Source organism: Marmota monax, unplaced genomic scaffold (genome assembly GCF_021218885.2).
Source record: "Marmota monax isolate L192 unplaced genomic scaffold, Marmota_monax_Labrador192_F-V1.1 WCK01_AAM20220418_F8-fsc00062, whole genome shotgun sequence".
NCBI classification, from domain to species: Eukaryota; Metazoa; Chordata; class Mammalia; order Rodentia; family Sciuridae; genus Marmota; species Marmota monax.
In genome coordinates, this window is record NW_026695221.1 from 8,455,210 (window position 1) to 8,527,298 (window position 72,089).

Sequence of the window (72,089 nt, forward strand, 5' to 3'; positions counted from 1 at the left end):
TTGATTGTGTTATTGAGTTCTATAGTTTCTTTATTCAGCTTTTGTCTGGAGGATCTGTCCAATGGAGAGAGCAGTGTGTTGAAGTCACCCATAATTATTGTGTTGTGGTCTATTTGACTCTTGAACTTGAGGAGAGTTTGTTTTATGAACGTCGCAGAACCATTGTTTGGTGCATACATATTGATAATTGTTATGTCTTGTTGGTGGACAGTTCCTTTTAACAGTATATAGTGTCCTTATTTATCCCTTTTGATTAACTTAGGTTTGAAGTTGATTTTATTCGATATGAGTATGGCCACTCCTGCTTGCTTCTGAGGACCATGTGAGTGGTATGATTTTTCCCAACCTTTCACCTTCAGCCTGTGTATGTCTTTTCCTATCATATGAGTCTCCTGAAGGCAGCATATTGTTGGATTTGTTTTTTTAATCCAGGTTACTAGCCTATGTCTCTTGATTGGTGAATTTAAGCCATTAATGTTTAAGGTTACTATTGATATATGGTTTGTACTCCAGTCATGCTTATTTATTTATTTATTTTAATATGGTTTTTCCTTTTTGGTTATTTTTTTTTCTTCCCTTTACTGAGTTACCTACAACTGTTAGTTTTGGGTGCTGTTTTTCAATTCCTCTTCTTGTAGTATTTTGCTCCAAATGCTTTGCAGTGCTGGTTTTCTGGCTGCGAATTCTTTTAACTTTTGTTTATTGTGAAATATTTTAATTTCATTGTCAAATCTGAAGCTTAATTTTGGTGGATACAATATTCTTGGTTGTAATCCATTATTTTTCAGCATTTGAAATATGTTGTTCCAGGATCTTCTTGCTTTCAACGTCTGTGATGAAAAATCAGCCGTTAACCTAATTGGTTTACCCCTGAATGTAATCTGCCTCCTTTCTCTTGTAGCTTTTAACATTCTCTCCTTGTTCTGTATGTTGGCTATCTTCATAATTATGTGTCTTGGAGTTGGTCTATTATGGTTTTGTATGTTTGCGGTCCTGTAGGCTTCCAGGATTTGGCAATCCATTCCATCTTTCATATCTGGGAAGTTTTCTAAGTTTATTTCATTCAATAGATTGTTCATTCCTTTGGTTTGAACCTCTATACTTTCTTCTATCCCAATGACTCTCAAGTTTGGTTTTTTTATGACATCCCATATCTTTTGGATAGATTGCTCATGATTTCTTAGCATCCTTTCTGTGTTGACTATATTCTTTTCAAGTTGATAAACTTTGTCTTCATTATCTGATGTTCTGACTTCTATTTGATCTAGTCTATTTGTAATATTCTTGTTTGAGTTTTTAATTTGGTTTATGGTTTCCTGCATTTCTAGGATTACTGTTTGAGTTTTTTTTTAATCTCTATCTCCTGGTAGAGCTCATTCTTTGCCATTTGAATTTGCTTATGTAATTCGTTTTCAAGGTATACTTTCATTGTTTGGACTTGCTGTCTAATGTATTCTCTAAGATTCCGTTCCATCTGAGTTAGGTATGCCTTGAGTTCTTTCTCTGTCCATTTTTCTGATGCCTCTAGGTTCTCCTGTGAATTTAAGTTGTCCTGCATTGTTTTTAATCCTTTTTGCCCTTGTTTTTTCATGGTGCTCACATTACTTTCCAACTCTTTTGACTGCTATGTTTCTGTTTTCTCCTTTAAATTGGTTTTGGTTTTTATAGTTCCAATATCTCTCCTTTGTGTTGGGAGACAATGTTTAGAGATGTTGGATTTAATTGTGATTTACAGTAAATTCATTAGTTTCATTAAAGGCCTACAGATTTTGATGGCATATAGAGAATTGAGGTTTGAACTTAGGATTTTATGTTAAGGTCGGGCGATTTGATGGTATGGAGGTTAGTATATGTTAGCTTCTTTGGGGGGTTGCTCAAATGCAGGTGGATATTAACAAGAGAATAGACAGGAGTACTTGGGGGTAGTTAAGGGCTTAGGCAGACTATAGACTGATTCATAGTATTCACCTATTTGCATTTAGTAAGTTATACGTAATCTGGGTGGTCATGCTTAAGAGGAAAGATGGGGAAAAGGTAAGAAAGCAAACCAAGAAAGAGAGAGGGAGAGAAGAAAGAAAGAGAAAAGAATAGAAAAGAAAAAGAAATGATAAAAAGTAATAAAATGCAGTAAAATAAAAATTACAATTAAAAAATAATTTAAAAAAAAACAAAATTAAAATTTAAAAATTAAAAAAAAGAAAGAAAAAAAAAGGCACTGTTAGGCTTCTATTTTCTTCACTTCCAGTAGGTGGTGCTGTGCCTTCTGGGCCAAGATTTTGCCCTCTGGCTGTAGGAAACAATCTGTGTGAGGCTGCTCCCCCCACCCCCGTCTCTCAAAACCTGTTAGCTTAGGTTTATTCCTGGTTTCTAGTCCCCTCGCTTCTCCTGCCAGCCAGGCCTTTCCCAGTGTGGTACCTCTCAGCAGTTCAAGTTACACTCTGGGTCTGCAGTTTCCTGGACGTGGAGCACGGCTTTTGGGAACCGGCACCTTATTGTTTTGATTCCCTCTGATAGCCACTCCTCTGAGAGCTGGCGAGACAGGTTTCGTTTTCGCTGCTGGTGGGTGGGGGGAGTTGGAGGTCAGATGCCTTTACCTTTCCCCACGCCTCTATTCACGCTCACTCTGTTAATCACGCCCCTGGAAAGCTGGGGAGAGATTTTATGCGATTTCCCCGCTGTATGGGAGATGGGTTAAATGACACACACCTGTTCTACGCTGCACTAGCTGCCATCTGTCGGAAACTGGCGATGATGACGTCAGCTCTCCAAGATGGTGGCCGCTGGCTTCCTTGGTGAGCTGTCCGGTGTGGAGGACAGAACTGGACTGCTTCCTTCCCCGTCTCAAATCCAGAACTCAGCCCAGAGCACAGTGAGGGCACAGCCAGCAGGACCCCACAGAATTCGCAGCACCGTTCCTCTGCGTTGCTGGCACGCCTTTTCTCAGCGAGCTGCAGTCTCTAGCAGCGGGGTGGGTCACCAATCATTCAGCCTGAATCTCCGGGTGCACAGTTCACTCGCGATTGAGCCCCAGTAACTGATCCTCGGGTGATGGAAATCCTTCCTCTAGGTTTCGGTGCACCCCAATTTTGCTGGAAATTCCTAATAAGATAGCTTTTGGCCATTCTAACTTGTTATTCACCTGTGCAGTGACGCAGTACACGGGGGGGGTGATGCACTCTATTCGCCGCCATCTTCCATCCTTGACCGGCTTATCGGTCCTTTTAAAGGCAAAGCCTTTGTCTCAGAATTCTTTATTTTCAGACCTAGAGAATATGCATAATTTATGTTTACAAAATGTTTATTAAATACATAATGATGAGAACTACAATGTATGTATGAGTAATTTATACATTTCTCAAGAGAGCTAAAGAAATTGTACCTTTTTATAAATTATGATGTTAGTTCAATATCATGGTTCTGGCATATGGTGAGGGCCTTCTTCCTGCTCCATAACCTGGGAGAAGACATCAAATACTAAGATTGAGCAAGAATGCAAGTTCAGGTCTCTGTTCCCCTTATAAAGCCACTGATAAAACATTTACAAAACTCTTGTGGATCTCCCATGTATGTAATGGAGCTGCACACCATTAGACAAAAACTTCCTTCACAAATGTTTGTATAACCCCTATCTCTATTCCTTGGTTTTGTTGAAATGGTTGAGTGTACCTTTCTGTTACACACCTAATCTCTTCAGAAAAAGATTGTTAGTTATAACTTTAGTCTTCTCTCATACCTTTCTAATAGTGAATATCTACTTTTAGCATGAATTTCAATCTAGATAAGATTGAAATTTTCACAAATTACCATGGTCTTATTCCTTTTGTTTAACATTTCTTTCCTCAAGTCATCTCTCTCTCTTCTCATATTTTACTGTAGGCAACAAAAAAACGTCAGGCCACACCTTCAAAATTTTGGTTGGAATATCCTCAGCTAAATAGCAAAGTTCTCCATGTATGATTTCTGCTTTTCTTACAACTAAAAGATGCAAATCAACCATATTTTCTGTTGCTGTCTATCAAGGATCACCTTTCTTTCAATTTCAAATCCTGTGTTCCTCATTTCCTTCTAATGCCTCATCAGAATGCTTTTAATGTTTACATTTATTCCAACATTCTGTATTCTGACATACACACACACACCCACCCACCCACACACACACACACACTCACACTAAGATTGTGGAAACTTTTTCTACATTATTCCTAATTTTTTTTTTTTTACCTAAGATAACCATATTTCTACCAATAGTCTCTTCAGGGAAAACTGGGCATTTTTTATTATACATTGTAAAATTCTTTCAACCTTTCACTATTATCTAATTCCAGAGTTACTTTGAAATTCATTAGCATTTTTATATCAGCACCCCACTTCCTAGTACCAAAATTTGTTTTAGATTCATAGAGCTGCTATAGCAAATTCTTACTAAGTGGATAGCTTAAAACAGAAATCGATGTTTTTTAGAGTTCTGGGGGGCAAAAGTCTGAATTGAGGTGTTGAGCCACACTTCTTCCAGATGTCCTGGAGGAGAAACTGTTCCAAGCTTCTTTCCTAGCATTTGGTAGTTGCCAGAAATCTTGATATTCCTGGGCTAGTGGCTCCATCAACTCAAATCTGTCTGCACTTTGCATTCTCTTATCCTCTGTGTATGTATGTGCATGTTTTTCTCCATCTGTGTGTTTATCTATATACTCACTTTATTCTCTATTATAAGGATTCATGTGATTGCATTGAGGCCCTACCCAAATAACTCAAGTCAAGTCCTCCTCTCATAATTACCAACTAAATCACAACTTATGTTATATAAGGTAATAGTCTAGTTCAGGAGATAGGATATAGACATATATTTTGGGACACCATTATTCAGCCCACTACAGACAGATGTTAAACATTTTTGAAGACAGTAATACATCCATGCATATCATTTCCCTTTATATATTTGCATATTTTAAAATCAAACTTTAACCTGTAACTGATAGTAATATTTGTTATTTCCTCTTGGAGGATTCCCTACCTACTTTCTCAGAGATAGTTTCTACATCTTTTAAAATATGAATTCCTCAACCATCTTCTTTACTTTCAATAGATAAATTTGCCTTATATTTTACCAGGATATTAAATTCACCAAGTACAAGTGCCCTGGGATTCTCTATTATCCACTCATCTAATTCATTCAATGAGATAGCTAAACTCTTCTGTTTGAGATATATCTGTAAATTAAAATTTTTGAAATGACAAAGTTGCATAGCCAGGAGGTACTTACATTCTGACAAGGGAATAACAATTAGATATAATAAATTATGAACATATAATATGCTATATGATGATAAATACTGAGGTAGAGAATAAAGGGAACAGGGAGTTCCTGGGGGCAGGAAAGAGCAGATATTAAAATGAGCATTAGGATGAGCTTTATACACAAGATGAAACTTAAGGAGGTCATAGAATTAGCCAAGTAAATACCTAAGGTAAGAGCATTCACATAAAGCAAAGGCCCTGCTATGGAAGTTCGCCTGATGTCTTTAAGAATCAACATGGAAGTGTGACTGGAGCACAGTGTAAGAAAAGCAGAGAGTGGTAGTAGATGAAGTCAGAAAGATAAAGGGGGTACGGAGAAGGCGGATTAGTGTGGAGTCTGTCAGCAATTATAGGGACTTGAGTTTTTGCTCTGAAAGAAATAAGAAGTCATTCCAGAGCTTTGAGCAGAGGAGTGACATGATTTGACATTGATTTTTAAGGCTTCACTCTGGTTGTTGAGATAGAGTAGACTTTGGGGAATGGGGAGCAGGCAAATGTAGAAGCAGGGAGACTGGTTGGGAGCCAATCACACTGAATCAGATGAGAGAGATGCTGGCTCAGGCAGTAGCTATAAAGTGTTAAGGAAGTAGCTGGATTCCAGATCTATTTTCAAAGTGGAATCAATAGGAGTTGTTGGTAAGGTGTTAGAAAATAGAAGAATTAAGGATGCCTTGAGCAACTGGGAAGGTGGATAAGGAAGACTGAGGGTAAAGCATATATGAGGGTGGGTGGAGAAGGTCAGTAGTTCAGTTCTGACACAATGAATTTGAGAGTGTATTGTACAATCAAGTGGATGTGTTGAGGAGGCAATTATATATAAATCTAGATAAATAAGCCCCAAAGTTGAAGAAAAATTCTGAACTACAGATACAACTTCCATAGTTCTGTAAATTTCCATGACTTGAGTCCTTTTTTCCTTTGGGAACCAAGAGAAGTGGTGCCTTTCACAAATCTAACATCTAACCTAAGATGATTCCATCCTTTGTTCTAATTTGTTCCTTTACCTTTTTTTTTTTTTTGTATTAATCACAAAGTCTCTGATTCTAGCTTGGCTTTGTTCCCTTTTGCCCAAAGTCAACTGCAGAGCCTTTTATATCCAAATTGACACCTGTCAACCTATGTTAAGTAGCAAGTCTTAAATCTCTCCTCTCCCTGATTCATCTTTAGCCCTCCCTGTGTCTGGCTTCCATCTTGCAGTTTCAAAAATTGTGAAAGAGCTCTCTACATTTGTGTCTCTAATTTCCATGATTGAATAGCAAAACAGTGCACCCCTGAAGGGCTTCCAGTAGCCCAATAATTCAACTTCTTACTAATTTTTTGACTAGCACCAAATTATCAATAAGACAGGTAATAGTCAATCATCTCCTTTCTCTAATGAAAATCGTCCTACATTAGGATGAAGTCTAGGCACAGTGAAAATATTAAAAGCTACCATTTGATGCTTTAGAATCATCCAGAACAATCTAATAACTATTGGCTCGCTGTGCTCTGGGCACATTCCCCAAGCTTAGCCTCAGTGCCTATGAAGGTGCTGTCCATTGGGTCTGGTGCTCATCTTCCCATATGCAATAGTTTATTCCCTCACTATGCTCAGATCTCATTGCTTACATCTGAGAGGCCCATCAACTATTCTGTCTACACCAGCAAATTTATCACTTCTCATTCCCTTACCTCCTTCTCCTCTTCATTGCCATTTCTAATACCTGACATTTTATACATTTGTTTGTTTTGTTATCTGACTCCACACACTAAAATGCAAACTCCATGAAAGAAGGGACATTGTTTCCTCTGTTTGCTGCTCTGTCCCTAGCATTTGAAATGAGGCTTGGCATACAACAGGCTTTTATAATTATTTGCTACATGAATGTGTTTATGGTTGAGGGATCTTGATAGATTCAACAGCTCTTGTGCCCAAAGAGCTGGCAGCAAACCTGGCAACCAAATGCCATGAATTTCCGCCTTCCTTGCTCCCCATTAGGACAATATATTGGATGTGAACTTGAATAAAAAATTGAAGAGAATATCAGGATTAAAAAAAATCTTCCTTTTCACTTCAAGTAAATATTACAAAGGATCCAGAATTCCTAGAGTGTCTGAGAACAGCACCAGAAGTTAAGAGTGCCCATCCATCCTTTAAGGCTACCCAAACAAACAATCAAAAAAAAAAGGTTGGGGGGGGGGCTTGCAAAGCAGACACAGTTTCAGGATTAGTTCCTTCCCAGCCACCTTCCTGCTCTGTCTCCCTTCCAGCCATAAAATTATCTCTCCAATAGAGAAATAATGCAGGAGCTACCACCATGGAAAATATAAGTAAGGGTCATTTTCATTCTGTTGAGCATAGGGAAGCGGTTTCAGGGCTCCCATATAATGGAAAGGAGCTCAAGGGTAGAGGTGGAGAGGTTCTACTGAATTTCACTAGAAGAAAGGGAATTGGCAAGGTGGAGTGAAGATGAAGGGGATTAGGAGAGGGAAGGAGGAAAATTCAAGGGGTGTCTAAGAACCAAGATTATGAGGAGTGCGTGAAGAAGTCTCCTACTTAAGAATGCTGTTTTCAATCTTCAGCTCTATATAGAATAAAGACTCTCTAGGAGGCTGCCCCCGTGCCCCCATGCCAATCTGCTACTTCATTTCCTACCAGCATCATATACGAGCAACTGATGCATGTAGCTCATTTTCTTTGAGCTTTTATGAGTTTTTTGTTGGTGAGACCATCCCACTGTGTTCACATTCTGTTTACCTACAATACCACTATATGGTATTCACTGGAAGCGCATTTGAAAAGTGGGATGAAAGGAAACGAAAGCTCATACTCACCTTGCATCACATATCAGGAGCTGAAATTAGATCCCACCTACTGGGAAAGGAGAGAGCCTGTGTCACCCAACAAAGCTCAGCCCCCTCGGCACATCCAAAGTCTCATGTCCCTACCCCCTGGGCTTTGGCACCAGGGGTTCCATGGCTGTGCCCAGGATAAAAGCACTGTCCCTAGCTTGCTCTGAGGCACAGACAGTCTGCTTTTAATTAGGTGCAGGAACCGTTGTTAGATTTGTATTTTTCTATCTTTTTTTTTAAATGCTTGATGGCATGATGTGTGTTACATATTTAATTAAAGAGGATCTAATGAGTACTTCTAACAGCCCTGGGGTCAGAAGAGCCACTGCAGAGATTCATGCAAATGAGCTGGGCTTTATTGCTTCCCTAGTGAGTAGAAGTGATGTTGTCCAAAATGGCAGAGTCCGTAGGAGCCCATCAGTCTTCCAACTTCTACAGCAAAAACCCAAAGGGAGGCAAACAAAGAGATAGGGAGTACAATTTGCAGGCCTTGTGTCTGGGCCCAGAAATAAGTTTAAATTGAGTAAGCCTAAACTTTATGAAATAAACTGAGCAAACAAGCCAAGAGAGCACCCAAGAGAACCAAGACTTGAGACCCAAGAACACAATTTATAGCCAAAGAAGATGAAACAGAACAACAGAGTGAAGGAAAGAGAGATGAAACAAAATGTGCTAACATACTTGGATTTTATTTTATGGTAAATGGGTCATTAAATATTTTTATATGTGCTTTTTTCACCATGCTCTATTCTTACACCTGGCATTTATTGCTTTATAGAGCATAACCTGTGATTTGCCTACAGACATATCTATGTCCCCATTAGACTCTGAACTGAACCTTCAAGATTGAGGACCTGTGTCTCTGCTCCCATCACTACTATTAAGCTTCCTCTTTTATATCAGGTGTTTTACTATTTTGTAATTGACGTTTGAGTTTGAGTTTCTGTCTACCCAGACTGATTGAGAATTGATTGACTATAAGGATTTTGTTTCTTTGATTTTTGTTTTGTTTTCTTTTTCATTATATTTTTTCTTATTTATGTTTATATGCCTAATGCCTAGCAAAGTTTCTGGAATATAATATTCTCTCAGGAATTTATTATCAAATGGATGGATAATCCAAATGTAATCTGTCTTATTTGAGGCTAGTCTTGGTATACTCCTTGCTCCAAAATAAAGACAGACTGAAAAATTGTCCATGAAAGCCTTAAAATGTTGTTTTGTTTTTTACTGCAAGTCAGCTACTTGGGAAAATGGAGAATGTCATTATATTGCATATTATACCACAAAATGTATTTAAAACATTCCCTAAACTAAGAGATAGAGTAAGATATTTGATGCATTTTCCTTGATAGAAATCTATCTTTGAAAATAAATTCAACTATTAAGGATATATTTTAACATAATGGGGAAATTAATGATATTGGATTATATTTAAAAATTATTTTGTTGATATAATAGCATTGTGTTATATAGGATATTGCCTTTATTGTGCTTTTTTAAAAGTAGCTACAAATTACTTGATACTTGTCACATGGAGAGGAAGAGATCTCTTCCCTTTCTCACGAATATTAGTGGGTTTTCTCTGCTTTGGTCAGTTGGGTTCAGTGCATATGAAACCAAAAGGCTTCTAAGGCTAAAACAGAAAAGTCAGATTACACCTTGATTTTTTGCACCATCAATCTCTGAAAGCTCCTTTCTTGAGATGCTTCCTCTCAGAATCCAAATGTCCAATCCACAGGGATGGGCCAATATGTGGATGCTCCAGGCCACAGGCCCAAAACTAAAACTTGACTTTGAATAATTTCTGATCATATTTGCAGAAGCCTCCAGATAATTCTAGCTCCTAGCTATTTGAATATTCCCAGCTGAAACCCCAGCTATTATGGAGCAGCGGCAAGTCATCTCTGTACATTCCTGACAGACGGAATCTGTGAGTGAAATTACACAAAAGTTGCTATTTTGTGCCACTAAGTTTGGAGTGGTTTATTAAATAAACAAACAAAAAGTATATTGAAATTGTCCTGGATAATTTTTGGAGAGGCATGCTAAAGAAGTTAGGGATGGTGTACTTCCTTTTAAATGGTTGAAATAAATATGGACAAACAAAGCCAGATAGAAAGACTGAACAAATTCTGAAAATCACTGTCAATTGTCAAATCTAAATGGTGAATATATTGTTATTCATTAATCTATTTTTCAACCTTCCTTTGTAATCTTTAAATTTTTATAACAATTTTTAAACAGTGCTTTTAAATTTCTCCTTTCCTACAGTTCTGTTTGTCAGGGAAACCTAATTTATCACTCACATATGATGGGGTCACTCATAAATTCCTCTGTAAAACCACCTCTGAGTGGATCCTGAGCCTTTTCCTTGGTTGGGTATTTCTCTCCCATTGAATAGCAAGCAAACTATGTCTCTTCTTTGTTATATGTTATTTTACAAAGCAGAGGAAATATTTGGATTATAACAAATACTTTCATAAGTTTTGCTTCAAATTATTGACTTTTAAAAAAAGGCTTAGCAACTATTAAGGTTAGTGAAACAGAACAAAAGACCCTGATTTAATATTTATTGGTAAAACTTGAACAAAAGACTCTTGCATTAAAATCTTAAAATTTTCCAAAGCAAATTTATAGATTATAATTTTCATGAAAAAGCTTTTTTTTTAGTTTAGATAGATACAATACCTTTATTTTATTTATTTATTTTTATGTGGTACTGAGGATTGAACCCAGGGCCTCACACAAGCTAGGCAAGTGCTTTACCACCCCAGCCCTTATGAAAAAGCTTTTTCTAGACATTCAACCAAATGAGAAACTAAGAAAAATCAAAAATCAGAAATAAATCAAAATGACAGGAAATACAAATCATATCTCAATAATAATCTTGAATGTTAACAGCCTAAACTCATTAATCAAAATACATAGACTTGCAGGTTGGATTAAAAAGCAAGACCCAAAAATAGGCTCTCCTCAAGAGACTCACCTCATGGGCAAAGACATCCACAGACTGAAGGTGAAAGGATGGGAAAAAACTTATCACCCATATGGATTGTGTAAACAAGCAGGGGTTTCCTTTCTCATTTCAGATAAAGTAGACTTCAAACCAAAGTTAATCAGAAGAGACAAAGAAGGACATTTCATCTTCTTAAGGGAAGTATATATAATCAGGACTTAACAATTATAAATATTTCTGTCCCAAACAATGGAGCATCTATGTATATTGTAAACAATATATATAAACAAATATATAAACAAATCCTTCTCAATTTCAAGAGTCAAATAGACAAATAATAATACTGGGTGCCTTTAACACACCTCTCGCACTACTGGACAGATCTTCCAAATAAAAACAAGATAAGGAAACTATAGAACTAATAACAGAGTCAGTAATTTAGACTTAACATATATATATGATATTTCATCCATCAACTAGCAAATATACTCTTCTCAGCAACACATGACTCCTTCTTTAAAATAGGCCATATCTTATGCTACAAAGCCACTCTTAGTAAATACAAAAAAAAAACAGAGATAATGCCCTGCATTCTATCAGACTACAGTGGAATGAAATTAGAAATCAACAAGAAAATAAAAAAAATGGAAGCTACTATAACAAATGGAGAACAATTGGATGATGAGTGGATGATAAAAGAAATCAAATATAAAATTTAAAAAAATTCTTAGAGGTAAATGAGAACATTTATACAACATATCAAAATCTCTGGAACACTCTGAAGGCAGCACTAAGAGGAAAGTTTATTGCATTGAGTGCATTCATTAAAAGAACAAAAAGTCAACAAATAAATGATCTAACACTACATCTCAAAGCCCTAGAAAAAGAAGAACAAATCAACACAAAAAGCTGTATAACACAGGAAATAATTAAAATCACAGCTGAAATTAATGAAATAGAAACAAAAAAAATTGTAAAAATTGAGAGGACAAAAATTTGGTTCTTTGATAAAATAGATAAAATTCTGGCCATGCTAAGGAAGAGAAAAAGAAAATTCAAATTACTAAAATACAAGATAAAGAAGAAAATATCACAACAGACACATCTAAAATACAGAAGATAATTAGAAACTATTGTGAAAATTTATACTCTCATAAAACAGAAAATATTGAAGACATCAACAAATCTCTAGAGACATGTGACCTATCCAAACTGAATGAGGAGGTCATACATGATTTAAACAGATCAATTTCAAGTAATGAAATAGAAAACACCATCAAAAGCCTATCAACCAAGAAAAGCCCAGGACCAAATGGATTCTCAGCCAGAATCTACAAGACTTTCAAAGAAGAATTAACACCAATACTCCAAAAATTATTCCATGAAATAGAAAAGGAGGGATCCCTTTCAAACATATTCTATGAGGCTAATATCACCCTGATACCAAAACCAGACAAAGACACATCAAGGAAAGAAAACTTCAGACCCTGATGAACATAGACGCAAAAATTCTCAATAAAACTCTGTCAAATCACACATAAAAACATATTTAAAGGATAGTGCACCATAATTAAGTGGGATTCCTCCCAGGGATGTAGGGTTAGTTCAACATATAGAAATTAATAAACATAACTCATCATATTAATATACTTAAAAACAAGAATCATATGATCATCTCAAGAGATACAGAAAAAGCATTTGACAAAATACAGCACAACTTCATGTTCAAAAAACTAGAAAAACTAGGGATAGTAGGAACAAACCTCAACACTGTAAAAGCTATGTATGCTAAACCCAAGGCCAGCATCATTCTAAATGGAGAAAAATAGAAAGCATTCCCACTAAAAACTGGAACAAGACAAGGATGTCCTCTTCCACTGCTTGTATTCAACATCATCCTTGAAACTAGCCAGAGCAATTAGATAAATGAAGGAAATTAAAAGGATACAAATAGGTAACGAAGAACTCAAACTATCACTATTTGCTGATGATATGATTCTGTATCCAAAAGATCCAAAAAATTCCAACAGAAAACTTCTAGAACTCATAAATGAATTCATCAAAATAGAAGGATATAAAATCAACACACATAAATCAAACACATTGCTATACATCAGCGATGAATCCACTGAAAGAGAAATTTTAAAAATTACTCCATTCACAATAGCCTCAAAAAAAAAAAAAACCTGGGAATCTAACAAAAGAGATGAAAGATTTCTACAATGAAAACTACAGAACACTAAAGAAAGAAATTGAAGAAAACCTCAGAAGATGGAAAGACCTCCTATGCTCCTGGGTAGATAAAATTAATATTGTCACAATAGCCATGCTACCAAAAGCGTTATATAGATTTAATGCAATTTCTATTAAAAGTCCAATGACATAAATCATAGAAATAGAAAAAAGCAATCATGAAATTTACTTGGAAAAATAAGAGACCCAGAATAGCTAAATCAATCCTTAGCAAGAAAAGTGAAGCAGGAGTCATCACAATACCAGACCTTAAACTAAACTACAGAGCTACAGTAACAAAATCGGCATAGTATTGGCACCAAAATTGACTTGTAGACCAAAGGTACACAATAGAGGACACAGAGACACACCCACATAAATACAGTTATCTCATACTAGAAAAGGGCACCAAAAACATTCACTGGAGAAAAGATAGCCTACTCAACAAATGGTGCTGACAAAACTGGAAATCCATATGTAGCACAATGTAATTAAACCTCGATCTCACCTTGCACAAAATTCAACTCAAAGTGGATCAAAGACTTAAGCACTAGAACGGAGACCCCCTACCTAATAGAAAAAAAGTAGGACCAAATCTTCACCACATTGGCCTAGGATCTGAGTTACTTAACAAGACTCCTAAAGCCCAAGAGGTAAAATCAAGAATCAATAAATGAGATTGTTTCAAATTAAAAAGCTTCTTCTTAGCAAAGGAAACAATAATGTGAGGAGAAAGCCTACAGATTGGAAGAAAATCTTTACCACATACACTTCTGATAAAGCATTAATGTCTAGGCTATAAAAAGAACTCAAAAAACTTAACACCAAAAAAATAAATAATTCAATCAATAAATGGCTAAGGAACTGAACAGATGCTTCACCGAAGAAAAATACAATTGGTCAACAAATATATGAAAAAGTGTTCAACATCTAACAATTAGATAAATGCAAATCAAATCTACTCTAAGATTTAATCTCGATCCTTTCAGAATGGCAATCATCAAGAATACAGGCAACAATAAATGTTGGCCAGGATATGGGGAAAAAGGTATACTCATGCATTGCTGGTGGTACTGCAAATTGGTGCGACCACTATGGAAAGAAGTATGGAGATTCCTCAGAAAACCACCATTTTAAACAGCTATCTTATACCTTGGTTTATACCCCAAAGACTTAAAATCAACACACTATAGTGATGCAGCCCCATAAATGTTTATAGCAGCTCAATTTATAATAGCTAGACTATGGAACCAACCTAAGTGTCCCTCAATAGACGAATAGATAAGTAAAATGTGGTATATACATATGTTCAATGGGATATTACTCAGCTTTAAAAAAGAGTGAAATTATGGCACTTGCCATTAAATGGTTGGAGTCGGAGAATATCATGCTAAGCAAAATAAGCCAATCCCACAAAACTGAAGACCAAATATTTTCTCTAATATGCAGATGCTAATTCACAATAAGGTGGAGGGGACTAGGGAAGAATAGCATTACCCTTAGATTAGGTAGAGGGAAGTGTTGGTAGTGGAGGGGAGGGGATGTGGGGATAGGAAAGATAGTAGAATGAAACAGACATCATTACTGTATGTATATGTGTGACTGCATGACCAATATGATTCTGCAACAGGTACACTCAGAAAAATAAGAAATTATATCCATCTATGTATGATATATCAAAGTGCATAAATGCATTCTACTGTCATGTATAATTAATTAAAACAAATAAAAATAATTTTAAGGTTTTTCTAACTCATTGTATGGCAAATCAAGCAAAAAAGTAGGGGAAGAGTGCTCCTGGTGAGTTGTTTCTGCCTCTATCCTCTCAATCCCAGACTTCCTTTAATAGCCCAACATGAACCCCTTCCTCCTTTCCCAGTCTGTGGTTACCTCCTCACTCAGTACTCCTCTGTTCCTGAAGGGCCCAGCTTCTCTGAGGAGAACCAGGATGCACTTTGTAAACACAACTCTCCTGTAGATAAAATCCACTACATTTTTGATCCTTTATTTGGTTTGTTTGGTTTGGTATGGGGATTGAACCCAATGGCCCTAAACCACTGAGCCACATCCCCAGCCATTTTTATTTTTTTAATTTGATACAGGGTCTTGCTCAGTTGCTTCTGACTTTGCTAAATTGAGACTGACTTTGAATTTGCATCTTCCTGCCTCATCCTCTTGGGCTGATGGGATTACAGGCATGTGATAACTGCACTTGGTGATACTTTCTTTAAATACTCCTTCTCATGTGGTCATAGAAATTGAAACCTAGTTTTAAAAATTTTTTCCTGATAATACCACTTCCTTTATACACTTTCAGTAACAGTAACCATAATAATAATAAAGGAGGAGAAAAGTAATTTTTATTTCTTTCTATAGGGTGGGTTTCATGCTACTCACTTTTATTAATTATTGCAATTAATCCTTGTAGCAATTGTGTATGGTTATCATCATCATCAAAGTGTTGAGAAGGCCAAGTCCTAGGATGATTAAGTAACTCACCCAAGACCACCCACCTAGAAAATGATAGATAGAAATCAGGTAGTCTCTGTAGTATGTTGTTTTTAGGTCCTTTGGGTATAGTCTGAGAAGAGGAATAGCTGGGTCAAATGATGGTTCGGTTCCCAGCTTACCAAGGCATCTACATACTGCTTTCCATATTGGCTGCACTAATTTGCAGTCCCACCAGCAGTGTATGAGTGTACATTTTTCTCCGCATCCTCGCCAACACCTGTTGTTGTTTGTCTTCATAATAGCTGCCATTCTGACTGGAGTGAGATGGTATCTTAGAATAGTTTTGATTCGAATTTTTCTGATTGCTAGTGATGATGAGCTTTTTTTCATATATTTGTTGATTGCTTGTATATCCTCTTCTGAGAAGTGTCTGTTCAGGTCCTTGGCCCATTTATTGATTGGATTATTTGGATTTTTTTGATGCTTATCTTGTTGAGCTCTGTATATACCCTAGAGATTAGAGCTCTATCATCAACGTTTATAGCATTTCACAATAGCTAAACTGTAGAGCCAACATAGATGTCCTTCAGTGGATGAATGGATTGAAAAATATGGTGTTTATACACAACGGAATATTACTATGCACTAAAAAAGAATAAGACCATGGCATTTGCAGGGACATGGATGGCATTAGAGAAAATTATGCTAAGTGAAGTTAGCCAATCCCCCCCCCAAAAAAAAATGCCGAATGTTTTATTTGATATAAGGGGGGTGACTCAAAGTGGAGTAGGGAGGGAGATCATGGGTGGAAAATTACCTCTAGATAGGGAATAGGGGTGGGAGGGAAAAGGAGGGAGAAGGGGAATAGCAAAGATAGTGGAAGGAGATGGTCATCATTATACAAAATTAATGTATGAAGATGTGAATTTGGTGTCAACATACCTTATATACAAACAGAGAGTTGATAAATTGTGGTATAAATGTATACTAAGAATTGTAATGTGAAAAAATATGAATTTAAAGCACTCTATTATTGTCATGTAAGAAATAATAATAATAATAAAAGAAATCAGATAGTCTGACCAAAAACCTGGGATTGCAACCAAATGCATTATTCTCTTCCCCAGAAACTTCTCAACAAATGTTATGTATGTATCCCACAACCAATTCTTGACACCCAGAACTGAAAGAAAGGGTCACCTGTGCACCCTGCAGCTCCAAAAATGTGTGCCTCAACATCCTCCGGCTTCTGCTCATCTTTGAAGCCCATACCATCCTGTCCTCATTATCTGCTAGCTCCAGGACACTGCTGGATTTTTCCTTCACAGCGACCTTTGAATGCCATTACACCTCTGCGATGGGTTCCTAATCCCCCATGCCAGTATTCATGCTAATGCTCCTATTACTCTCTGACACCTTCGGAGAATGACTAACCTATTTACCATATGTTTACTATATCACTACCACTTAGAAAGGACTCTCTAACTCCAAGGCCTTGAACTTGCCATAGTTCTTTTCTGACTTCACCCGTCTTATGCTGTCCTCCGTTTTGTCTTCACATCTATTGAATTGCTTCTTTGTTCCAACCTCAGTCCCAGTAACTGTGCCATTCCTTATTCTCTTTTACTCAGTACCTCTATTCTTAGCTCACTCCCCTCCCTACTCACCTGAAGGTATGCTGACTCATTTCTCCACCTTCACATGCCTCACTTTTCTTGCCAATTTTTTCCTTGATTGTTCTCAAATTGGGAAAACTACCCTTTTCTTTTTCTATTCACCCTCCAAAGCTATAAAACACAGGCTAGGGGCGTGGCTCAGGGGTAGAACACATGCTTGACATGTGTGTGGCCCTGGATTCAATCTCCAACTCCAAAAAAAAGAAAAGAAAAAGAAAAAGAAAAAAAAGTGTTTAGAATATCATCACGTACAAATGCAATTGCAGAATTTCACAAAAGCACATTGAATTTTTCTTAACCATTTTATTTTAATTGAACTCAGATGGCATTTTCATTTGAGCCCCCCAAAAAATCTTTTTGTCCACATTAACACATTTCATTTCCCATGGAAGTTGCTTGAACTCTTATTTCCTCACCATCCCACCTATCCATGTTCTAGCAGATGATCCTGAGAATGTGTGTGTAATCTGTCCTGAGCTGAGATGCCTTTCTTTGGTCACTTTCAAATCTCCTAAACAGAAGCAACATGTTTCTTCTTAAGACCACAGTACCACCTGTGTTACTGAGCTTTTTGTCACTGAGATCCAAACATCTGACAAGAACAACCTAGAGGAGGAAAAGTTTATTTTGTGCTCACAGTTTCAGAGGTTCAGTCCATGGGCAGCCAGCTCCGTTGCTCCAGTGAGGCAGAACATGATGGCAGAAGGGCATGGCCGAGGAAAGGATCTTAGTTCACCGCAGCCAGGAAACAGAGCAAGAACCAGAGACAAAAATAGAAATCCAAAGGTGTGCCCCCAGTTATCCAGCCACACTCTACCTGCCTACTGTTACCACCCAGTACAGTAAGACCTTGAAAATACTCATCCATCCAGTGGATAAATCCACAGATCAGGTCACAGCTCTCAATGTAATCATGAGCTTTTAGGGGACACCTCATATCCAAGCCATAGCACCATGTAGGTTCTTTGCCCCACTACTTTCTCCTTTGTCAAAGATCTTGTTTGCCTACAGTTCCCCACCTGTTGTCTTATAACTTCAATCCTTTCTCTGATTATTTTTGCTCCACTCACGTACATATTTCTGTCTCTCCTCACCTATAGAATAAAATGTCCTCCGCTCTCTTGCTAACCTACCTCTTGCTATCCTTAAGCTGCTGTACTGCCCCCTCAACAGTGCTGTGTCCTGCCTTCAGGGAAGAGAACTGCATTCATAGTTCATGTCCTCACCATCCACTACCTCATTAACCCGCTGTAGGATGGCTGCCCCACACCGTTCTCAGAATGGTTCTCTCTAAGGTGACAGTGATCTCCAAGTCACTAAATCCAATAATTGTTTCTTTGTCCTCAAATCTCTGACTTTTCCAAAGGATCTGAAACCTTTGATTATCCTCTTTTTCAAGAAATTCTATGAATCTTTTTTTCTTACCTTCCTCTCTCTTTTCAATTCCTCCTTCTCTAAAATAGAACCCCAATATTATGTCTTTTATCTCCTGGTTCCATAAGATTCTTACTCCTTCCTAGGTTCCTTTAAATAGTCACTTCTAGGTAAATGTACATAAAAATGCATATTTTTGTTGCCTACCTATTTTCTCCTGATCTCTAGTCTGGAACTGTCAGAGATTCCCACAAATAGTTTATATTAATGACCCAGTATTTAAACCTGAACCTCCAAAACAAGCCACTTACAATAAATCCTGTTTATAGTACTATATGCTACTCAATGAAGTAAGTCATAAATCCACCATCTTTGTCTAAGCATGCCCACTCTGAGTAATTTCACTAGCCCTCTACTTGGACATCAATAGCACACACAATGCAGGCTCATCATAATGCCCTCTGCTCAAGAGCCTTCAAACCAAACCCAACCTCTTTGAACTGGTAGCCAAGATCTACCAGGCTTTATAGATTTTAATTTTTCAGCATTACCTCTTCTATCACGTGTTTATTCACTTATCCAACAAGCTAATGTTTGAGGAATATAGTTGTTTTGAAAATGGTGTGCCATCAGTACATTTATAAGACAATGGTGCCTATCTCAAGATGCTTCCAAATACTCAACTGAAGAGTATGGTGATTAGTGCCACAACCCAATGATCAAGTTGGAGCAACTTGGAACCCCAGTCCTGCCCATTTGGGAGTTTTAAACCCTGAGGAAATTGCATAATCTCTCTAAGTTTCATTTATACAATGGATGTTTTAAAAATCAATTGAGATGATGCAAGCCACAGTTGCTAGCATGCATTGAACATTTTAAATATTTACAGATTTTACCTTGTCAAAATGTTTTATAATTGCAGGTATTTGCTACTTTAACATGGACTACACCCAAAGAATCTTTATTCCAAGGTGAATTAATAAGCCAACAATGGATTTCTACCATAAAGAACTAGGACCGAAAATCACTGGGCAGCCTTTGGATATCCTGAGTTTAGAAGAACCCTGTGATTTGTAGAATCTCTCACTTTCCTCAAGGTCACTTATTTTGATAAGTAAAACTGTCCAAATTCAGCTAAATCTAAACTGTAGTACAGGATTAGGCCAAGTAAGGGACTTGTATCTGTTTCTAGAATCAGAAAATGTGGATTTTGTATTTATTTTACCATTTAATTTTAATTTAATTTTACTTTTGCAGTACTGCACATGGAATCCAAGGGCACTCTACAACTGAGCCATACCCCTATGCCTTTTTTGAATTTTATTTTGAAACAGGATCTCCTGAGTTACCCAGGCTGGCCTTGAACTTGTGATCTTCCTGCCTCAGCCTCCTGAGTCCCTGGAATTACAGGTGTGCACCACCAGGCTTGGCTACACCTGGGTTTTCTTAGTGTTCAATTAGAAGTCCACTGTAGCTCACTTATTCATTGCAGGTTTCTCTGCTTATTTTCTCGAATCAGACCCAGACTCACAGCCAGCTGATCAGTTTCCTTCTGGGAATGTGGAATCAGGAATCAGAATTCCAATTCTAAATCAACCAGGAGATTCCTATGTGACTCTTTCCAGAGTCCTACTCCAGAAGCCTGACACTTGGAGACTGAACTGAGCAGGTTCAGCCACTCAACCTCAAAACCAAATGGAAAAAGTAATAGTGAAAATGAGGAAAGGAACCTTAATCGATATAGACACATTGGAAAGGCCAAGTGAGATCAAGGGTCTCAGTCCTGTCTTTGGAGTATTGACATGAGCTTTATATAGAGGTTTATATAGAGGAAGAACATGGGCAAGGGGTGAGAGGTATGCATAACTAAGCAGTCCTGGTCAAACTGTGGATGGGTGGATCATTATCTCAATTCTAGTTTTATACTGTGGTTCTGGAGAGGTCCTTATTGCTTGAGGGGGCAATCTCCTTTTGCTGCTCAGGATGTTGGCCTATCAGACCTGTAATCCTTGAAGGGAGCAATCCAGTTCCCAACAAAGGATAGCTCCTGCTTAGGGGGACAGTCTCACCATGAGGTGATATGCCTGCCAGGCTCCCTTGTTCCTGGAAGGTGTGGCAATGACTGGAGACCTCTAGGTGCCACATCAGGAGTCTGAAACAGGATGCTGTAAATGTCCCTGCAAATCTTGCCTCAATCTTGAAGAGAAATGAGTTAAGTTCAATAAATTTCGAGCTAATAAAGCCTGCATTGCCAGGTTTTTAGATGAAAAGTCTGTAAATGATTAACCTGCCTATGTGCAGAGTTGAGCAGGGATGTGACCCAAAGTTTAAGATAATAAAAGGAGACAGATGTGAAGGCAGTAATGCCAAGCTTTATCCTGCTTTTAGTTACCATCAGGAATCTATAGGCCCAAATAAACAGTCAGTGCTTTTAGCAAGGCAGCTTCTAAGTTCTATTATGTGACCAGGAAGAAGCAAATACATTTTCTGGGCTTCATTTTCTCATCTGTAATATAAAGAAAGTAAGAATTTACCCTACTCTCACCTAAAAGCCCAGGGAACAGCACATATTAGGTGCTCAACGAATAATGTGCTAAGTGGAGAAATAAGTGCTGTGCAGCCAAATGAGCGATTAGGAGCAATCACACTTTGAAAAATGCAGCAATAATTTAAGTTTACATAACACATTTTTTAAATAGAGGATGACAAGTACAACAGCTCCCTAGGTTCAAAGGATTAAAACATCTCACCATATTCCTCTGCTTCCCAAAGCCTTTAGCCTCTTATAAAAATGCTCCTGAAACACTTTGTTACTGGTGGTGTGCAGAAGGCAGAGGACGGCAGCCATCCTACTGAACAGCTCTCTGTGCATTGCCAGCTCTCGGGAATCTAACTAAATATCAATAATTTCTCCAGGATGCCTGTTACCACTTCCTTTTAGCATTAGATGAGGCCAGAGAGTTAGGGAGGCTCGTGGGTGCAGTACTAGCTCCTGGCTCCTGTCACCTGGTCTGTCTGCTCTTCATGTGACCCCAGCCTGCAAGCAGCCCCCAGAGGTGCCTCCCTTGCACGCGAGCCCCTGAGCTCACTCTGATTGGCTCCCAGAGTCTCGGCGTCTCGGCTGGGAGGCAATGACTGAGGTAAACCTTGGCACCACAAACCCCACAGCCATAAATTTCACTTACATCTAGTAAAACACAGGCATCCAATTAAACCCATAATCCTATAAACTTGCCAGCAATCAAGCTCTTGGTTTAAAATGAAGACGGACAGGTGCACTCAATCAATACCATTGAGGTTACAGCCTGTGTTTTGTAGGCTGTTCCTACATTGAATCTTCTGTTGTTCTTGCTGCTGTTTGTTTTCTGCCTGGGTAGAAATAACAAATGCTCTTGCTTACTCTTCCATCATATTGTCCTGTGCAGTGGCTTGTGACTGAACCTGGAGTCCGGTCGGATGTAAGCCATGCAGGACAGTCCCTTCCTGCGGCTCACCCGTACCCCCCCCCCCCCGCCGCAGTCTGATGGTCATTGTCCAGCAACACTACAAATTTAGATTCTGGTGCCTCCGGTATACTGGTGATCTTTCCATCCCAGGGTGGGAAACTCTGCCTCAAGGTTCTCATTTGAATTTTCCATTGATTTCTTTGGCCCTTGGATACCACCAGGAGCTGCAGCCCACCCAGAATGATTTACATTGGGAATTGTGGTTATCTAATTTACAGGTGACATTATTTAAGGATTAATATACATGAAGATTATTTTTAAAAATAGCTCATCGGTTAACATTTTGACAGGCAATAGCCCTCTGAAACTACAACTGTGTAGGACTTCTACAATCTTCCTCAAATTCTAGGGTCTATGGGCATCTTCTTCCTCTCTTTGGTAAGGTCATGTTTCCTCTTTTTCTTCCTCTTCTCTTCCTTCCATGGATCCATGATTTTTCCTCCAACCCTCTACCTATTTGATCAATACCTAGCCAAGGTCTATTGTGCATAAGACTTGATTTGCATGTTCCTTTTCTTCCCTCGAACCTGCCCCCAAATAAACCAACTTACCGTATCTTTAAATGAAAGTAAAGTTGTAGTTTTGTCTTCTCCATACTCTATTTTTTCCAAGAATAAAATGTCTATACATGCCTCTCAATAAACTTCCTTGACTATGGCTTAGTATCTCCCAGAGCTTTTCTCACTTCCCTTACTAACTGAAATAAATATTCACGATGGGAAATTCAAATACATCTGAGAAACACATCTGTCATTTGCTAGAATCAAAAGAGATTTCAGTAGCTAATGACTTGTTTTTGCAAATTATAAATGGAATTTCAAGTTGGGCCTTTTGACGATTGGCTTCTGTAATGTGAATGTCCTCTGTTGGCTCAGGGATCAGGGCATGGCATTTGCCAAGACTTGTTCATTATCCTGGGAGCATGAATCATTGCAACATATAGAAGAAATGTTCCTGGCAGCGTGCAAGTTTCATCCCTGCAAATAACAACATCAGAGCTCTAAGAAGGCTGTGGAAGACATTCATGCCTATTTTCCATATAATCAATCTGTATTTCTCTTGTCCGGGGATGCAGGCTTGAAGTTGAGGGAAGGAAATGTGTAGGTGACAACAAGAGAAGCTTGAAAAACATCCAACCACATAATGTTACCAACCTCCTGGTCAGAAACCTGATTCTAGATTTCCATCTGTCCAGGTCTGGCTACCGGCCCCCAAACAACAAGCAGAAATGGTCACTGGAAAAGCAGGAAAGAAGAGATTAGTCAATTGATCATATTGGGAAGGCAAAGGGAGATCAAGCATCTTAGTCCCTGTCTTTAGGGTGCTGACAGGAGGTTTGGATTTAAAAAGAGGAAGAATTGGGGCCAGGAGAGAGAGAGAGAGAGAGAGAGAGAGAGAGAGAGAGAGAGAGAGAGAGATGCATCATTTAATCATTCTTGGTCAAACTGTTATCTGAAGGCTAATTCTCTCAGTTCTGGTTTGGTGAGAAGACTCCAGAGAAATCCTTATCACTTGAGGAGGCAATTTTCCCTTGAGACTCATGACGTTTGTCTATCGCACCTGTGATCCTGAAAGTATGTGCCACTCCAGGGATCTGAAAGAGGGTGCTGCAAATCCTGTCTCAGACTGGAAGGGGGATGAGATGAGTTAGGTAAATTTAAGGCAAATAAAACTTGTATTGCTTGTTTTTAAAGATGAACACTCCTTCAATGTCTAACATGCTTACGTGTAGAAATGAGCAGGAACATGACCCAAAGTTGAAGGTAATAAAGGAGACAGGTACAAAATTAAAGCAGAGAGAACAAGCTCTATCCTGCTTTCAATTACCCAAAAGGTAAGTCTCTGGATATGGGTGCTTCCCTTAGTCACCCCCTCTGGCTCTTCCTCTATCACGTTGCTCCTTTCTTGCTCTATGAGGAAAACACAGAATGCATCTACAGGTCTAGGTAAGAGAGTCACTGCTTTGAGCAAAGGCAGCATCTCAAAGTTCCTGTTACAATAGTAATATTCTTTTCTTAAAAATCACACAACTCATTTCCACACAAAAATATATGTGTATTCGCATACAAACATGGTAATGCTGAACAGTAGATTCGCTCCATGATCTTTATTGGTTGGATACCTAAGTTTTAAGACAACACAAGAGCAAATTTGCTTTTACATCATCCACGGCTCAGAAAGCCGCACCTGGACCAGGAAATAAACCCCACCTGATCCCAGTCAAGCACTGATTTGACAAAAACAGCTATCAAATAGGTTCTTAGACATCACAGGCATCCAGACTAGCACCAATAGCATTCAGAACCAATAGTCAGGCTTTAAGTAGTCTTGTTTAATTTTCAAGACAACCTCACAATGTGAACATTATTTGTTCTCCTTATTAGTGAAATGTTAAGAAAAATAGCTGGAATCAAGACACAAACTTGCATCTTCTGACTCTGTGGTTTGACTCTGGCCACTGCACTGTGCTGCCCCCACAGGGCTAGATGCCAAAGAGAACTCGTCTATACACCACAAAAGTGGGCAAATGAGGACATTACCTGGAAGCCTCAGCTCTGGAATAGTAGCTAAGCAGCTATTTTCCCTCCTGCTTCTCCAAACCTGGCGACAGGGATAAGTCCCAGAAAGAGGGTAGACTTCAGCTAGTGTGGATAATCTCCTTCAGACGCCAGTGGATGGGAAATATATAGATATATATACTCTGTCATTAAAATAACCCCATTTTTCTAAGCTGCTAATAGGATTATTCAAAATGTTTTAAAGCAAAATCCCAAAGCCTGTTATTGGTTTGCCAAAGAACTAAGTCCTTTTTTTTTATTTTAATCTTTCTATGAATGTCATTCTGAGACAGGCAAACAAATAGGCACCAGTTTCTCAGTTCTGCTGGTCATTCAGCATCCAATGATTTCCAGGGTCTAGTATGTTTCACTTGCACCAAGTCTCTGGATATGGGTGTTTCCCTTAGTCACCCCCTCTGGCTCTTCCTCTATCACGTTGCTCCTTCCTTGCTCTATGAGGAAAACACAGAATGCATCTAAAGCTAGCTCAGGGAGCTTTCCTAAGGGGCTCTGCAGGTACAGATTGCCACTTTATCCATCTTCTTAGCACTTAGCTTGGGTAGGAGGAACTGTTTTTCAGTCACTTCAGGTTAGTGTGTTTCCCCCAGTTGATTAGATTTTAAGGACTTTGAAGACTGAGACAGATTTCTGCTTCTTTATTCTGGATTATTGTAGCCCTCTTTCTCAGATTCTCCATCCCCACCACACCTCACGAAGCCCCTATGAGTTGGCGTATGCACACTGCATAGTGCTGATTCCTCAGGAGAGGAGTATCAGGCCCAGGGGTAGGCTTTGGCAGGGAAAACTGCTCTGCAAGGTGTGACCTTAAGTCCAATTAAACATTATGGGGCATCCTTTTGAAAGAGTATGCCCAAGCAGAGTGAGAAGACTGAGTTGCTTAAAGATATAGTGAAACGTTTGCAAATGGGGGTTTACACACTGGTTACAGAAGGCATTTATGAAAATTGAAGCAAAGAACCTGTCCAGATCCATAAATCACTTTTGCATATTTCTTCTGCTTCATCTTCATTAATGGTTTCTTTCTTCCCATTCTCCTTCCTCTTCCTTGTCTGTGTCTCCTTTCAGGGGACCACATAACATCACTGAGATTATGGTTTAAAGATTACTTCCTCTGTGAATGCCTCCCCTGGTCATCACCTGTACTGCCCACTCTTCCTGCAGGTCCCTGGCAGCTGGACAGCTTTCCATTCCAAGTCCCAGTTCCCACCAAACTTTGAGTTTAGCTCTACTTACTCTTCTGCTATAATTAGTTTCTAATCTTTTAAAAATTTTCCAGTTCTAAGAACCTGAGTGAGGTGATTGAGTACATTCTAAATGCTCATCAAGTGTTTAGGCTATAAAAGAATTGATGAGTGATGGAAGGATGCAGCATGGTAAATCTTGTTGCTCTTCAATCAGATTATGTCTCTATGTCTCATACTTTCATGTTTCTACTCTGAACACAAACTTCTAAAACTGGAGTTCCACCATCCTTTTACCTAATTTTGTAAATAGCAGCAGGAAATTACAGTGCGATAATATATTTGTTTTTTAGACTATTAACATCTTTCCATAGCCTTTTAACATAGGACAAACCCTAGCATGATACAGAGACCATCCACCTGGGTGCATGTTGAAGCCCTCCCAGACTGTTTGGAAGGTTAGGTCATTTGTCTGACATACGAGAGGAAGAGTTGATAATCATGGTGAAAGAGGTGATTAGTATAATAGGGCCATTCAATTGGCAATGGAAGGAAGAACTGTTCCATGTTCCCCCAGAGCACTCAGGGTGCCATGAAGTGGGAGACAGGTAGAGATACTAAAAGAAATAGAACATATTCTACCTTATTTTATAGTGCCTTTGGGTTTGGATTTCTGTAGAATCTGTACCTGGGGAGAACTTTGAGTATATGTGCCACACTCAGATGTCTGCTTTCTTGGAGCAAAGTAACACTAAGCGTGGGAAGAGATGGCACAAGTGCTGAGAGGGGAAGCAGAGAGGTAAAAATACTAAGAGGAGGACATTGGGAAACTGGCTACTCAATGACAATTTGCAAGTCAGAAAATATTGAGGGGAGGGAGTTTGAGAAGAAGCTAATGATTTTTTTGAAAGATTTTTTTTTACAATAAAACATTTGATCAGAGATTTCATCTTTTATTGAAAAAACAAACCATCACACATTACGTTCCTCTTCCTGTGAATATCAAATAGACGAACTTGTTTCCCCTATTCTGTCTTTTTCCCTCCTTTCACAGTGGACATCCCATCCTCACTTCTACTCAAGTGAAAATAAATAGTTATCTTCGATTCCACTTGTTCTTTCATCACATCAGCTGATGGAAGAACAGATTCAAACACCCCTGAATCTGTCCCCCACATGCCCCTTTTCCAAGGTCATTACCTTCTCCAGATCAACCCTGTTCTCATGACTGGCAGAAATGCAGCTAATCCTTGAGCATCCCTAAGCCTTCCCTGGCCACTGTATCTAATACAGAGTGCTCCAGGATTCTCTGCCTTACTGTTGCCTTAGGGTCTTTCAAAGCTTGCAATTATTTAATTTACATGTTTCATTTTTCTTTTACCTGCTCTTGGATCATCCACTAAAATGTAAGCTCCCTGTGGGCACATGCCATATGGAACTATTTTGCTCCCTGTGTTATCTCCAGAGATCGCTGCTCTACCTTGAACATAATAGGCTTTTGTTTAGTTGAGTAAATTCCAGCAATTCAGGTGAATTTAGAAATAAAATGCAAAAGTGATGTAATTATAAAGAAATTCAGGACATATAACATATTCCTGACAAGACCTAATTTATTGAACGGATACAACTCATTTATAGCTGGCAGCATCTATTTGTACCCATCTGCATCCCAGTAATTAAAGCCAAGTTCTTAGAAGCAGCTTGCTCCCTTAAGAAGGCAGAATCTGTGTTTAAATTTAATAGACGTGGACTGGATAATAGGAGGACTTGACAGTATTTTTTTAATACTTCTCTAGTTTTCTCATATGTAAAAGTCTTTGCAAACCAACTATAGGATCCTCAATAGAGAGGATTTTGCCCTATATTTTCTCTTTATTAAAATTCTAAAAGCTGAAAGCTTTTCTTTCAGCTAATTCTAAACAAAGAGCATGCCCTTCACATATGAGATAAAGGTTTTATGAGTGTGTATGGGCTTGTGTGTGTTTGTGTGTGACACCCCACCATTGTTCCAGTCATGCCTATGAATAATGTGTTAGAATCTCACATCTGTTAATCCAGGCAAAGACTCCACTTCTTCTGTGCCTCCCTGGTGTTCCCTGTTGCTATTCAGAATATAGCTGAAAAGAAAATGTGGTTTAATTTCACATAAATAGACTAAAGCATTAATTCCATGAGAGCAGCAGACAATGTCTGTTTGGTTCATTGTTGATTTACCTGTCAGCACAGGGCACAATGTTTGGTGCATTGTAGGTGCTCTGTGATAACTAGGTTTGCACAATTTCCATGAGATATTGCCTCTTCTTTCAGGTCCGGTCCCACTGGGACTCGCAGGAGGTGTTTGCAAAACAAGCACCTGTTGGTTTTTCTGGACAGCTTAGGATCTGTAATTAGTATTTTTCTAGGAGTTCTGTTCCTTCAGGTAAGCTCTTTCTGGGAAATAACGACTTCTGTCAGTTTGAGGGTCTCCATGCTTTATCAGTAGGCAGTTCTCCAGAATAGCCCAAACAAACAAGGGTCCCAAGGACCTCAAAGGAGCATTTGGTAACTCTCCAGCTCACAGGAGCATCTCACAGGTCTGAGGTCTTCAGTGTCCTCAAGGAAGGAAACTTCCCATCTGGACTTCTTCTGGCACTTACAGAGTTAACACTTTAAGCATTTATCCCTGTACCTTTTCTGCTCTCAGATAACTCAGAAATGGTTGGATTAAGAATGTCAGGCTTGGCCTTTAGGTAATCCTCAGTGCAGAAGGCAGCAGAGTTAAATTTGAAGGGAAAATGGTTAAAAGATAAAGAGGTTCTGAAGCAGGATGAGGAGCTGGCATTCCTCCTTGCAGGGGAACATGCACACATTTTCAAAATCCTTTTCAATTAGGTGGCTTGGTATTTTCTGCACATTTGTCATGGCCCCTCTGGTGTGGGCTGCAGGATGAGGAATGCACAGGGAAACCTGGAAGATTCTCCCCATTTGGAATCTTGCAGCTGGGGAAACATTCCATATTTTCCGCTCTGGCTCTTTGTCCAGCTCAGATTGTTGTTCCCGCCACTTACAGACTGTGGGATCATGGACAAATCACTTAACCTCTTGGAATTCATTTCTCCCTTCGAAGTGGAGCTGCTAATAGTATCTATCTTACAGAGCTGTTACCACCAGTTTACATGGAGTGATACTTCCACGGAGTGATACTTCCTGCAGGGGTTGGTGCATAGCAACTGCTTGGTGAAGGCTATGCACACTGTCATCATCATCATCAGTCTTAACAGTCCTCATGCCTTTCCTCTTCTTCTCCCAGCACTACAGTGTGGCAAATCAGCACCATAAGATGGGTACTTACTGCCATTGCTCCTTGCTCCCCACCTTGGGCAGACTCTTGCCAGCTACTCCCTAGATGAGCACTTGCTGGAGGCTAGCCCTTGGCTTCCAGACCAGCCCACCCCAAACTCCTCATGTTCACACTTTCACTTCCTTCCTCACTTTGACTTCTACTACTTTAGTAAAGGAGAATCCTTACTGTGTGGCCAGTGTGGACACCCTGCTGTCCACTTAACACCATCCTTGTGTGCTTGCCTAGCCACTTCACTTGTCCTCCCTCAGATTTTGGGTCCTTCTTTAATGGCATTTTCTGCATGAAGTTGACTCTTCTAGTTCACATGTTCAACTCTGAATTTCTCTAACCCCATATATAGCCCATTTCTTTGTCAGGGATTCAGTTATCAGACACCACCTTATTCATGGTTAATATAGAATGTGTGTGACTGTGTGGAAGTTATTTAACCCTCTGGGATTTGATGTACCATATACAAAGTGGAACTAATTACATATACTTTGATATGAATGAACTAATATAAGAAAAATCATATAGCACAAGGGCCAGATTCATTTAGGGATTTAATAAACCGTGGTTTGATGGTCCCATGTTTATGTATGTCCTCAAGAGCAAGGTTTTTAGCCAGACTTGCTATGTGCCCTTACTTGATGGTGGATATCTATCTGTGGAACAAAATGGCAAGGATAAGCCATTCTTCTACTGACAAACCTTATTCCTGTCTCAAATAGAGTTCTTACTGCTATTCTGCTGTTTTCTCCGTATGTATGTGAGTGCATGTGTATGTGTTTGTGTGTGTGTGTGTGCATGTGTGTGCGTGGGATTGTTTGGCAGTTCATCTAATAGACTTATCCCTATATGTAAAATAATTAGAACTCTCTATGGATATTAAAGTTGACTTCTAATGTCACAATGACAGAAATTCTATCATTAGAGATACTCTCATGTGGGTTAACATTGGACTCACCCAGCACTCTTTTTTAAATACCAAAACCTTGAATAGAGGTCACTTATGTCTTAATGTGAATTCAGTTTTCAGTTACCTTTTCCTTCCTGTAAAGAGACAGTAGGCTTGGTACAGAGTAGGTTTTTCTATGTGGGGAAATGACAGGCTGGGTACTGCAGACAAACTTCCCCTAGGGCCTCTTGAGTACAAATTCCTCATTGCAAAAGCATTGTCCTTGTCCAAAGGTATCGTGCTATCACTATAAATTTGCCAGAGCAGCTCATGCCCCCACCCTCAACCCTCAGAGCTGTGGGAAGGGAGGCTGGGTGTGGGCCTTTCACATTTATTCTTATGACCCCAGTACTTCCATTAAACCTTGGCCTTCCCGCCACTGCTGGGAGATACAGGTCACTTCTCTAGAACTAAAACAGCATAATTATTTGCATGCAACTGTCTTTATCCTCAATGGGACAATGTAAAGATCCAAAGCCACAAGGCCTACCATCTGCTCCAAATGCAGCACAGAGATCTCTGTAAGGAAAAGAATATTCACAAGGAAGGAAAACAGAGGTGAGTATCCAAATCTCAGTCTGTGTGAGCATTTGCAGGTCATTGCTAGCCCAATGTTGCTGTGCCATTGCAGCTATAAATTGTTATTGTTTGTTTTCCGGGTACTTTAGGGGGTAAGTACTGGGGATTGAACCCAGGGATGCTTTACCACCAAGCTATATCTGCAGGTCTTTTTGTTTTTTATTTTGAGACAGGGTCTTGCTAAGTTGCTTAGGGTCTCACTAAGTTGCTGAGGCTGGCCTTGAAAATGTGATCTTCCTGCCTCAGCCTTTCAAGTTACTGGGATTGCAGATATGCATCCCTGTGCCCAGATCTCTATAAAGGCTTTTAAACTGCAGTTCTCCCACCACCGTTATGTGTGTTGTTTTTCATTGTAAGGGTGATTTGAAGGGCCTCAGTGAATGGTTCTGTAGAAAGTTCCTTGTTGTAGTTTCCTATTGTTGCAAAACAAATCACCCTAAACTTATCAGTTTAAAGTAGCACAATGTCTTATATCCCAGTTCCAAGGTTTTAGTTGTCTGGGTCCCAGTCCACTGGGTCCTCCTCTCAGGGTTTCACAAGGCTGAAATCAAGGTATCAGTGGGGCTGCCTTGTCATTTGAGGCTCAGGCCCTCTTCCCAGCCCATTGGTTGCTAGAACTTACTTCCTTGCAGCCATAGGTCTGAGGTTCTCACTTTTAAAGGTCACCCACTATTCCATGCCACTTGGCCCTCTCCATGACAGAGCAGTTTGCTCCTTCATAGCTAATAGTAGAATATCTGCAGCTGCTTCTTCTCCCAGGGAAAGGGCTAAGCCTTTATCTAAGGTCTGCCTGTTAACTGAGGCAGATTCTCCCAGGAGAATCTCCCTTCCAACTGATTATACCATAATCTGATTGGAGATTTTACTTACACCCACAAACCCTCTCACTTTTGTCATATATTCTAGCACACTCAGAACAGACTGTCCCATCAATCTCAGACTCTGCTACCCCCAAGGGAAGAGGATTACACAGGGACCTCAGAATTTATGTAGTCTACCTATCCCATCCTCCATTCTTGATTTGTCTGATTGACTTCATCTATTTCCTTAGGATCAATTCAAATTAAACATTTTTGATAAGGCTGCTAATGAGGTGTTTCAAGCATCTTTCCTTGTTTCCAACATTTCTTGTTTTCCTCCACCCACTTCTATTCACAAACATGTTCTACTCATTCTTTCAGAACCCCCAGGGTCCCATTCCACTCCCCCTAAGAACAATACAAGAGAGGGAGTTTCCCATGGAAGCTGCTTCTCATTTATTCAGTGGTTCAAATCCCTTCCCAGTATTCACTGAATTGAATGGATGCCTCCTAAAGTGATTCTCCATTTGGGTTACTATAAAAAGATACCTCACATCTGATAATTTGCAAACAACAAAAATGTATTGCTTATAGTGCAGGGGCTGCAGAGCCCAAGAGCTTAGCACCAGCAGATTTAGTGACTATTGCAGTCTGCTCTCTGCTTCTAGGATGGAACCATCTTACTGTGCTCTCAGATGATGGAAGAAGTAGACATGAGGGTGGAGCCCTTGTGACTTAATCACTTCTCAAAAGAGCCCCTGTAATACTATCCCATTGGGTGTTATGCTCCAAAGTGTGAATTTGGGGGATTCCAGTATTTAAATCATAGCCACACAATAAGAGGAAGTATCAGGAACTGGTTGAGAACATAGAACCCAGAATAGGACTTCTGAATTTGATTTCTGACTTAGACACTTACCCATAAGTGATTAAACCCTTCATATTCCCATGTGTGAAATGTAGATATTAGTATTTCCACATCAAATCTACCTTCAGCATGTTTAGGGCCTAGAAGTACTGAAAAGAGTAAAAATGGCAGCCTCTGTGTTACCGTAAAAGTTAAGCAAACAAAGCATTAAGGGGGGAAAATGTTCTACTTTCTCACCATGACAAATGTGGTTTTATAATGACCTGGAAGCACAAGGCTTTAGAATTCTTGGACTCCATGGAGTTATCTCCAAATGGGGTGGTTCATGGGAAGCATGTTCCAGACTTTGATTCATGGCTCACTCTCCTCCCTTTTTTTCCCACACATGGCTCTGTCCTTGCTTGCATGCTCACAGCTAAGACCACATGAAACTCTGTGTCCACAGCCAAAGGGTGGCCACCTGTGGCCTGGAGATCTAAGATCATGCCACACACATGCCATCTGGACAGACCTGGCAAGAGGCCCACTTAGCATCTTGATTTTGCTTAGAGATGTTGAGAAAGGGACCTCCAGGATCCCAGGTGACTGCTGGTGTGTCTTCACCTCGTGAACAAGCTTCTTACTGTCTAGTTGGGAGCAACACGAGTAAAGAGGGCCAGAATAGTCCCACTCAAACAGAGTCCAAATAGAGGCCTCTGTTGTCTAAGGACAACTGACCCATTTCACAAGGTGGCAGTGAGAAATAATTCAGAAACTATGTGTTGAGTACATAAACCAGGGTTTGGTACATGACAAGATTTTAATACAGGTTAATTCTTTTATTTTCTGATCTCCTATGAATTGAGAGATGGAGACAGGGATGGGAATATTCTCAGTTTCATCAGCCTCTGGCACTGAATCCTTCTTTTGCACTCCTGCGTTTCTAGCATCCTCTCAAACCTGAAAGCAAACAGAGAAGGAAATCTACAGGCAAGTTGTTGTTTCAAATCATCTTCTGCAGGCAGGGATGACGTGTTCTAAACCATGCAAGTCAAATTAAAATCCCTACATATTCCCTTACTTCAAATAGAGCCTGCTTGATCAAACCACTGATCACAGATAGGGACAAAACACACATCTCACTGTGTTTGACATCCAGATTCCTTCTTCATTTGGCCTGCATTTATTCTGTCTCTCTGAATCCCTCATTCTGTTTGTGAGTTACCGTTAATTACAGAATAAATCAAGAGTACATGCTAATCTGAGGGATCTTGTCTTTGAAATGCGTCTTTCTGCCTTCCCAGTTTGTGGAGAGCTGAGTTGGGAAGGCAAACGCATCCTCGGCTGGCAGACTTTGTCTTCCTTAGAATTTAGGTGTGATCTATATTCAAATGACAGTTTAATGAGCCTTTTCCTATTTCCAGAAACCTTATCACATCATTAAAGTGTAGAAATGAATAATACATCTAGCAGTTGGATTAAGCTGAACTTGAGACCTGATGCATCTTCAAAGGGGGGAAAATGGAGCAGGGGCAAAATCGAGGAATGCTGAGCTAAAGAGAAGGGGTTAAATGAGGAGGGCAGGAGGGGCTATTTTTATTCCTATGTATCAACATAGGTAAATGTCACCAGTATTTTCCAAAATCTTAAAGTGGTATTCCTATTTCTCTGGGCTCAGGCTGGAAGAGAATTTTGGAAAATCATCTGCTGCCAGGCATCAGGCTGAGAATAAAGAGTTTGCCTGACATGACTTCATCAGGAGAAGGCCCCAAGCTGCCCACCTCAGTGCCCCCACCAATTCCAACTGCTTTCTCAGGGTAGAGGAGTCTCACTGACTAGTGCCTGGGACCTAGTGTCAGAATCTCTGATCTGTTTCTATCTCCTAGGAGCTGTGTCCTTGGGTTAAGTAGCTAGGCCACTTTGAGTCTCTGTTTTTCCATCTATAAAATGAAGATGATAAGTGTTCTGGCCTTGCTGGATTGTGGGCAAGATCCAAGGAGTAATCCTGACTGAGTCCTTAGCAAATGCTTGGCACACGGTACAAACAATGCCTGTTGCCTATTATTTGGCATCCCTTGGTATCTACGAGTGCTGTTTCTTCTGCTGGGAATGAAATTCCTCCTTCCTTGCCTTCACCTACAGTCACTCTCTAGGCTCAATTCCCCAGGCCTTCCTCCTTCTAAGAACTCCTGCTCATCCTTCAAAACCCAGCTAAAATGTTCTCCACCATCATCTTCCCTGACACCCCAGCACTTTGATCAAGTGTTTCCTTCTCCCAATCTCCCTATTTCCCTTGACATGTGTCATTAATCAAATTAACAACTTGCTGAGACTTTGTGGGTTAATAAACATTTTTATTAAATTCAGAATGAGTTCAGATTCAATTTTCTCTTCTTTTTTACATTTAAGAATACAGTGATGAGAACACATTTGTAGGTGGCTTCAGGAGTCTGTTCAATGCAGACAGAAGCACATGTTCATAACACAGAGCTACCCATTGCCCCACAATGAAAGTCTTTGGTAGGTGTAGCCAGGACTGCAGACATTCCAACATCTACCAGGCCACATGTAGAACATGGGTATGAGAATGGCAGGTTGAGTCTATTTCACTGTCTCACTGCCCCCAGACAACTTAGGGGCACTCAACCACTGAGCCACATCTCCAGCCATCTTTTGTATTTTATTTAAAGACAGGGTCTCATGGAGTTTCCTAGTGCCTCACTGTTGCTGAGATTGGCTTTGAACTCAGGATCCTCCTGCCCCAGGCTCTAGAGCTGCTGGGATTACAGGCGTGTGCCACTGTGCCCAGCCAAAGTATTCTTTACTAAAAGGTACCAATCAATCTTCCATCCCTTCTACACAGCACATGGGAGAGATGCCAAGATCTGTGTGCTCCACTAAGTGACGTTCCTCCCATCTTCCCATCTTCTCATTCTGAATCCTCTCATGACAATCATGGGATCACCCCCCTCAAGGTCTAATTTCCTCTTCTAACAGGTTTTCATCCGTCTTCTGGAAGGATGAATATAATAATGCCATTCTCTGACATTTTTTTCTTGTGGTGCTGAGGACGGAACCCAGGGCCTCATGCATCCTACCCCACCAGCCCCATTCTCTTACTTTTAAAAATGTCTCTTTCTTCCTAACAAAAAGAGACCACGATTATAGGCTGCAAGTTAGGAAACACTGTCCACTCTGATCGCAGCTTTCTTTCAACTTTGCCTCCTACTACTTTCCTTTGTGAATATTATGTTGAAGCTAAATCTCTGTGCCATTGTATCCCTGCAGCCCGTGACTTTTTAAATGCATTAATCAGATCATGCCTCTCCTGTGTTTAAAACCGTCCAATGTCTTGTATAACCACATTGCAAAACTGATTGGCAGTTCTACTAAACAGACCATGCGTATTCTCAGTGCCTTTGCAGTTTCTCTCCTGGATGTGTTTCCCACATAAATTCATGAACAAGCTGGCCTTTTAAAAATGTGCAAAGATATTCAGAGCAGCATTGTTTGTAATAACACCAAACTCAAAACTACATAAATGGCCCTAACACTATGATGGATAAACTATGTATTTTTCACCCAAGGAAATACTATATAGCAATGATAATAAATTTTAGAGCTACATGCAAAAATAAAATGAATCTCACAATATAATTTTGAGGAAAAAAAGGTCAAACATGAAATAGTACAAGTTATAGTCTTCTATTTGTGTGAAGTTCAAAAGCAGGTGAAATAGAACTCATTAGCCTCCAGGAGAGTGGTGATTAGGAGCCTGTAATGGATTAAATTGTGCCCCCCACCCCCTGCCACATCATAGGTACTTTTTAAAGGTGAGCTATTTGGAAATAAGGTTTTTTTGAAAATGATGTAAATAAGTTAAGCGTTGCTATAATTTGGATCTTAAGTGTCTACAGAGGCCCTGTGTAAAAGGCATGGTAGCCAGCCTGTGGCACTACCGGGAGGTGGTAAAACGTTTAGAAGGTAGTGCCTAATAGAAGGAAGTGAAGTCACTGGGGTCATGCCCTGGAAGAGGATATTAAAACTTCAGCCACTTTGTGTCCCTTTTTCTTTCACTTCCTGGCTTCTGTGGGATGAGCAGCCTCCTCTACCATGTGCTTCTGTCAGGATATGCAGCCTTTCCACAGGCCCAAAAGCAATGAGTCAAACAAAGCAAGGACTAAAAATTTCAAAACTGTGAGCCAAAGCCTATCCTGCTTCTCAATTGATTATCTCAGGTGTTTGTCAAAGCAACGGGAAGCTGATGAACACATGGCTCTCAAGATGATATCGTCTTAGATTTCAGGTGGGCCCAAATGCTGACTTCTCTTCTTATAAAACAAAGGATAGAGAGATTTTGAGACTCACAGAGGAAAGGACCATGTGAAGATGGAGGCAGAAATTGGAGCAATGTATTGATAAGCTAAGTTGCCAAAATCTACCAAAAACTAAGAGGGAGGCACGGAAGTGTCCCTCAAACTCGGCAGAAGGAGTTTACCCTACTAATGTGTTGATTTCAGACATTTTGCCTTCAAAACTATAAAGTGAGTAAATTTCTGTTGTTTTAAGTGCACAGTTCTTCTTAATTTGTTATAGCAGCTATTGGAAACTAATACAGGTGTGTACGAGGCTACCAAGATGCAGATAAAATTCTAGATTTCTATTGTTGTTGTAATTGTTGTTCTATGTGAGTGAGTACGCTAAGCTTATAAAAACTATTGTGCTACACAATCTTCTATGTCTGTGTGTTTATTTAACTTCAAAAAGTAAAAATATATGATTACCCTTTACCACACTTTGAAAGAAGCTCGGTTATCATGGTATAGCAGTCAGGATAATATAGGTTATTGTGAGTAACAAATGATCCCCCAAAATTTCCAAAGCAATAATAGTCTATACTTCACCCATGAAACATGTCTTAAAGGATCAGCTGTGGCTCTGCTTCACATCATCTTTGTGAACTAGATCAAACTTTAATTCCTATATGAAGTCTTTCCAAAATTCTCTAGGCAGATAAGTGATACAACAGAAGTGTCTTTCTCCAATTATATTATTTTTATTTTGGCTACTTGCTTGCACATTTATTTCTGGTACTAGGTGTGAATGCACAGATTGTAAGACTATCATCTATATGGAGCATAGCTTAATGATTGGAAGCACATATTTTATACCAAACTTGATGTCAGACAGATTTTGGTTTAAAATCCATTTCTAGTGACCTTGGGTAACTTAATTAATGCCACTTATTCTCAATTTTCTCTTTGTAAAATAAAAATAGAAGTATTACTAATTTTGGAGTATAGTGAGTATTAGAGACTATAACAAATATGAAAAGTTTAAAAATAATCTAAAGCATCTATAAGGTACTCAATAAATATTACCTATTTAACATTATTGCATACCTACTGTATGCCAGGCTCTGATCTCAGGTTCTAGAGTTAGCAGTGAACAAGACAAATTCAAGATCCTTAGTGGGCTTGACATTGAAACTAGCTGGTATTTGTATACCCAGTAGCTAGCACAATGCTCAATATACAGTAGGCCCATAATAAATGCTGTGGAACATTGGTACCCATTCTCAGTGGTACCCTGAAGTATCATGCTTATTCCTATTCTACTCTTAACTTCTTGTCTTTATCAGATTTTTCTTATCACTTTTCTCCATTGATTCTTGTTCTTATTTTCCCATGAGTCATTCCCTTAAAAAAATTAGGTTTTTTGGGTGAGTGTTTGAACCTCATTACGTTAGTATTGCATACATAATAATCCATGCTAACAGATGCCCTATTTATGAGGAAATGTAAAGCCATGATGTGGGGAAATTATTCATCTCATGTTTTTGTTGAAGAAGCAAAACACACAGTAAATTAAGTCTGGTCTTCTTGAAATTCTGCATTTAAAGAAATTGTGATAGGAGCTGGGGAGCACACTTTGTACAATGTGGCATTAATTATTCAGTCATTCTGAATAGGCTTCAATTGCATTACATGGGAAAACGGAAGAGCCCTCCAGTGGCCGAATAATCCCTCTCAAATCCCAAGGGTTATTTGCTGCAGACAGCATCTCCAACTGAATGAAATGTCTGCTTCATCTTCTGTGGGGAAAGAAAGAGGGCAAGACCTATTAAAGTCTCGTTTTCTCATTTTAAAAAGGAATTTTGTCTGATTTTACACAGACAAGTTTTGAAGCATATTATTTAATGTGTTAAAGGAGAGATCATCCCTCTTTTACAAAAGCTAAGCATTGCAATTTGACACATTTTTTAATTGAGCATCTATGGTAGGTCCTACTCTATAATGGGTTTTGTGAAAGGGGATAGCGTTTGGGGGAGGAAGAGAGGAGAAAACATAGTTTCTATCTTCCAGGGACTTGCAGACTGCTGAGAAGACAAGATTAATTCATTTGGACAATACAGTGATCATTTATAGTGCTAACCTTGCTCTTTCTTATGAGAAACGATGTTTGATTTTCTCTTCAGAGTAAGGGAAATAATGTGTCTCCGGAATAAATAAAATTCTATTTGCTATTTACTGAGGGCAGGCATTTTCCTAGGTACAAGAATGGGGAAGAGCAATATAAACATGGTCCCTGCCTTCTGGGTACTTACAGTCTGTAGGAGGAGACTAACAATGAATAAGCAATTGTAAAACGTTGTGAGAAATGCTTGGATAGATCAAGTACAGCTAGGAGGGCACTGGGAGGAAGCATTTAGCCAAAACTGGGGAGGGAAAGGTGGTCAGTGATGGTTTTCTAGAGAAAGTGACATTTTGAGCAGTGCCTAAAATAAAGAAGTTATGAGGTTGGGATTAAAATGTTCTAGAAAGAGAGATTATGGAAAGGGAACTGCTGACAGTGAGGCTGGCAATCGAGAGGCTGAAAGACATTGAGTGCAACTGGGTGAAGGGGTGTGAGGAGAAAAGAGGTAGGGGCCCCGCCCTGGTAGCCGTCATGGCTAAATCCTGCTGCCTGTTAGACTGCCTGGATACCACATAGGCACGTCCTTTGGTTATCAACCACCAAATCATGCTGTTTCATGAGAACTTATTTTGGTTCCAGTTTCTCAGAAGAATACACATTGCTATTTTTGACCCTAGTTTATTGTCCAAATTCACACCTATGCTCAGGTCAACTCCTTGATGCCAACCCAGTTTGGGTTCTGATTTTCGCTTTCGCATCCCATCAAGAAACTTCAATCCTCCTTTGGCATGACCATTTCTCCATCTCTGTTTTTAATATTATATCTTCCACCTGTCCCTTCTGGCTACCAAGTCCACCCTCTGGATTAGACCCCTCTACTGGGCACAACTAGATCCTAGAAGGGGTGATCAGTGAGGCCTGAATCAGGCAGGAAGGATACAATTTACAAATCGAAAAAGGCTGTCAGCATTGATACCTTGGCCATTCAAAGGGAACACCTGACTGCTTTATTTTTCACCTGCAGGAATCACCAAAGAAAGACACTGGCAGAGAGTGGTCCAACATCAAAATCTACACAGAAGAAAATCAGGGCTGATTTGAATGTGCAAATTGTCAGAAAGCTGAACATCTGTCCTGAGCTTTGAACTTCGCCATGAAATAACATGGCTATCTAATACCAACATGCATAAGCCCCTCAAAATGAATTCCTCCACAAGAACAAGAAGAGAGGGCAACACCCTCTTCCAGAGCTGACAAGGTGACATGTGAAATCTTTCCCAGTATCCAGGCAGACCTCATCCCAGTGCCTATTAAACCTTCCCATGCTTCACTGACATCCAGAAAATGACCCCTGGCCTTCAATATGGAGAAAAAAAAAATGGTTCTTGAAGGGAAATAAATATGCTTTCTTTTTCATCACAGAAAAATACACTTTGCCAGAGTGATAAGGAAGGTTAGACCTTTGAGTGACATTGGCCTGAGGGGTCAGAATGACAGGGTTACTCATTCAGACTTGTGCAGAAAGTAATTTGGGCCCAACGGCGTTTTGCTCAGTAGACAGCAGCCATCAGCCCAAACTGCACGTTACCTGCTGCTGGATGACTTGCTGTGTCATCACAGATCACAGGGATGCAGACTCCAAAGATGCACCTGACACTTTTAATTGAGAAGGCTTTTTTAAACATAAACAGTACCCCCAGAACTTGCAGAGCCTCACAGTGATAGCTTAGAGCTAAATGCAAAATTGTGCTATTAACTTTCTGCACTTGCAACTTTGGATTTCCTTCAGGATAAATTTTCAATGCTGGGTCTGATTCAATCTTCAGTAAAAAGATTAGGAAGGGTAAAGGGTATACAGATTCTCACCAAACAGTACTAGATTTTACCTCCTTGTCCAAAAACCCTCGAAAATAAATGTAATATTAATTCAAATCTCCAATTGTCCTCATCTTCCTGGAAGTTTTTGTTGCTGTTTTTTGTTTGTTTGTTTTAATTGTAAGAACACTTTACTTGAGATCTATCTCCTTAACACAGTTTTGAGTGCACAATCCAGTATTATTAAGTATAGACACAATGTTGTACAGCAGATGTCTGGAAATTATTTATCTAATAGAACTAAAACTTAGATACATGTTAACATCCCTGAAATCCAACATTCTACACTCCATTTTGATGACTATATAGGAATTTCTACAACTCAACAGCAAAACCAAACAAAATCAGAACAGAACAAAACAAAAACACCTACAAATAACCCAATTAGAAAATAGGCAAGGGAATTAAACAGATATTTCTCCAGAGAAGACCTACAATGGGCAATGGGTATATGAAAGGTGCTCAACATTATTAAATGTCAGGGAAAGTTCTTCCCCCTTGGATTCTAAGCCATCTTGAGGCCAGAGGAGGAGAGGGAAGAGAAATGTACCAGTGTATCTCCAGATCCAGTGATGCCAATGGTGTGTGTGTGTGTGTATATATATGTGTGTGTAAGAGGGTAAAGTGAGAGAGACATTGGGAAATCGGGGTGAAGGGGAAGTGACAGTAGGTTCCCAGAGACTATATCTAATGCATGGGAAGAAAGTAAATGCTTTGTAGTCCACCAGTCAGGGTTTTCCCTGCCTCTGATGCTAATCAGTCTGGCCCACCCCAGCCACATCACTATTCTCTCTCAGTCTCAGTTTCTTCAACGGGGAAGCTGGAAGAATAGCACCTGCCCACTATAGTTGTTGTATGGATTCACAAATGAAGTAAAGGAGTCAAACAGCTCAAAGAATAACAAGGCCCAGGCAACAAGATGAAAGTTAAACTCAGCTGGGCGTAATATAATAGGGAAGTCAGGCACAGAGAAAAAGGAGAAAGTGCAGGCTCCATAGAAAGCATTTCAAATTCAATTTTTTTTATAAAAACCAGTCAATGCATATCCGGTAGTCAAATATGGTCAGGGCTCATCCATTTTTATTTCTTAAGACACACCTGGCCCTAAAATGAGGCAGCATTTGTTTTGTTATTTCCTCCAAGTGAAGCCCCAGGTTGGCCATCCCAGACTCCTCCAAAGACTCCGAATACCTGAATGGAAGCTTGCCCTAGAACCTGGCTGTTTTCTCTTTCTCACAAAGCTACAGGATGTCCCTCACCAGCCGGGAAGAACTGCTGATTCACAGTTGAAGCCTGACCGCGGCTGCACACAATCTCTATCTTCAAATGCCTCCATGGCTTCCTCCTCCAGCAAGCCTCTTCCACCTCCCTCCTCCCTCTACCCCTCCTGCCAGGTCGCATCCAAGGACTGAGAATCACTGGGCAAGGATGCCCAGACGAGAATGAACACCGAAGTCATCCACCAGCCAAATGTCTGCTTGGAGTCATGTCTGGTCCTCTCTCTTCCCCAGGCTTTTGCAGGTCAGAGCCTGGCCTCACCGTATGATTAGATGTTCAGAAGAGAAGTCTGCCCACTCCCAGCTGTTCAGGAGCCAGACTCGAGTCTCAGAACAGCAGCCTATTCACCCAAGGACAAGATCAGGAGCAAATTAGGTGGAATTTCATCTTTCTCTATGGGAAATCCTTCAATTCTAGAGGCTAGAAGTTGAAAACAGCCTTCGACTCATGTTGACCAGCCCTGCAGCCAAGGGCTCCCTTCCAACTTAGGTATAGCTTCTAATGTGAGGCCAAGAACAAAAAATAGAAAAGAAAGGAGGATGCTTTAGGTTTTTGCTCTTTAACATGGATCACACCACTATACCTCATCGTTTTAGAGATACCCAAGCATCTTGCCATTGATTTATTTTTTTCTTCTGGAAGCCCTGAGATCCAAGGGATGGGACAGGAGAATTTTCAAGTAGGTTTATGGTTCCACTCCCAATATTATTATTTTAGTCTTTTTATGCTATGGCAGAATAACACCAACTGGATAATTTATAAAGAAAAGAATCCAGGTGTGATAGTGCATGCTTATAATCCCAGCTACTTGGAAGACTGAGGCAGGAGGATCACAAGTTCAAGTCCAGCCTGGGTGACTTAATGTGAACCTATCCAAGTGAAATTTTTAAAAAGAGCTGGTGATATAGGTTGGTGATAAAGCACTTGCCTAGCATGTGCAAAGTCCTGGGTTCAATCCCCAATACTGGAGGAGAGAAAAGAGAAAAAGAGAGTGGAGGGAAGGAAAATCAGATACATTTTCCAAGTTCTGGAGGCTGGCAAGGTGCCAGTGGTTGGCAAGGGTCTTCATGCTGTGTCATCCTGTGACAGAAGGCAGGAACAAGGGTAGGTGAGGGAATAGGGTTGTAGCCCAGTGGTAGAACACTTGCCTAGCATTCATGAGACCCTGGATTCCAACCTCAGCACTGCTAAATAATAAATACATAAATAAAACAAGAAGGGACTGAACTTGTTTTTATGACAAATCTACTTTTTCAATAACTAACCAACTCCCATGATAATGACATTGATCTATCAAATCACCTCTTATTGGGCCCCACTCCCCACCTTTGTTGCAGTAGAGATTGTTTCCAACACACAAACTTTGGGAACACATTAAAACAATATTATTCTATCCCTAGCCCCCCAAGTTCATGACCTTCTAACAATACAAAATGTATTAATTCTATCCCAATAGTCCTCCAAATCTTCATTTCATCCAGTATTGACTGAAAAGTCCAAAGTCCAGAATCTTGTATAAATCAAATAAGGGTGAGACTCCAAGCATGACTCATTCTGAGACAAACTCCTCTCCAGCTTAGAGTTGTGAAATCAAAACAAGTCACATGCTTTCAAAGCACAGTGGTGGGCCAGGCACAGGATTGGCATTCTCATCCAAAAGGAAAAACAGGCAGGATGCGGGTAACTGGACTTAAGTCAGTCTAAAACCAAGCAGATAGAATAAGATAGAGTTTTAATCTAAAAAAACAATCTCCTTCAACTCCACATCCTGCCTCCTGGACACCCTGGGGTGGGGATTAGACTTCCAAAGCCCCAGGCAATCCTACTCCTGTGGCTTTGCTGGACTCAGACCACACTTCAGCTTTCTTGATTTGGAGCCTGGTGCCCACAGCTCTCCCAGGCATCTGGTGCATGCTGGTGGTCTTACAGTTCTGTGGTCCTGGGGACTGTCCTACTGTCACTACTCCACCAGGCATTGCCCCAGTGGGGGTTCTCTACTGTGGATATGCCCCTGCAGCAAGTTTCTTCAGGCTGTCTGGTAACATCCTTCAAAACATCGGTGGAGGTCCCTCACCCCCAGCCCTTGTATTCTTCACATCTACAGAGTGCGCAGCATAGGAACATCACCAATTCTCACTGCTAGTTCTTCAGAATGATGTCATGAGCCATACTCAGGCCTATTTTGAGTCACAGTTGTGGCAGCTGCACTGGAATTCAGGTAGCAAAGACCTGCTTTGGCTCTAGGTGTTAGCATGTAAAAGTTGCCATGGGTACATGCCCTGAAATCACTTTAGAGGTCTGGATTTGTGATGGGAGGAGTACCCCGAAGATCTTTGAAATGTCTGGCGTAATTTTTCCATTGTCTTGATGATCCCTTCTATGTGGAAGGTCTCTTGGCCACACCCCTGGCTTGTACTTCTGAGCATACCTTTTCACTTTTTCATGTAGCCAGTCTGCAAACTTTTCATGCCTTTCCATTCTACTTCTTTTTTTAATATAGATTCTATCTTGAAGTTATTTTTTTCTCTTACATCTTATTCCATGTGGTTAAAAGTACATGTAGTCCCTTATATATTTTTTAGAAATTTCTCCCACCAGGTACCCTAGCTATTAATGTAATACTACCTAATACCACCTACCTCTTAAATTCTGCCTTTATAAAGCCAATGGGCATGAGCACAACTCATCCAAGTTCTTTGCCACCTTGTAACAGGGATAGCTTTTACCCTACTTTCCAATATCTTGTACTTTATTTCCATCTGAGACCTCATCAAAAAGCCCTTTAAGATTCATATTCCTACAACATACTATTCACAACCACAAAAGTTACTTCTAAGAAGTTCCAGACATTCTCCACATGTCCTCTCTTCTTCTGAATACTCACAAAAATCACCCTTAACACTCCACTTACAACAATCTAGTTTTTTTCTAGACTGCACCTCCAAATTCTTGTAGCATCTACCCATTACCCATTTCCAATGATGCCTACACATTCCCAGTTATCTGTTAGAGCAATAGCCACACTTCTTGGTTCTAATCTTCTATTTTACTCCATTTTGTGTAGCTATAACATAATGACACAGACCGGGAAATGTATAAAGAAAATAAATTTATTTATCAAAGTATTATAGACTGGAAAGTCCAATATCAAGATGTTGGTATCTTGCCAGGGCCTTCAGACTGCATCATCTCATGTGGAAGATGTCAGGGCAAGTGAGCATGTAAGAGATAGGGGATGGGGAGAGCACAATTGGAGGCCCAATCTTCTAGTAACTGACCCACTCTTTTGATAATAATGTCAATCCACTCATGAGGGTACAGCCCCCATGACTCAATTACTTCTTTGCCTCCACCTCCCAGCATTATTGCACTGGTAATTAAGTTTCCAAGATCTGAATTTCAGGAAACACACTCAAGCCATAGAAATCATCTTGAAGAATGAGTTCTGCTGCCTTCAAAATTTCCTCTTCACCACCAATAGAAACTCACTCTACATCCAGGCTTCATTCCTTCATATGACCATCATTGTCAACCATCGGAAAATACTACACATGTGATTATATTAATAATGACATTTTTCAAAGTCCCCAGTAGAGATTGTGCAAAATGCACATGTCTTAAACTCCCCACAGAAATTACTATTCTATCATGAGGATGCACCTTATAGAAAGGTCCTCTGATGACTGGAAGGGGAGGTCTTGGCTAAGGATTGCTCCTTTAGAGAGTAGAGGAAAGTAAGGGTGTGGCCTTCACATTCTGAGCTCCAGAAGTCAAGGACCATGTCTTCCCATGTGTCACAGTTGATAGAATCTGGTGCAATCTGTTTTGCTGGATTGGTATTTGCATAGCAATTGCCTAATACATGCATAACCCAAATAACCAAATAAGCTGGTTAAATCCTCCTATTTCATGTGGAAATCATGAATACAGGGAGGGGGGAAGCAGGAGCACTTGAACTAGACAGGCGCTTGAACTCTTTTCTACTCTTAGTTTCTTCACAGTAATAAGATGGGATTAAAATAATGATCAATAAAAAGTTCCCTTCCAACAGCAAAATTATGTGATTAAATAATTATGTAATGGACATTTAATGAATTTAATTTTTCTTCCTTCTGGAATATCAATCCTTGGTTTCATGGTCTAGTAGTAGAATCATGACATGAGGCTAATTTAACTCTGTCATCAGATCCCAATGCAGTCTTGGCTCAGTCTCTTCTTGTTGCTTATGGGGGGATATTAAGGGAAGGAGTGAGTGCTAGCAAAGGACCAGAGTCCCCCTAAGTAAGCATGGGACAGCTGGCCCTAGAGTTCATGCTCTAGCATCATGGGCAACACTCCTGATCCAGGAGCATAAAGAAAAAATGTTGTTGAAACTCCTGACCAAACAAAGGTCCTTGCACCTGAAAATATTTTGTCAAAAAAAAAATAAACTCAAATGAAACAAATATGAGAGGAGGGTAGAAAATGGCTGTATTTGAAGCAGAATCATGAATCCACACAGAATGTTTCTGAAGATTTCTATGATGCACCAGCATCTCCTTAAAGTAATAGCAAACAGTTTAGATCCATTATTTTGTTTCCGTGGAAAATAAACAACAGGTTCGAGTAGAATAGTAATAGTGGATTTAGCGCTCAGTCCCCATTCATCTTCTGTGCCCATGCATTTTTAAGACAGGAAAGCATTTTCCCAATTATAGCTGGAACAGGAAGGAAAGAAGGAGGTGAGCTGGTTTGCCAGGCGCCTTGGTGCACCCACAAGACCTGGGATCAGAATGGATGTGTCCCTCGTGTGACAGTAGCTTAATATCACCTTCAGGGTCAAGGGCAGGAGTACCTGGTTCTGTCCAAGTATGATCAGTCCCTAGGTGAGACCAGGAGGCTGTGGATGTTTATGGGTTCACCTTGTCTGTGTAGGTGCAGATATGTCTTATATCTGAGTTCTGGGGATCTCAGACTGGAGCACCCGCACTGCCCACGCAGTCCCCAGTGTTCCTCCTATCACAGAACAAGAGACTGGAGGTATCCAGGTGTGCTAATTCAGTGACTCTGCTAAGTAGCCTCTGCCTCCCCTGCGAGGTCAGTTACCTCCTGGAAAGCAAACTGGGGAGACTGGATCTAGCTTTGTGTGTCTCATTTGCTGGGGGAGATGCTGGAACTCCTGACTGTGGCCTCTCACTGTCTGACCACACTTCCTCACTTAAGAATAGAAATGACTTCACAAATCCAAAATAGCAGTAGCCGTGAAGCAAAACAGCGAGGTTCAGGCACATAGGAGCCAAATTGAGAAATGAAAACAAAAATTAAGATGAAAATTTGAAACCCATCTGGTATCCAACTTGAGATTAGGGTCTTCTTGTGGGGCTCTGCCAGGATGAACCTCTGACATTCTGGGACTGGAGCTTTCAGAATGGCTCTGTTCTAATGAGGCAGCTGTGAAATTGATCTATTTTTTTCTAATATCCTGTTTTGGTCATTTTGTAAAAGCATTTGAATATTTCAGATTTTGGTATTGGATAGAGTTGTTTGCAATTTTTAATATAGTCGAGGGCATAGTGCACATAGAATTCCAATCTCCATCCCCTCCTCCAGGTCCAAAGGGATCCACTCTCCTCTGTCTGCAGACATTAACCCTGGGAGAGGGAACCAAAGCGTGCTGGCTCCAATCGCTCTCATCTCACCTTTCAGTCTAAATTCCTGACTAGTAATTACTGCCTGTGATTCCGAGTGGTAATACATAGTTATCAGCAAGCACTCGTCAGAGGGGTTAGCAGAGCAGGGCTTCCACCGTAGCCTCAGAGGAGAATCTTCATTATATTTTTGCTGAGTTACTTCACCCCATGGCTGTTTGTAGAGAGTTGTCTCCTCTCTGCAGGGCTAGTTTGCTATGCTCAGTCCTGATTATAGACCATTCCTCCCCTCCCTACCCGCCCCTCCCATAAAAGCAGAGAAGAATTCAGCAGACCAGATTCTCCTAGGAAGAAGTAAGACTCAGGCCTGTTGTAAGCCTTTGGAACAAGTCTTTCGCTCTTGGCTTTCTCCTCCCAAACCCACCACCCTGCAGACTGAACCCTCACTCATTATCAGGTGAGTGTAAGCCATGTATGTAATCATTCTGTGTCTCGGTTTCCTCCTCTGAAAAATGGGGTACAATGGTACCTACCACCTGCCATATAAGGCATTTGTGAAGATGAAACCAAAATTGTCACTTAGCTCAATTTAATTTTTAAACTCAATTTAATTTTTAAATTCAAAATTAAATTGAGTTTCTTGTGTCTTGTCAAAGCTCAGTTAATAAGAGTTGATGCTATTATTATTATTATTATTATTATTATTATTACTGTTATTTATATTGAAGTTTTGCTATGAAATTTGAAATTAACTGATATCACACCAAAACAATGCTTACCAGTTCCTTAGCTGTGCTTCTCCCTTAGGTGGACCATTTGCTCCTTAACAGCAGGCACTCCAACCTGGGGCAGGGCCTCTGAACATGCACATTGCTTCAATTCCACCTCTGATAGCATCTCTTTTTCTCTGATCTCAGGGTCATTATTCTGCATATGTATGATTTTTTTTTTTTTTTAGTATTGAGGAAAATTGTTCTCTTTCCTCAGCTTCTGTCTGCTCAACTCTCACAAGATGGGCCTTCAGGAAGAGCTGCCAATGGGTCAGAACCCACACAGTTCATTTACAAGGTCCCAATTTAGCAGCCAGTGGGATTCCCACATTGACAGAAACAGAAAGCTCTTGTGCTTCTGTGCTTCTTCACCTTTATGCCAGCCTTGCAAAAAAGGTATCATTAGGCCATTTTACTATGCGCCTTGGTCTGTTTTATGCTGCTATAAGAGAATACCTAATGCTGGGGATGCATGAAGCAAAGAGTTTTGTTTGGCTTATGATTCTGGTGTCTGAAGGATCCAAATAACATGGTGCCAGCATCCGAATGAGAAACCCAGAGCTGTGTCAACACAAGGTGGGGAAGTGGAAAGGGAATTGGCCACTTAAAGAAGAAAGGGCATCATCTGTGTGAGCAGCGAAGCAAGAGACTTTGAAGAGGAGGTCTGGCTCTTTCTTCCAATGGCAACTTTAGGGAACTAAATAACCCACTCCTTTTAGACCTGACCCTGTGCAGTAAGACAGTAGGAATCCACTAATGAGGGCAGATTCCTAATGGCCTAATTTGATCTTTCTAGGCCCTGCCTCTTAAAGCCTCCACCACCTCAACACCACTATATTGGCAAATTAAGCCTCAACATGAGTTTTGGTGGGGTAAAAATCACGTTCAAACCAGACCACTGTGGTTTTTAAAAGCTTGGTGTTTTTAGAAACTTGTCTTTGGCAGTGTAACCTCTGACGATGGAGAAGGGACTGATCCCTGCACATCAAAGAGGACCTGAGGACACGACCTAGGAGCAATGCCTAGAAGGATGTAAGAAGACGTAACAATTCTGACTTTGCCCTTCCCTTTCTCAATTCTCAGAGTGCACCGTGGTGTGAATGTGGTCCTGTCAAAAGTCTGACCTGCCCCATGGCCCACCTCTTCACCTCTGCTTCAGCCACCAGGATCTTCCTCCCAGTTTTACTCTTTGTCCCTTTACATTTTCACATTTGGTGGGGTAATCCTCTCCTCCCTCCAGTGACCCGACCCACCTCCATTTTTAAAATGGCCTCTGATTAAAAAAAAAAAAAATGCCCGGTTTCCCAAGGAATTGTTGGTCCTTATCCTTCGGCTGCACTTCAGCATCAGGTCCCTATTCCATTGCTCTGAGATAATTTCTTTTTTTGGATTCTCTCTCCTAGTAGTCTCTTAGAAGACTACTCCTATTAGAATTTTGAATGCCAGAGTTTAAGGTTTATCTATTTTTATAGTCATGGCCTGTAGCAGATGGACTGACACACAGTAGGCGTTTAATGCATATTTGTTGAATAAATTGAGGTTGTTAAATGAAACCCATGGATTCCCATTATTTACTGAGTCCCTGCTGACTCTCTTCAACACAGATAACGAAGGCTGAATTGTTAGAATAATAGCAATCAAGGATCTGGAAAGAAACTCAAGTGAAATTAAAGGACTCCTTCAAGGGTTATCAGTTTAATACACCCTCCCTCCATGAGCAGGAGGAATTTCAGTGGTGTACAGCTCCCTGAAAAGTCTGGCCACCCCTCTATAGCTAAAAAGAATGGCATGTTAACTCTGTGCATGGCACACAGAGCAGAGGGTGGCTGGGGTCTTCCAGGGCCTCCATGTTGGCCTGAAGACTCACAGAGCACACATCCAACATGAAGCCTGCCAGGCCTGACACTGACCCACTACCCTGCAGGAGCCTTGGGAGGCACTTAAGAGGGTGATCCTGGCTAGGTCTGAGTTCAGCTCCATGATGGTACACTGACATAAAAGTGATGATTTTCTATTTTTCTTCTCTCTGTGTGTATTCCATGATAGACCTAGTGTTACCCCTGTTGACCGGTGACGAGTCCTTGCTTCCCCAGTGTTGAAGAATAACACCAAAGAAGCACGCCGAGGCAAGGTCAGAGTAGAAATTAGAAATTTATTAAAGGACAGCAGAAAAGACTTCTCCCGGAGGAAGAAGGGGACCCAAGAGGTGGAATCCATGGAAGGGATGTTGTCTCCCCTTTTTATAGTTCTTTCAGTAATGGAATGTAGGTGGGAAGGACCGAGGGGTGGGACACAGGTGGGCCAAAGAAGTAATCTGGTCAGGAAGGACTTCTGAGTCAGCACCTTTTTGCTGGGGGCTGTTCATTAACATTTCTTTGAGGTGGACTTTGGCCTAGGGCCTTTTCGGGACTTCCGTGAGTTGTCCTGTGTTTTCCCTGAGTCATTCTCCGCATGGTCTCCTCCATTTTAGATTTCACTCGATATTAGACCCGGATTTATCTAACTACACTGACTACCTAACTTTAAATCTGGCTTCACTAGAATGCTCTCAAATGCCCAGAAGTGCCGAAGAAATGGAGATCAATGCAATGAGAATCCTAAATTACCAGGAGAGATAAACAACAAATAAATACATTGGGAATGTAAGGACAAGACAAAAGAAGGGTTGGATATAAAGAAAAAAAGAGTGATCCAAACCAGAAGGCTGAAAGATGGTGATCCTATAGATGTGGTTCACTTCCTCTGAATGAACACTAACTTACCACATATCCATATCTATTAAGCCAGAAGAGTAGCATGTGGTAGTCATAACATAAGAAGGAGCTTTAGCAATTCATTAGACTGAAATGTCATATTAAGGATGAAGAGACAAAAAGCTCAGAGAAGTAAAGCAATTTGCAGAAGCTCACACAGCCAGTTTGTAACCAAGCCAGGATGAGAACCCACATCTCCCTCTCCACCTCTCAATCACCAGGTCTCCTCTGAGCAGCATTTCAGATTCTTAGAAGACAACTCTCCCTGCCAAATAAACAAACTGTCTTGTTCTGTGTTGAACCTGGTGTCTGGAAGGAGTTAAGCACCAGGTCTAGAAGGCCAAGGTCTGCTGAGATCATTTGTCTAAGGTTTGTGCCTATGAATTTGTGTCTGTGGCCAGATGCCACATTGAACATTAAAGTCAGGTAGTCTAAGGGAAATACAACAATCAGCTATTTCTTTCCTTGTTCATGCTCTCTAACCCCTAACTTGATGAGGTCCCCAGGGATTTTTTTTTCACCACGCTTTCATTCCTGAAGCCTCTGCAATTTGACTTCCCATCAGCTCCTGCACCGACTGCCCTGATTTTGCACACTCACATGCTCACCCACACTTACCAAACAGAAATAATTTTATCAAGTGGCCATGTTGACGATAGCTTCTAAACAGCTGGGCTCAGGAAAAAAGCTCTGGGGATGGGTTCAGATCAGGAGTTATCTTCCTTAACATGCTGTTGCTGGATTTGCATACTCGTGGGCTGGATGTTTTAATTAGTGCTGTCTGCTGATTTGGTCACAGCTCCCCATGGACTGCTTTGCTTCTCCAGTGAGTGGTTGAAGAAGACTACTCTTCAGAGGTTGAGTGCTCTGATTGTTAGAGAAAGAAAAACAGCACCTGGGTGTCTGCCTTGTATTCATTCTTTCATGTTCAACAACTATTTACTGAGACTCCGTTAAGTGTTCAGCATTGGGCTAGAATGTGGGATTTCTAAGAAAAATGAATGGCTTCTCCTGCTCCAAAGGACAGATGATGGACAGCATAATAGCTGTGCTATAAGCAGATGGTGAGTGTGGAAGTGTGATGTGTTACAGAAGACCAGAGGGTGACCATTTGGTTCATCCCTGGGTATGTGGGGTGGGGGGAAGGGGTGGTTTCCAGTGCTGAGAATCAGGAAAGTGTTCCCAAAGGAAGAGATGTTCCAACCAAGTCCCAAAGGATATGAGGATGCTAATAAGGTTTGGCAAGTCTTTCTAGACAGAAGAAACAGCATGAAGAAGTAATTGAAGAAGACCAGTAGTATGACTGGTGGCAGATGAACAGTATAGATGGCTACATTTTGAAAAGAGTCAGTAGCTAGGATTGTGTAAGGAGTGGAAAATGGGAAGGAGAAATAAATGTACGTGGAAAACTCATATGTGACGTTTGTCTAGCATTTCAGTCTATTGTTTTCCTGCACATTGTCCCATCAGCCTGGAGAGCAACCTCATAAAGTTTACATGGAAGGTTCTGGTCCTTTGTAAGCCCACTAATGATGCCCCAATTGCTAGCCCAGTGAGTCAATTTCTATCTCTATCCTGCTCTGCAACACCGACTGCTGTGCGCACTGCCCATTCTTCTTCCGCCAGGATCTTAGTCATTGCCGATGTCTCTCATGGCTGTTTGGTTTTCCTAATCAATCTTTCCAACAGCTAATATGACTATAGTAACATACATACCTTCATGATTATCAAATCCAAACCTCCAGGTCCTACCCTTCTCTTGAGAGCTGTTCACAAACCTTTACCTCAGCATGCGGACATGTCCTCTTGAGTATTTGATAGGTGCCTTATTGAATATGTCCAGATGTGAGTTAATGATATCTCCATCAGAAGTTCTCTTCCAGCTGCAGTTTTGTCTTTGGAAAACTAGTCTTTCAAGATGGAAACCTATAAATGACCTCTGAGACTACCTTTCATCCTCCAAACTCATTATCAATTGTCTCTTCTAACTCAGAAACAATTTCTAGTTCAGCTCTTCTAATTCTACCACACCCCTCCTGCCTCCATTGCAATATCTTCCTGTATGGATGTTTATCAACCTGTGCCTTCTCCCAGCACTATTACACTAACTACTAACTCCACTGTATCCATAGGCGATATATTCCAAGCCCCCAGTGGATGCCTGAAACTATTGATAGGGGTCAGTAGACCCCTACATATACTGTTTTTCCCAAAACATACTTAATTATGATAAAATTTATGTTATAAATTAGACACAGTAATAAGTTAACAATAATGACTAATAATAAAATTATACAATTATAACACTATACTGTAACAATGTAATTGTGCAGGAAAACAATAGACTGAATGTAAATGTGGTCTCTCTCTCTTTCTCTCTCTCTCCAGATTTCTCTCTCAATATCTTATTATACTTATTCATCCTCCTTCTTGTGATGATGTGAGAGGGCATTCAAAGGAAGCATATTGCTGCTCTTTGGCATATCCAAATTGCCAGCATCACTACTCCTGTGCTTTGGGGCCATCATTAAGTAAATTAAGGGTTACCGGAACATAAGTAGTGCAATGCCATTACAGTCTATCTGATAAGCAAGATGGCTACTAAGTAACTAAGTGACTAACAGGTGGGTAGCATATACAGTGTGGATACACTGGACAAAGGGATGATTTGCATCCTGGTAAGGATGCAGAGGAATGGTGAGAGAATTTATCATTTTAGTCACTGTGCAATTTAAAACTCATGCATTGATTATTTCTGGAATTTCCCACTTAATATATCTGGACCAAAGTTGACTGCAGGTAACTGAAACTGCAGAAAACAAAAACAAAAATAAGAGAAGACTACTATACTTATAACTTCAGAAGAAATCCCTCTATTCCTTTATCTCTCCCTTCCTCCAAGAAAAAACAAAAATATTTTGTAGCTCAGTGGTATACCACTTGCCTAGCCCATATGAGGCACTGGATTTGATTCTCTGCACCACATATAAATAAATAAAAGCCCATCAACAACTAAAAAATATATTTTTAAAAAACTCTCATTTGATCTGTTTCCCTGATTAAAGTCCTCCATTACCTTTAGATTAAAATCCAAAGTTTTAACTAGGCATGTGTGACCCTTTATAGTCTTCCCCTTAAATCATTTCCCAGCCCAACCATCTATATTTCTACCCATTAAAACTGTGCTGGGGCATGCTGTGCCCTTCCATGATTTATCATCTTGACACAACCTGTTCTCTCTGCTTGAAATTCTCCCCTTGCCCCAGATTGAGTTGGAGGCCCTCCTGTGTGTGCTCATGGTGCTTTTAAATGTTGCATGTTGTAAATTATCTCCTTCCCAATCAGACTAAGAATTTTAGGAATAGAATCTTGGGATCCTTGTCTTATTCACAAGTATATACTGAAAGCCTAACATAGTAACTGGTACATAGTGCATGAGTACGTGCATACACACAAACACACACCAGTAAAATTGAATTCATTTGTAGGTCTTCAAGATCTGATTTGAAAGTTGCCTCTTTTTTGAGGCCTTCTTTGATTTCTCCAGTTCTTTATTACCCCATTTGTTATACTGAGTTATTACCTTTTATATTCTTTTACCACTGAATTGAGCTCCCAAGTGATAAAGAATACCACCCAAAACTGTAGATAATTCAAGGTTAGGATTCAAAACATTCCCTGATAAACAGATGAATCATCAATATACAGAAAAAGAAATGAATATTTGGAGAAGTTGAGAATCTAGTTGGTTGAAGAATCAACCACTGATATATTTGAGGCCAAAATCCTCTTGCTCTGGGTTCACAGATTTTTCTTTTACAGCACAACTAGAAGGTCTGATTCCCCTATACAGGACCACCTCTGTGAAAATTCTCTATGAGGCATGGTGCATTTTCTTGGGCAATGGAGACTTTCAGTGGGTCAGAGGCCACTGCACATAAGGCAGCCATCTCTCTCCTAAGGTGACACACAGTCTTCACAATTGGGCAGCAAGTTATGCTCCTCAAATTACTCTTAGGAACAATAGAGCCTCCTAACAAATGCTGAGGCACAGCCTGTGCTTCTTATGATGAATGGAACCTGCATTAGACTCCAGCCATTTAGCAGCTCTGTGACCTTGAACAAGTCACCTGTCTTAACTGAGCTGTGTTTTCTTAACAATGGAAAGAAAGTTAACTCCTCTCCATGAGTCTTGAGAAAGGGGAGAAAAAAAAAACAGATAACACAACAACAGCAATAATATATACATTTTTCATGTATCTTGTTATTGAATCTCTGTAAATATATTGGCATAGCAGGAGCCAAATAAATGCTAACCATGAGTGGCGTCAAGCTATTCTTGGTCTGTACAACAATCTGTTCTCTTTTCAACAATTTCTCAGAGCCTTGAATCCTCTTTAGCTTTCTTTGTTAGCTTCTTAGCCCTTCATAGTGCAAGGAAAGAATAATTTTAAATATATTTTTTACTGAATTAGAAAACCAAGATTTAGAATTCTCTTATATGGCACCACCTTCATGAGCCCCTCTGGATCCAAAATGGACATGTCTTATTGTATATGGCTTGTGCAATCCATATCATGGCCATTTAGCAAAATACTTTGATACCTTCAGGGGAAAAAAAAAGGATACACAAAAAAAATCCAAGAGTTATGAGAAATAAAAGAAAACCTAGGGAAGGACTTGCCTATGGGTTCAAGGCACTTTCTCAGATGCACTGTGTGGATATTCCAGCTTTTATGCTTCTCTACAGAAAGGACAAGCCACCCCTGGCATTAGAAACTCAGCCAAGTGATCCAAGCATCTGGGAATGTGTTAAATCTATTTCAAGGAATCCTCACAGTCTTAGTCACCTCAACTTTTATATGTCTTACATTATTTTATATGTCTTACATTACGAAAGAATTTCAACATAGGAGCCAAGAGCCCTTGAAGAATATGGACTTATTATAAGAGGTTTCAAATTTGAGTACACATTCAGTGTCATCTCTCTCCCAGAAAAAAAAATAGTGATTTGCGCATACAGCTACACTTATTTCATTTTCACATGTATTATATATTGTTATAAATAAAATGTATTCTATATGAAATCATTACTGAATTTATAATAGCTGTTTGCCATTACACATTTCCCTACAAAGTCAGAATTAGAAAGACTAATAATAACATAAAATTTTATTGTAGAGGAATTGACAAGGGGTGTGTTCTGCAAAATATTTGATGTGAAAAACAGTGCTAATATTGAAAAAGTTTGGAAATCACTTTTGTAAGACAGAACCCAGGGTATCTGCAAGTGGACGTGGGAGAAGGTTTCCAAGAGAAACTCGGAAACATGTGCGTATTGCAGGGTGACCTTGAGAAAGAGTCTCCTGTTCCTGAAGATGAAGCTATTCAGGCCTCTCTGCCAGCCTAATCCACCGCACAGCCCTGGCATGAGATGCAAGGAGAGCTAATCTTTCCTCCTTCCCATCTGGGGGGCCCAGGGGAGGGGTCGGGGAGCACAGCAGCAGCTGCCAACCGAGAGCCAACAGGAGGATGAGCAGGAAAGGGCAAGGGCAGCACCACCCAGGCAGACGTGAGCATCTCTCCTCTGTTCCTCCCAGATCGCTCTCCATCAACCCCAGATGACAAGGCACCAGCAGAAAGTAAGTCTGGCGAGCACACGGCCAGGAGAACACAGCGGTGCAGAGCAAGGTGACTAACCTCATCAAGCCATCACAAATTAAATACTGTCTGTGCAAGGGAGTTCATCCCAGCTTGCTTCAGGAATAGGAAGCCCGGATTTTTCATGCTCGGGCCAGATAAGAGGCTGCAAGCCAGCCAGTCTGCATAGGTGAGAAAGAGATGCATGAACCACAAGCACAGCAGGCTTTGTGTTAGGTTGGCAACTAATTGCCAACAGAACACACGGGTTACTCAGGCAGGTCAGTGCCCGCCACTTTGGGGACACAAACAGGGACCCTCGTGAACTGATTGAAGGGTCCTTTCTTCCCCACTGAGTGGCAATTGCTGAATAACAAGTCACCAGGCAAGCCACTGATTCCCACCATGCCTTTGTGTCTGTGCTAGGAAAAGGGTGCTATTAATACTTGCTTGCTTAGATGGGGGGACAGGTGGCTTCATTAAGTGTGGTTTGCAAAGTGCTCTGAGGTCACCTGGTGAAAGCTGAGCCCCAAGTGCAAACTGTTATTGTTAATTATTGTCAATGGAATGTTTACTCTGTGTTTTCAGGTTTGGGAGTCCTTGTTTACTGGAAAAGAACGCTTTTGTTCTATATTTTCCATCCTCTCCTCCTACCCACAGATATGGCATTCTCAGTCTTTTTCCTAGTCCCATTTTTCCTCTTCACCTTTCTCATGTCAGTAACTGGAGAGCAAAGTATTTAGCCTCCCCTCTCACCCTAGATACATGCTTTCATATAGAGAAGAGAAATCCTTATTAATGTAAATGTAAGCTGGAAAGTAAGAGAGGGATCTGAAACACAGTATCTGTAGCTTTGGCTAGGAATAGGAAATGCAAAGTCCCTTTGGGAAAAATATGCAATTAATCTTAGGCAGAATATGGAGCTGAAATATGGAAGTCTTTCTGCTAAGATGGTTTCTGCTGATGCATGATTATGACCTCTGAAGAGCAATTATATGCACGGTCACAAGAAGGTATCGGGAATTCTCTGAGCCAGAAAACCTATCGACAGGACCAGGAGCACTTCTTTTCACAACCTTCCCCCCACCTAAAAAAAGAAAAATCCAGTTGAACTTTAATTTGTCTCTTCAATTAGTTAGGATAACAATCGTATAGAATTCCTAGAATAAAGTGAGCCTCTGAGATTAAAAAGAGGGAGACCACAGGCATTAAGGGAACAAAGCAACCAGAAGTAACAATGCAGGTCTTCCCATCTTGGCTGCCACCTGGCGCTCACCAAGCTGGCATCTGAATCAAGGGCATTGTGGATGCAAAACAAGAGAATCCCCAGCGAACTGTAGCTTTTATGAATAAATTGTACTTGCCAAAATTGGTCGGTTGTTTGTGGACATTGATTTATTTTCTCTGATTCTTTCTGATTGTTAGATTTTGGATGGTGCTTACTGATGTGAAAAAGCCATCTAGTATGGCTGATAAATCTAGAGATAACAACAGAGGTCAAAAAAGTGGGAAGGAAGAAAAGGAAGGTGCACCTGCCATACAATGGTAAAACTTTTCATATGCAGGGCAATTCTCCATGCCCAATATCAATGCCATTTCAGCTTATTCGACAATTGTGAAATTAGCAGAGTCATTTGCTTGTGTTTATGTTTCCTGCTGGAATTATAGATAGGATGGAGAGCAGAGTGGAAGAGCTTTGTTTTCAACGTTCAGACATTCCTGCTGGATTTCCTGGTCACTCCTTTTCCTTCTCCACTCTTGACTCACTGCATGTGTGTGGTGTGTGCATGAGAGAGAAAGAGAGAGAGGTGATGGAGAGCAGTGAAAGAGGGAGATTGGGAGCTTTCAGGGCAGTGAGGAAGAACGGACATTGTTCTTCACTGCTCTGAGTATGCACATCTAATATCTTCAAGGTCGTGTGGATGGGAGTATTCCAGTACCTTCAAGGTCAACCAGAATCTCTCTGATTCACTGGGTCTCAGTTCTCCCTTTCACTAGGGTCCAGCTCCAAGCTTACATCTGACAGATGTGCTAAAAAAAGCAATGAACTCAGTTTAACTTCCAGGTGGAATAGTCAGGCCACGAAGGAGGAGATTTGGGGAGGGAAGCAAAGACTGAGAGGGCGGCAGAATGCGGCTGATCGACTCTGTCTGTTTCCACCTTTGGATCACAACTCTTGGAACATTACACCTAAAATAGGTCAACAGGGATTTGGGATAAAGTGGGATAAGCTTTAGTTAATTATCCCAATGAGCAGAATGCCTGCTTTTAAATCCTGAGTTGGATTTAATCACAGAAGCTGAGGATATCTTCCAACATCCAAATCCATTTGAAAATTGACCGGAGGGGCACTCTATCCAAAGAGATAGCTTGTTCAATAATCGGGTAGAAAATGCAACAATTGCACAGAGACAGGAACTTACAAGGGCTCATCCACATGCTGGCTCCTGGTGTCATTTTAGGTAGCAACCCAGCAGACAGAATTAAAGGAGCAAGTGCTGGCTCTGATCATTTTTCCACATCCTCCCTGTCAGGCTAGGTCTCCTCAGCAGAACAAACCTCAAATTCAATACAGCAGAGACACAAGAAGAGACGAGGAACATCTACAATCAATCTGTAGGGAGACATAAATAGTAGAAATGCTGGACATGGGGGAAGAGAGATATTTTAAAGTCTTACTTTAAGGACACAATTGGTATCTGGAGTTATCTTTCCTCTTCCATAAACTTGCATGAATGAGGATATGGCATAGCCCACTCATTTTAAAAAAAAACATATGAGCCCTCCTCAGGTGAATTTCTGCTAAAAGGACTAACTTTCACTGTAGGTCAATAGCAAATTGATTTACTTTGAGAACAATTTGAAAACCCACTAGAGAAAACAGTTCGGATTAACCTCTACTGATAGCTTTTTTAAAGAAAGCTTTCTATTACCTTAAGGAAGCAAAGATTTCCAGAAGCAAACTTCCCATAGATTCTTTCCCCAACCATTTAGCATCTCAGTGATGCACATATCCCATCCCACCACTCCAAAGGCCTTGTCCACAGCAGGTCTGGAGCTGAAACTATACCACCAGGTCCCATATTGATCTGCTGGCCTTGTATTTTAAATATGGGTTTCTTCATTGTCTGCATCCTGGCTATACATTACATGTTAGAAGAGGGTAAGAATAATATCCATTTAGGTATTTTTATTCTAAATCTTAAAAAAGTACTACTATTACCTTAAAGAGTGTTAGGCATATACCAAACATTTAATAAATGGTATTCATGAAATGGATTGATCTAACAAACATTTACTGAGTACCTTTTTTTTGCACAAGATATTATAATGTTTGCAAAATTTCAAGAGTCTTTTCTCTTAAGGAAACTGCAAGCTAATGGAAGGGAGGGGCATAAGCAGAAGACCTAGGAATAAGTAGCAAATTGGAAGGAGAATCAAATGAGTGTGACATTAGTGGTCCAAATGATACACAGTCAGAATAATGAGGAAGAAGGGATTTGACTGGGATAACCAGTGAGAAGCTTCGTAGAGATGGTGGCATACAAGCTGGATTTTAAAGCAAGATTAGGGCTTTGGTAGAATCATCAGGAAAGTGGTTTGGGGCTGGATATGGAATAAATAGCACAAAGAAGTAAAAGGGATGGTGAAGCCAGACTGGAGCCATAGACTAGTGTCTACTCCAGCCCAGAGTGTCTACCCAGATATGGTGAGAATCAAATCCAAGCTTTCACTGTAGAATCCTTTCATTTACCTGCTTCCATATTAATTCAGTCTCACTCAAGAATCAATAAGGTGACTTGCAAAATCACATGGTCACTCCAGGGCAGAGCTCACAAAGTGGTCATGGGATTTCCACTCCCCAAAACCAAGAAGATGGAGACCCTACCTCACTCCTCTGAAAACCTCACCCCCAAGCCTGCCACATGGGCCATTTGAGAGGACTTACACAGTCACAGATGCAGAGCTTTCTGCCAGACTTTCAAAGCAGGAATTTCACTTCTAAGGTGAGAACGGATATGAGAAAATTTCAGCCTAAAGAGTGATTTTTCCCCCAAGGCTGTCATGAGCACCTGAGAACAGGGGTTTATAATGGAAGTGCCATCGCAACTGCAACTACATTGCCATGACAGTGTGACACTGTCCTCAAGTACAAGCACTATAATAAGAAGCAGCATTTAAATGATGCTTGGAAGGACACCCAGGATATGTAGTCATCTTTTTCTAGATCATCACCTCTCCCAATCTATTCCATTTCCAGCTAAAAAGACACACAAGTTTCATGAGGAAAAACTTAGTGCAAGAACAGGAAGTTTTGTAACTGGCAAAAATCAATTATGAAGGACGCTGGTCTCTGTCTTGAGGCAACTGTCACAAGGAGACTCTAATAACCTCAGGGCTCTTGGAGAGTTCACCAGGGTTCAATTCCCTCCTGGCCAACCCCTGAGCCTGGGAGCAATGCTCAGGTATTGTCCCAGAGCCAGCTATCTTAACATTCCACTGACATTTAGAATCAATGGGACAGGAAAGGGCTCTTCTGTTAGACAGCACAGCATAAACTGCAACTCTTTGCAACAAAGCTGTAACCACTGTTAACAGAAAAGGAGGTTCTTTCTCCACCAGTCATATAAACTACTTTATCAAACTGCTTCCATATACCAAGATCATATGGAGCTTGAGCAAATTAGTAAAAATGTCCCAAATTATAAGAAAAAAATTGAAATTCACATGGGACATCATCTAGAAAACAGCAGAAAATAAAAATCATCACTTCACCACCAGGAAACTCTGTGTGTCTGTGTATACACACATATATGCAAGTGTACGTGCTTATGTACACAAAGGGGTCATATATATTTAATTTGAAGTTATAAGCAAGTCTTTCCATTCATAGATTTCTTATCCTCTTTGAATGGCTTACCAACATAAGGAATAACAAAACCTTTCCTTCCACATTATGCTTTAGACAACATTTACCAAGGAATGTTTGATGTCCCAGGAAAACAGGCATATCTATTTGGGAAAGTCTGTGTGGTGAACACAACATCCCTCCAGCCCTTATAGTGCATATCTATACAGTATTGGCTCTGAGGAATTCTGCAGAAAGAAAACACAAACTTTCCCCAACTTTTTCTACCAGTCTTTCCCACCTCGATTTTAATTATTTTCCTAACATTACAATTCCTCATAGCAGCACATGTAGAAAATGCTAGCGTAAAGTCAGAATGAACAGTGAACATAAGCATCACACAGGGTTAGGAGTCAAGGTGACCAGGTGAGCCTGAGGTACCAAGAGAATCTACTCTACTTCCCTGCTTTTGTGTTTCCATGTAGCAGGCTAGAAAAATGCATCCTGTTTCTTTCCCTATTCCTCACTAGGTCTACTCTCCTTCATGTCCTGGTGGAGCAGCTGGGACAGTGACAAGGGGTGAGATGACATTAATCTGTCTGGCACTTGGGTAATATTTCACAAATATCCTTGGGCAGTAAGTCTAAAGCTACAGTGTCCAAACAGTGTCTTCTCCAAATGGAAGAAGTTTTTGAGTTTCATCTCTGACTTCTGTCTCTACCCCTCAAATGGTTCCAAACTTGGAAGAACAAAAAGGATAGTTATTAATTCTCTAAATTTAACTAAACTCACAGCAAAAATTATTTTTCCTCCAAATCCAGTAACATTGATGACAAAATATGGAGCTCTTTTCATAGGGGTACAATTCAGCATGGCTTTTATCTATAACCACAGAATTATCTCAGGACCACCATGGTGAGAACACATGGAAAGATCTCTAAGGCAATACTGATAAAGAAATATGTAGCTCACTGGCCTACCAGTGATTAAAGTAAATTCTGTGACTTGAAGTCCTTTTAAAAATTTCAAATGCACCCGTGAAAAGTGCACAATAGCTTCCATAGACGTTCTTGCTCTGACATGAAGAAGCTGATGGTATTCTTTCTTAGAATCAGGTCTGGAGGAAGAGGAAAAAGCAACAAAGCCCCAGCAGGATATGGGGAGGCAAGATAGTGGTGGAGGAGACAATGCTTCTCAGCAGAAGGGCAGAGACAAAGAAAGGGAGGCCATAGCCCTCAAACAGGACAGCTTAACTTAGGCAAGCCATGAACTGAGGAAGATTTCTAACCACATGCCTGTAAGTGACTGAGAAAAACTCAGTCCCTTTTTCTGTTATTTTTTTAAATAGATAAATCATTCTCTAATTACATAAGAATACGGGTGGTCCTTGATTTACGAAGGCGTTCCATCTTCTTGTCAGCTCTTTGTCACTGTGACAAAAATATGGGACAAGAACAAGTTAGAGAAAGAAAGGTTTATTTTGACTCCCAGTTCCAGAGGTTCAGTCATAATCAACTGACTCCATCACTCTGGTCCCAGGATGAGGAAGAACATATGGTGGAAGGACATGGCAGAGAAAATCTGCTCAGCTCATGGTGACTGGGAAACAGGGGTGAGGGGCTGCAAGGATGATGAACCCTTCCAGGCTGCCATGTCCCCAGAAACCCACCTCCTCCAGTCATGCCCCACCTGCCTACAGTTAGCAAATTCAATCTAGGATAGACAGATTAGATTACAGCTCTATGGTCTGATCATTTCACCTCTGAATATTCCTACATTAACACAGGAGTCTTGGGAGAACACCTCTTTTCCAAACTATAACACATTCTGATAAATCTATTGCAAGTAGAAAATATCATAAATGGAAAATTTATGTAATACACCTACCCTGCCAAACTGCATAGCTCAGCCTCACCTACCTTAAACCTGCACAAAACACTTACATTGGCCTACAATTGGGCAAAATCATCTAATACATGGATAAATTACATGGATATCTCATGTAATTTATCGAGTACCTGTATGAAAATTTAAGAAGACTCTGGAATTACAGTACACTGTAAATTATCAGGTGCTTATTCTTGTGATCATGTGGCTACATGGGAGCACTGCCCAGCATCTCAAGAGAGAATCATACCCCATATCACTAACCTGGGAAATGATCAAAATGGGTATTGCTTTCAGAGTAACATAAAGCCAAAAAAAAAAATCACAAGTTAGGGTCCATCTCTAGGACCTAAAGTCAAGATCTATTTTAAAGATGATGAATGAAGGATGCACATACATACAAAATAAGAAGCTATCCCAGAGTTACAAGTACACAGCCCTTGTTGAAATGCTTGAGAAACCAGGTTACGAGATGGGTTGCAGATACTAGGATCCTAGGGCTTCAAATTCCAGCTCCACTGCTTTGGATGTGTATGATTTGGGACACAAATTTTCTTCTCTAGGTCTTGATTTCTTCATCTGGAAAATTATTAGTGGTACTTATCTTGTACAATCATTCTGAACAGCTAATAAAAACTATAACCCATTCAAAAGGCTGTAAATTTTGCAAATAGTAGACTCAGTTAATGTTAGTTGTTATCATTAGTACTAGTAACAACAGTTGTTGTATCATTAGCAGCTACTGCAACAGCATCATTATTTCTTAACTAGACACTTGGAGTAAATATTCTATGAATGGTGATTCAGTGGCATCATCTTCATATTCAAAAGAACTGCTAAGCTTATTATATTACCAGTCCATATATGAGGAGTTCAGGGAGTTAAAGCAATGTATGTAAGGTCCCTGATAATTGATGGGGAAGAATGTTTTTTGAATCTCCATCTCTCTGATTGGCATCACCCAGCTTTTTACTCTGCTCTCCTTACCTCCACTCTCCAAAACCCATTTGCACTGCAAGGAGCACCAACCTAGGACCCTGGAAGATTGTTCATGTCTTAGAACACATTACCAGTGCACTTCCATGAGCATGATAGGCTCACCTGCCTGCCACATATCTTGACAATTTAAGAATTTGTTCAGTGTTATATTTCTACTTTGTTATTGTACTGTTTTCTTTAATCACCTCATTTCTCAGTCATTTAAACATTTTTTTATGGCCAGGTAAGTTTTTAACTTGCTTTGCTTTATTTCTGCTGAGACACTCTTTTCTTCCACCTACACTTTGGGCCAGATTTTATTCATCACTAGAAATTTTACTTGCCAGCTTCCCTGGTTCTTATTTGGACAACAGCCTTACTTTTGACGGGTTGCTATGACTTCTCTCTGAATACACTGCACATCCATACCTCCTTCCACTGACCTTTCAACATAGTGGTGATCCTATTACACAAGAGTGAACCCATAGTTGATATTCAACGAATTACAATGTAAATGCATCTATTCAGTCCATGGTTTCTTTCCTTGACTGAAGACTTAACCTGCTCAGAAGGAAAATGCGGACTAGAAATCCAATCTTCCAAAATACCACCATCTATTTATTAATAACTTCCAAGATGGGGAAGCTACATTGTATTATCATAGTGTTTCTTAACTGGAAACAATTTGACCCTTAAGGGAACATTTTACAATGTCTGGAGATATTTTGGGTTGTCACGGCTGAGGGTGCTACCAGAGTCTACTGGGTTAAGATCAGGGTTGTGATTCCAAATTCTATAATGCACAGTACCACTCTCCTTCCCTGAACAGAATTATCTGGCCCAAGATATCAATAGGTTAAGAAATGCTATATTAATATGACATTTCAGAAACCATGGATATTTGTAAAGCACTTTAAAATTTACAGAAGGCTTTTGAATATGTTATTTCATTTGATCTTACAACATTTCTCTGAAGTAAGAAGAACAGATTTCACAATATCCATTTCCCTGGTAAAGAATTGGCTCACATGGTGGCAACTTATCTGAGATGACACCGGTGTAATGCAGACACTAGAGTCCCTGGATCCAGAGCCCCGTCTCTAAGGTGATCTGCACTGTTACATAGCTGTGTTCTCCCTGCTGTATAAATATAAACACCTCCTTCCAGAAATGTTCATGTGGTTACAAACTCTTCCAATAGGTTATGAAAGTAACAGCGACCAAGTGTTTATTTCCTTCTCAATAATAAAACAGAACTTAAGAATTTGAAGTTTGTGAGGCACATCTTACATAAATAAAAGTTCTACAATTTATACTTTAAATCAATGAACACAATCTTACCACCAAGCACACACAATTTACTGGTTGCCTCTTTTCCTTTCATGGCACTCATTACTGGCATGTGGGAGGAATGAGGTTGGTCCATTTATTAGATTTTTTTTTTAATTCCCACCTGCAGAAGGACCTTCAGTTTCACAGGAAGCCCCAGTATGTGGCTTTTGTGAGTCCAGCCCACACCCTGGATTTTAGTTTACTTTAACCAGCCTGCATACACATTTCCTACCTATGTTGGTGAGATCATGGAGAGAATCATAATATTTTTTTTCTTTTTCATTTCCCACAGTAGACTAGGACTTTTCCTAGGAAAGGTACTTCTGCAAAGTGTTTTAGTTGTCACGGAGAAGGGGAATACAGAAAGCCCACGCTTCTAAGTAAAAGTACTGTTTGTGATGTGACTTGAGGATTATCACCAGGAGAATCCCCAAAGATAACTCTAGCTCTTCAAAATTCAGGTTACACCATTTAAATTCACCTGTGTCATCTCAGTTTTTCACTGAAGTTCTAGAGCTTTGCCTTGCAATATCGTGCCTCTAGTGAACCACACTATATTGTACACTTAAACATTGGTTAAAAGAGTAAATCTCATGTTAAGTGTTCCTACCTGATTTAATTTTTTAATCTCCTGAAAATTGTTACTATTCTTAAAGAAGAGGATTACAAATTTAGTTTTTAACATAACTCTAGCATTAGACTTTATTAGACAATGTGTGGCGTTTGTAAGAAAATGGGGACTGGATTCAAATCTTGTATCTCCCTCTTGGGGTGAGATTCAAAATACATAAATTACACATGACTTGAAACTTGTATAGATCAAGTAGTATGACCCATGTGACAAGTGACACCCTACTCCATACATACCTTTGCCATGAAATCAATGATGTCAGGGACCCCACCCTTCCTCCCACCCCAGGCGTTAAAGAAACATCATACAGTCCTCCCTGGAAAAAGAAGTGGGTTCAGAATAGAACCACAGCCAAGCCAGCAGAACCAGGTGGAGCCTTCCTTCTCAGGGTGAATGGGAGCAAGCCTCCTTACTGAGCACAGGCTCAGTTTGTCTCCTCCACAACTCTGCCTGAGCTAATTCTGGCTAAATAAATCTCCAGGCTCTGATCATCTAGCAGTAGATCATATCTTAGGACACCAAGACGGCTGTAGAAGGTACAAGGACGTTCTGATCTGAGACCTGACTAAATCTGGCTCCTGCTCAGTCCCTTAACAAGCCAGGCAGGCTCAGGACCTTTCTGCGACCCTCACTCCACAGGCCCCTCACTCTAGGGAAGGGTAGCAGCAGCCCTGCCCATTACAGGGAAGCACTTCTTGCAGTGTATGCCATTTTAAGTCTGCACCATCTGCTCTGGGCCCTCATTATGAATACATATTAAACATATGTAACAATTACATCTGCAAAAAGAAAATAAAATAGAATGTTTATGTTTTAATTGTAAGTAAATACCCTTTGTACAAACCAGCATAAATTAGTTTTTCTTTCTTTTTTTTTTTTTTCAATTTTTATTTTGCTTTTCTCCTAATACTTGAGAAACTACTTGCCACCTTAAGGTATGTTTTCATGCTAGCTCTACCATTAGCATAGAACAACCAAAAGTGAGATGTTGGGGCTCCCTGCCCAAGAATAAAAAATAAAGCAAAATTAAAAAAAAAAAAAAACTAGGCTGCTAAGAATTGCAATTGAGTCATAATGGAGTAAATAATTGTGCAAACAGCACAATGAGCCTTGGAGTCTGACACCTAGGATTTGAACATTGGCCCAACCTCTTCCCAGTTGTGGGAACCAGCAGACTGTATTGTTCTTCTCCTCAGGAGAATAATAACAGTAGCCACTCTGAGATAGCCTCATGAGAAGCAGGAGGAGCCACACAAGTAATCAGCATGGCCCCAGGCAACAGGCCAGATACAGTAGACCAAATAACTGGTATCACTAGTTCTCAGTTCTCCAAATGTTAAGGAGGAGTAAGCTGACATTTTATAGATAAGCAGTTGGAAAAACATCTGGCTTTCAAGTTCCAGAGGTCCAGAATTCTAAAATGATAAACCTAGCTTTGAAACCTAGACAGGTTTTTGTGTGTTTGTGTGAATGTGTGTAGGTAAATTGGTCTTCTTTTTTATCACTATGACCAAAGTAATTGACAAGAATGACTTAGAGGAGGACACATTTATTTTGGGCTCATTGTTTTCAGAAGTTCAGTTCATGGTGAGCCAACTTCATTGTTCTGGGCCCAAAGTGAACCAGAGCATCATGACAAAGGGCAAGTGGAGGAAAGCTGCTCACTTAATGGCAGCCCGGAAGCAGAGAGAAAGGGGCCCGGGACAAAATATAACCCCCAAGGGCTGGGATATAGCTCAGTTGGTAGAGTGCTTGCATCACAGGCACAAGGCCTTGGGTTCAATCCCCAGTGCCACAAAAAATATATATAAATAATTTTATTATATATAATTTTATTATTATATATATAATCCCCAAGAACACACCTCCAGGGACATATTTGCTCCAGCTATACCCTGCCTACCCACAGTTACCACCCCATAGTCCATTCAAATATGTTTTCTTTTTAGTTATATATGACAGTAAAATGTATTTTGGTAGAAAATACAAACATAAAATATAACTTATTCTATTAGGTTCCCTCTTTTGTTCGTACATAGTGTGGAGCTATCCTCGTTGCACAAATACAAGGCTAGGAAAGTTATGACCAATTATTTCTACTGTCCTTCCTGTTCCCCCTCCCTCTCCTCCCTTCATTATCCCCTGTCCAGTCCAATCTATTTCTATTATTCCCCACCCCAACCTCCCTGTTGGGGGTTAACATCCACAAATCAGGGAAAATATTTGGCCTTTTCTTTTTTTGGCATTGGTGTATTTCACTTAGCATGATATTCTCCCATTCCATCCACCAGCAAATGCCATAATTTCATTTTTCTTTATGGCTGAGTAATATTCCATTGTGTATATATACACCACATTTTCTTTATCCATTCATCCATTGAAGGATACCTACATTGTTTCTACAGCTTGGCTATTGTGAGTTGAGCTCCTATAAATATGGATGTGGCTGCATCACCATAGATTGCTGTTTTAAAGTCCTTTGGGTATCAAATGAATTTATCCACTAATGAGGTTACAGCCCCCATGATCTAATGAGTCCACATTAAATATCATGTTTCCAACACAGGAGCTTTTATGAGCACACTTTATATCCAAACTATAACAGTAGATATATAGACAGAAATAGGGAGATGATGAAAAGAAATTATAGAATATGAATTGGTAGGTAGAAGATCGATAGATTCAGAGATGTGTTTTCACACACAAAAAAAATATGGGAGCCATATTTACCATTTTAATAATGAATATCTCTGATAAAATAATTGGAAAGACAGGGGAGGGAGAAAGTTTAGAAAACCAAAACAACAAAAACAAAAAATCAACCTGAATAATAATTATAGGAAGGTCTTAGAAATCCGTGTCCTGAGGAGTCTGGGGTTTGCTGTGTGGATGAATGTAACTGAGAGGGGATCTCTGCTCCTGGCTGTCAACATGGAGAAGAATTACAGAATACTCCAGATTTATTTGCATTTATATAAGATGCAGTAGAAGACAAGGTAACAATTTTAAAGTGTAGAAAACAGGATTCACCACCTCACTCATGCACCCCTCAGGACAATTTGCTAATTTTGAAAAGCACAAGTTAATTCCCTCCTACTGGCAGTCACAGGGTGCCATATGCATGACTGGGAAACTGACCACATTGCCCCTGCCAGCAACAGGAATCAGGATGTGCTAGTCCAGGACAACACCTGTGTAGAGTCTCAGAGCTGGCAAATCTCATCTGAGCACTACTGTGGGGAGGGAGATGCTTACCTCCTGGTAAAAGGTAGAAAAAGACCCATGACATACACCTGTGCCACATGTGGTAGATTTAATGAGCTTAACACTTCAGCTAGTTGCTTTTACCCCTAAAAGCAAAGAAAAAGCTTAGGGCCACCTGGTGAATGGTAATTGCTATTTCTCCATCCGGGAGCAGATCAGGCACAGCAATAATAGATTTCTTTTTTTCCAGGAATAGGTAGTAGTGGATAGCTAGCAATGCTCAGCCAATCCGAGCTCTGCAGCACCTGTCAGCACAGACTAGTACCAATGGCAAGAAACGGGATTAGGCAAACCTTTGGGTGGTCTATGTACCAGAACACTGCATAGAGTGTTTAGAAGTTTAATCAGTCCAGGGTGGTTAGCAAGAGTACTTGACAGATGGGAATTTGGAGATGGCATTTATCCAAGTGGATGAGCTGTTGGCAATGACATGTGATAGGACCTTAATGTCTCCTATTCCTATATTTTACCTCTTTCCTTCTACAGACCTGACCAATGGAGACACATAGAAATTGCTACCAAATTGAGAACCAAGTAACCCCTTTAGTAATCTGGGCAATTACCTCCTACATCCATGGCACAGGGCTTTGGTCAATTCTTGTGCAATACAGTTTCATTGTGGTTATTATTGAGGTCAAAATGAAGTATCCTACCTCCTACATTATATCCAGTACCTTGTCCATATGTGCCTGTTGTGAAGAGATAGGAAATCAAAATGCCCACTGTACCTACACCCAGAAAAAGCCCATTCAGGAGAAAGGATGCTGTTGGACGGATTCCTACTTTTCAGGTCCATAACTCCACCTGCCAGCAAGTAGATCTTGGTTGACCTCCATCCCCAACCATCTGGCTTGGTTGCTTCTCCTCCTGTTGGGAGACAGGGAAGAGACAGAGGATGGGAAGTGATTTCTCCAACATTTCTCTGGTGGGGGACAGGCAGCAAATATTCTCTCCTTTCCAGAAAAGGAAGTCAGGGACAATGTATGCCCCTTTCCATCACGGTCACTCTAAGGAGTTGGCCATTAGGAAGAAGGGAAACTTCCCTCTCTTCCCGAGGTCTTCTCCCAAGTGCTAGAGGTCTTTGCTGCTTGCAGAGCTACTTCAGGGCTCTCAGTGTCTTCTGACCTCTGTCATTTAGATTTCTCACTTTCTTCTAAAAAGCTTTCTCTGTGCAGCCAAAAAGAGGCATACCAGGGGAGACAAACCACAGCATGCTATAGCTCAGAAGACTCTGAAATTCAAAATTAGCTCTGGTTTGATTGGGAACCAATTCAAAGGTTAATTTTTAGGAAGACCTTTATGATATGCACATGGGCTTATGCTCAAATACCACACCATCTTTTATTGTTTTGCCTGGAACTGGGATAATAGTGCTGCAGGTACATCTTAAAGATCCTCTGGTTCAATCCTCTTCTCCCGTTTCATAGATAAGAGAAATGAATGCTTAAAGGTGAAACTTTATTGACAGTTAGCAGCAGAGTCGAACCAGAATGCCAGCTTTCTAAACCCTGGGGAGTGGTCTTGGTGCCTCCAGGAATCAATCTTTCTCATTTCTCTCTCTCATTACCTTGTGGTTTGCAGTTTCCCATTGTTGAAGGATTAAGTCCTACTCTGCACGTGGCTGAGTTCTCAGCCCCCAACTCCCTCCTTCCTTATCTGCAGCATTGCTCTGCTGGTGGTAGAAAAGGCATGAAGGGTGCAGCCTGATCAATTTAAGAAGGGTTGGAAAGGAGAACATGAGGTTTTGCTCTTTTCCTTCATCACATTTTAAAATGATAGCTGAGATGCACTTGAACTAGCCCTAGATGGGAAGTTTATCTACTTGGGTCCTGTGCCTCCCTGCCTAGGTCCCCTGTCCATTGACCTTTAGATGCTTTCCACTTGGACACAGGCACCTGACACATGAGAGTCCTCAGAAATAATCATTTGTAGGATTTTTTTTAAATGTATGTTTTTATTTCTTATGACATAAAAATCAACAGAAGCATAGTCTGGGTCATCAGAATGGCCACCTTATAAGAGAATACTGCCAGGCAATTACAGGGCTATGTTTGTGTTTGTGTTTACAATAGTGATGGTGACAAGTTGTACTCCTTTAATACTGAAAGCTAATGAGAAAAGAACAGAGGCTGACTAAATACATAAATTATGCCTTCTTTCAAAGTGAAGGTCAAATGACCTCAGTGTTCCAAGTATG

The 72,089-nt window shown here is 40.2% G+C and overlaps 1 long non-coding RNA gene across 1 annotated transcript; it reads left to right on the top strand.

Annotated features, from left to right (window-relative positions):
• Positions 1-30,634: 30,634 nt before the first annotated feature.
• LOC124085246 (uncharacterized) lies at positions 30,635-40,342 on the top strand. Its single transcript, XR_006849382.1, has 2 exons — positions 30,635-30,923; positions 40,033-40,342. It is a non-coding gene; the product is annotated as an uncharacterized LOC124085246 (long non-coding RNA).
• Positions 40,343-72,089: the final 31,747 nt, after the last annotated feature.